General features: G+C 43.8%; 2 protein-coding genes across 5 annotated transcripts in view; both read right to left on the bottom strand.

The window, feature by feature from the left end:
* Window positions 1–13,181: 13,181 nt before the first annotated feature.
* Window positions 13,182–48,604, bottom strand: LOC130277070 (transmembrane protein 272-like). Of its 4 annotated transcripts, none has more exons than XM_056527349.1 (6): window positions 48,556–48,604; window positions 47,947–48,004; window positions 47,602–47,635; window positions 25,886–25,945; window positions 22,061–22,243; window positions 13,182–18,943 (listed from the first exon to the last, which is right to left on the bottom strand). In XM_056527349.1, the coding sequence occupies exons 2-6, from the start codon at window positions 47,953–47,955 to the stop codon at window positions 18,759–18,761; spliced, it is 471 nt and encodes a 156-aa protein (XP_056383324.1). In that variant the 5' UTR covers window positions 47,956–48,004; window positions 48,556–48,604; the 3' UTR covers window positions 13,182–18,758. The 4 variants fall into 4 exon arrangements, with proteins under 4 accessions (XP_056383324.1, XP_056383326.1, XP_056383323.1 ...); XM_056527351.1 differs by lacking the exon at window positions 48,556–48,604 and adding an exon at window positions 48,518–48,532; XM_056527348.1 differs by lacking the exon at window positions 48,556–48,604 and adding an exon at window positions 48,321–48,511.
* A 17,046-nt stretch (window positions 48,605–65,650) lies between these two features.
* The window catches only part of LOC130277510 (uncharacterized), a 2,631-nt gene continuing 1,145 nt past the window's right edge, over window positions 65,651–67,136 (bottom strand). The window contains exons 5-6 of the mRNA XM_056528188.1: window positions 66,519–66,673; window positions 65,651–66,115 (exon numbers count right to left, since the gene is read on the bottom strand). Of these exons, the coding sequence (XP_056384163.1) occupies window positions 65,651–66,115; window positions 66,519–66,673 (620 nt within the window). The remainder of the gene's footprint in view (window positions 66,116–66,518; window positions 66,674–67,136) is intronic.

The following is a 67,136-nucleotide window of genomic DNA, read 5'->3' as shown; positions in this document are numbered from 1 at the left end:
TGGGGAATTTTCGTTCCTCGGTGGACATCAAGGATGCCTGCCTCCACATCTCATTGTTCCGGTCATCAGCGGTACCTCCGCTTTGCAGTTCCGGACAGTCATTTTCTATTGTGGCTCTCCATTTCGGTCTGACCACTTCTCCGCAGACCTTTTAACAAAGTCCTGGCACCTGTGATAGCCCCTTTTACGGACAACAGTTGTTTCCGTGATTCCTTACTTAGACAACCTCCTGATCTGAGCTCCAGCCAGGGCCAAGATCCTGGAGAGTCTTAGTATCAACCTCCAGACCTTGTCTCTCTTCGGTTGGATGGTCAATCGGGACAAGTCCAACCGCTCTCCTGGGGCTCCAGTTCGACGCGGCCTCTGCCCGCTTTCAACTCCGCCGACCAATTGGCTGACTATCTTATCAAGAGTCCGATGACTTCGGCACCCTGCCCCACGCTTTTGCGTGGATGTCCAGGGTCGGTTAGCGGCGGCCGTGGAGGCCGTGCTATTTGGCCAGTTTCATCACCGACCTCTTCACTTTGGTGATTCTCTTAAGGGTGGGACAGGTCTCCATTGTCACTCGACAGTCTTGTCAGTCCCTTCTATGGTGGCTTCGTATCCCCCCTGCTTTTTCGGGGGCGCTCCTTCCTGCCCCCCCCTGCCAGTCTGTCTGCCCTACCTTATCTGTTTCCTCCCTTTCCTCTCTTTTCGGGGTCCTGAGGAAACTCACAGCAGAGGGCGTTCCCGCCATTCTCGTAGCCAGACTGGCCCAGGCGGGCGTGGTACGTCGTCGCAGTCAGGCTCCTGAACTACTTACCTCTGTACCTTCCCTATCGTCCAGACCTCCTATATCAGGTCTCCTGTGCCACCCCTATTTACAGTCTCTGCTTTTGACGGTGTGGCGGTATAGACAGCGGTTCTGAGGACCCGCGGTTTCTCTTCCCAAGTGGTTCGCACCATGCGGAGGGCTCATAAGCCTTCCTCTGCAAAGATTTACCACCATACCTGGCGGTCTTATTTCTGTTGGTGTGAAACTCAGCCTTTTTCTCCGGTCGTGGTTGGCTTTCAGCTCCCTTAGGGGTCAAAGGCTCGGCCGTTTCCATTCTTTTTCAACGTTCCTTGGCATTCAATTATCATGTCTGAACCTAGTTCAGGGAGTGGCACAAGCTGCCCCTCCTTATCAGTCCCCTTCTTTCCCTTGGGACTTACACTTGGTCTTAGGTGCACTGCAAGGCGCCCCTTTTGACCCTCTCAGGGACATTTCTCTACACCTCCTTTCCCGGAAGGGTGGCATTCCTTATTGCTCTTACCTCTGTTAGGATGATGTCAGAGCTGGTAGCTCTCTCCTGCCGTTCTCCCTTCTTGGTGGTATACCAGGACAAGTGTTTTTCCGTCCTTCTTACCTGAGATGGTTTTTGACTTATTCATCTCAAGGAGAACATCGTCCTACCGTACTCTTGTCCGGCCCCTTCTCATCCCTGGAAGCGTTTGTTCCAAGACCTGGTTGTGGTGAGGGCTGTTCGGACTTATCTCTCAGTCACTCTTTCCTTTCTATGAACAAAAAGGAAAAGCGCTCCTAGTGTGACAACGTAACATGTACGGTGTGAAATTCAAAAGCAATATGCTCACCGAGAAGAGTTTCTACTGCGACCAAGTATAACTATGGTGTAAGCGTAGAATAAACCCTTGATGGGCGAAGCTCGGCAGGCGCTCCTGGCAACACAAGTGAAGCACTCAGACGGATCCCTCCAAGGAACAACACAGGATAGAGCTGGCGCACAAGACTCCAAAAGGTAAAAACTGTTTTATTTATCCAGCATGCTGGGTAAAAAAAAACAGTTTTTACCTTTTGGAGTCTTGTGCGCCAGCTCTATCCTGTGCTGTTCCTTGGAGGGATCCGTCTGAGTACGCTTTCCTTTCGGCAGTGTGACCCCCTTTTTTGTTTTTCCGGAAGGTCGTTGTATAGGACAACCTGCTTCTACGACCACCATTTTTCGGTGGATCCGGTCTGCTATTTTGGGAGCTTACCGCTGCAGGTGGGAGATCCCACCCTTCAGGGGTTTGGCTCCTTCCACCCGTTTTTCGGGGCATCCTGGGCCCTCCGCTACATGGCTTCGGCCTTGCAGTTCTGTAAGGCGTCCGCGTAGTCATCTTTGTACACTTTCTCAAGGTGCTACCAGATTCATACCTTCCCATCAGTTGATTCTACTCTGGGCTGTAAGATGTTGCAGACGGCAGTGGTCCAACCGTCCACCTGTCTAATTCCTTACCCACCTAAGGGACTGCTTTGGTACGTCCCATGGTCTGTGTCCCCCAATGGAGCCAATAGAGAAAAGGAGATTTTTTATGCTTACCGTAAAATCTTTCTCGAAGGATCCATTGGGGGGGGACACAGCTCCCACCCTTTTTTCTGCTATCTGTCCGAAGGTGTGTTCAGTTGCCTTTTCTTCTGATTGCTCGGACAGTTTGTGGTTTTCTCTTGACCTGTCGGTCTTCTCTTATTGCTCTGGGACTAAAACCGATCACCTCAGGTGCCTGTGGGCAGGTATACCCTGCTGGGAGGAGCCGACTTCTCTTGTTGCCATAGTGTCGAGCCTCCTAGTGACAGCAGCATACACCCATGGTCTGTGTCCCCCTATGGATCCTTCGAGAAAGAGAGATTTTACGGTAAGCATAAGAAAAATCTCCTTATTTCATTTATACACCCGGTATAAATGATCACTGCACTCCTTGTTACATTGTCTGAGGGGTTTAGTTTCCAAAAGGGAGTCACATATGGGAGGTTTCCACTATCCTGGCGCCATGAGGGTTTTGTAAATAAGACATAGACCCCAAAATCCACTAGGTTCTGTTTGAGATCTATGGTTGACTCCTAGAGCACTAGGGCCACAAATGGGATATTTCTAAAAACTGCAGAATTAGGGCAATAAATGTTGCATTTTGTGTTTTATTAATTGCTGTGTTACAGTGAGAATTGAATTATATCTACAAACAAAATGGTGATTTTTGCCTTTTTCCCCATTTTGTTGCTCTTCCTGTAAAACAACTAAAGGGTTAACAAACTGTCTGAATGTAATTTTGAATACCTTTTTAACCCCTTAACGACCATGTATACACGTCCAGGGCGGATGCACGTTCCCGCACCAGGATGTGCATACTCGTCCATGGTTCTCGTGGGTGCTACCCACGAGATTGCGGCAGGGACTCGGCTGTAACACACAGCCGGGACCCTGCCGCACTGCTGGGACTGAAGTAAACTTCGGTTCCGGCAGTTTAACCCTTACAGCCACGGTCGGAAGCGACCGCGAGCTGTAAGGAGTTTTGACAGAGGGATGGGGCTCCCTCTGTCTCTCTCCTGTAGCACCCCGCAATGATCGCGGGGTGCTGCCGCTTACCTGGGCAGCCGGGGGTCTTTACAAGGACCCCCAGGTCTGCCCCGGTTATTGCCTGTGAGGACATGCCAGAGGCAGGCAGGCAGCATATATCTGCAATGCTTTGGAATACTAAGTATTCCAAAGCATTAAAAAAAGTGAAAAAATAAAAATAAATAAAAGTGTATAAAAACAAGAAGTATAAAAAAAGTGTAAAAAAATAAATAAATAAAAAAAGTGTAAAAAAAAGTTTGAAAAAATAATAAAAACACATTTATTAAATAAATATAATAAAAAATAAAAATGTATAATGTGTAGGGTCACACGGCGCACATCCGCAGCATATTATGTGCTGCGGATGCCCGACAACAGTCACAATAATGAGCTCCCTGCTGCGGCTGGGTAGCTTTGTGTGTCCACTCATAGCGGCGGATTTCCCGCCGGCAGTCATGAGCGGACACACTGAGCTACCCAGCCACAGCAGTGATCTCGCCCTTGTGACTGCCGGGGGCATCCGCAGTGTGAACTATGCTGCGGATGCGCTCTATGTGACCCTACACTGCGTCCCATTCATACTGCGTTTCCGCAGTGTTAGAGGTATCCGTCGGCATCACGTCAAAAAGAGTGATGCTGACGTATTCTGTAGCAGCTCCATTCATTTCTGAATGAGACTGCTACAGTATACGTTGGCATCCCTTTTTTGACATGATAACGGACACCTATACTGCAGAAACGCAGTATGAATGGGGACTATTCATATAATGATGCCCTGAAAGCCAAAGGGAGCTCCTCTCCTTCTGGGTCCTACCACGCGGCCAAGGAACCAAATATGGCTTAAGCGGGGGTATTTCCAAACACGGGCCGAGCAGCTTAATGAAATATAGGGTGCATTTCTTGCAATATCAGAAGTGAGGTACAAAAAATATGCCCCACAAATGATGCATTTGTGAAAAAAGGCAAATTTCGAATTTTTAACAGTCATTGTAATAATTCCTGCCCAAAAACTATAGTGTTAAAACACTCACTGTACCCCCTAGCGAATACCTTGAGGGGTCTAGTTTTTAAAATTGGGTAACTTGGGGGGGGGGGGGGGGGGTGTTCCTATGTTCTCCTACCTTAAAATGTCTGCAAACCTTGTATAGCACACAAAAAAAAAGATGTACTTTTCAAAAATTTTTAAATTTCAAGTTAAATTGTTAGGCTTCTAATTAATTTAAAATGTTAATTAAAAACAAAAAAAATGCTGTCAAAATAAAGTAGACATCTGAAAGTATAAGTTTCATAAACTATTATGTCAGTATGTATAAATATATGCAACCTATTAGTGTTAAAATAGCAAAAAATCGTAATTTTTAAAAAAAATTCATGATTTTTTGCATTGTAAAAAAAAAAACTACAAATGATATCGGCTTACTTTTACTATGTACATGAAGGACAACTTGTGACAAAAAAACAATGTCAGAATTATTGTGATTGGCAAAACGTTACCAGAGTTATTCTCTAATAAAGACAGACATCCCCGATTTGAAAAAACAGGCCTGGTCTTTCAGGGGCGTACAGGTTTATTTGTGTTGGTCCTTAAGGGGTTAAGGGTGCAGTTTTTATAATGGGGTCATATGTGAGGGAGTTCTAATATAGGGCCCTCAAATCTGCTTCAAAACTGAACTGGTCCCTAATTAATTAAGGTTTTTAAATTTTCGTGAAAATTTTAAAAATTGATGATAAACTTTTAAGCCTACCTTTTTTATTGGACTAATAGTATTTTGTAAAGACAAGCTTTCAGGATTCGTCCCTTTTATCAAGTCAAAAGCATTTCTGATCACACAAGAAGAAAACGCACTTTACATCTCACAATATTTGCAGGGGTTTTGATAACAGATGTTGAGAATTCACACTAAGTAGCCACATACAATCCGGCCCTTGAGGCAATACGCAAAATAATCAAGGACCTGCAGCCAATATTAGCAGAAGATGATGTTAAAAGAAATCGTCCCGGAACCACCCATCTTGGCATACAGACAAACACTCAATTTAAAACCAAAAACTTGTTAATAGGAAACTACCCACAGAAACATCATATACAGACAATAGGGCCAGACCATGCACCAAACCTCACTGTAAACTCTGCCAACACATCTGCGCAAAGTCTGAGGCCACCCACAACAGGACATACAAAATTAAGGGACTATACTCCTGCACAACTGAGAATGTTGTTTATATGATACAATGCACCAAGTGTGACACAGGATGCTAAATTGGTGAAACCAGACAGAAACTCAATACAGTGATCCCCCGACATAGGATCATTTCAACATACGATGGCCTCTCAGAGGTCATCGTATGTTGAAGGCAGCATCAGCATACGATGCTTTTATATGTCGCGTAAACGGCTATCCGGCAGTGCTGACTGCTTCAGCTGCCGCTGGATAACCGTGATACAATAGGAGCGGCGTGCGCAGCGACATGATGACTGTGATGGAGAGTGACGATCCAGGGCAGCGGTGATGGTCCAGAGCGTGGGGACGTCATGGCAGCGATGGAGAGCAACGATCCAGGGCAGCGGTGACTGTCCGGAGCGGCGGGGACGTCATGGCAGCGATGGAGAGCAACGTTCCAGGGCAGCAGTGACTGTCCGGAGTGGCGGGAACTTGTGAGTATAACTTTGTATATTATTATTGAATGGATCCCTCAACATACGATAAATTCAAGTAACTGTAAAAGGATGAACCTACACAGATCTTTCATCAACAACCATAGAGAAAAGGACTATTGCACCCCAGTTGGACACCATTTCACCCAAACAGGTATAACATGACCTTAGAATCAAGGTTCTGAAAGGAAACTTCAAAACCACCCAAGAAAGAAAGAAAGAGACATTTGAAGCCAATTTTTTTTTTTTAATTCAAAGAACAGAGGAGGATTTCAGCTTCTTAGCCAATTATCAAAACTTTCTATAACCTGTACTGTATAGTCTTCTCTTCTGTATCTCCCCATGTCCTGCTGCAACACCATTCTCACCCCTGCTTCCCACCCCCTCCTGTCTCATCCTTATATGTAATCTGTGGTCCCATAGCTGGTTTGTTTTCTCTCCTAAATCCCCTATGTCCAGCGTAATCACCATTCTCACCCCTGCTCCCCCCCCCCCTTCTCATCCTTATCTATGTAGTCTATTGTCCTATAGTTGTACAATTTATGGCTCAACTTAGTGTGAATTCTCCACATCTGTTGTTTTAACCCCTGCATATTAGTGAGATGTAACCTGTCTGTTTTTTACTTGTGTGCTCAGAAATGCTTTTGTCTTTACAAAATACTGTTAGTCCAATGAAAAAAGTATTACAAGATTCTGCAACATCCTATGATTTTTTTATTTGCATCACTGGACTAATATGGCTACTCCAATCTACTATAAATCCAATATATTATTTATTTGGCATGACCATTTTTCTTTAAAGCTTACCTGTCAGATCCCCCCCCCCCCCAATTTTTTTTTTAATATCACTCAGTACCTAATCCTGACCATGTACATCTAATTTTTGTGTCTAGCATCTTTTTCTCTTTTTATTAATTTTTAATTTAGCTCACTAGTCTGAATTCCTCTCAAAGGGAGGGGCGTGGCCTCACTGCAGGTCTCCGCCCCTCCCTCAGTATGCTGTCTGCTCACATCTCCCCTAGCATAAGCAAAACTACAACTCCCAGTTTGTCCTCACTGACAATAGCGGGACACAAGCTGACAGTGAGAGGATTTTTCCTCGAGCTGTGAGCCCTGCGCTCAGACCTGTCAATCAAGGAAGTGTGTCCATGACATAGGTGATGACGCATGGACACAGCAGGACTAGTATGTGTCCAAGCAGGCAGGGGGGGGGGGGGCAGTTGTTTGACTGACTGGCTTTTTCAGTATGAAATACTGAAAATTTTCTAATGAAAGCAATTGCAAAACCTATTGGTTTTACATGCTTTACAACATATCAAAGGTTTTTTGTATCTGACAGTGCCCATTTAAATTATACACAAACATGCACCCAAATGTAGCTCTTCATTTTACTTTTAATTATACATTTCATCATAGGTGCTAGGGTCTTGTATTAAATATATCAGTATAGCTCCAAATTGAACTATGAAACACAGAAAAGATCTAGGGAGCAATATCTACTGAAATTAAATATACTTAATTACAATTTGATAACAGGAAAACACACCGCAATTAAAATCCAACAATGTGGAAGGCAGTTATGGCAGTACAGTGCATGTAGTTAAAGGGTTAACATTTGTGAATAAATCCTACATATCCATATACATACTGACATTAGGAAAGGATCATGGTATCTATTTAATAAGATGCCTAAAGTGCACTAAGTCTTTATGGACCTACTTGTCACTTATCTAAGGTGCTAAACAATTTTTTAAGTGCATAATAGCGTTGTGTAAAGATCACTTACCCATGTCTATAGTGCCAGAATCTGCCTTCTGCGGGAACTGTCCCTAGTTCTTTTCTGTGTTTCATAGTGCCCATTTAAAGTATAGAATTTAAAATTTAGAAGAATTCAAATAATTCCTGCAACTATCGAACAGTTACCATTAAGATAAAGTGGAATGTCCAGAAAAAACATTCTCGGAATCAGTACGAGAGTTGAAAAAGCATCCCAAAGTTCTAAAGTAATACCGGTCATATTAAAAAAAATCTGCCAATGTCATTTAAAGGGGTACTCCACCCCTAGACATCTTATGACGTAATGACGGGCATCGCGGGCGTCGGCCATTGCCAGCGGGTCCCTGGCTGCGATCAGCAGCCGGGATCAGCCGCGCATGACACGGGCATCGCTCCGATGCCCGCGGTTATGCTTAGGACGTAAATGTACGTCCTGGTGCGTTAAGTACCACCGCACCAGGACGTACATTTACGTCCTGCGTCCTTAAGGGGTTAAACGGCCCAGAAGTTCCTGGCCCACGCTGGGAAAAACTACATCTCCCAGCATGCCCGCTCCTGACATCCGGCCAGCTTCTGCCCTCCCCCTGATTGAGTGATAGCGCTTAGGTGGGCGTTTGCTGAGCTGAGCCTATGGCAGCTCAGCTCAGCACATAAATGAATAAATTAAGTTAGGGGGAGTAGCCGACTCTGGGCTGGGAGGCCGGCACAACCCGCAGTGACTCATGGGATCGATGAGTCACCGGGCGAAGATGGCGCCAGATCGTGAAAAAAAGGCAGTCGAGCTTCATTAAAGGCACCAGCTTCCGGCCTGATGGAAAACCGAGGAGAAGTCCGGGAAGAAGCCGATATGAACAAGGTGAGTACATTACAATGTAATATAACTTTTATTCATGCTTCTTTTCACAGGTAAAAGTTTTGCGTCGGAGTACTCCTTTAAGTCCAGGCTCAATGCATCCGTCTACCAGGAGATTTGGTAGCACTTCATGCTTCCTTTCATCTTAAGTTGCATTAATGAAATACAATGAACTTTTGCACTATATTCAAATTTTTCGCGTTTCACCTGTATAGATTTATAGTTTGACAGTTCAGGGAATCAGTCAGATGGGCGTGAACTTAAGGTAGTGACTTATGTGATGGGTGTGATTTGAATGTTTTACATTGATGACATGTATGCACATGCTTCTGACTGTATAACCTTGCTCATAACCTGATATTCACTCTCATTATTTAAAATCAAAGTTACACCCATCTGACTTATTACCTGAATTGTCACACAAACTATAAACCCTCATATCTCAGGATTGGGAGGGCAAATCAAGAAACTGTAAAACGATGTGTGATCAGGGCACCCTAAGAAATGTATTGATCTAAGTTTTTGTGTGTTGGCCATAGGTGCTCTTTAACCCCTTCAGGACCCCTGTGTATTTTGATTTGTGAATTCTGTTTTCTTCTTTCTCACCTTCTAAGACATATATATATATAAGTCCAAAGTAGATACAGCACTAAATAGCTGAGGACTCAAATTTGTAGATGGAGTGAGACTTTATTTGCTATCCATGTGCAACGTTTCAGCAACAAACTGCCTTTTTCAAGCATGCTTGAAAAAGGCAGTTTGTTGCCGAAACGTTGCACATGGATAGCAAATAAAGTCTCACTCCATCTACAAGTTTGGGTCCTCAGCTGTTTAGTGCTGTATCCACTTTGGACTTTTGTATGCCTTTCCGGGTTGGCATTCCCAGATGATTACTTGCACATGCTGATTGGATCGGTGCTGTCTCTCCTCTTCACACTATATATATATATATATATATATATATATATATATATATATATATATATATCTTATCTATCGTGAGCTGCTATTTGCCAAGTATTTCATCGTTAGAAGCGGTTGACTGGGACCTCATTTCTAGCCTGCACCCCGGTTTACTCCATGCTAATCACTGAGCACGGCGGTTGTGCTGCTTACCCCATGTGCTTTATATATATATATATATATATATATATATATATATATATATATATAATTTATTTATTTATTTATTTTCCACTGACAAATTGCTCTTTTCATTGACATACTTTTTGTCATATAATGTATTATGAAACCAGAAAAAAATTATATGTATGGAAAAATTGGGGAAAAAATATGGAATTGTACAAGTTTGTTGGGCATTACATTGATCTATGTTATCAGCGCTCGGAGGCACAGGTAAGGCCCCGTGTCCTCTTAGCAACCCATTGCCATCCAGCAATTACATTGCGGGGTTGCTGGTGGGACCACTAGACACCAGGGATTACTGACATTTAATGTTTAAATGCCATGATCGCTATTGATTTAACCATTTAAACGTTGGACATCGGATCGATCTCCAATGTCCATCATTACCAGCAGATGCCTGCTGCTAACAGATGCAGACCCGACTTTCGGACCCGCGCCATATTCCTTTTACTCTACCCATGACATACATGTCAAGAGTGGGGAAGGGGAGGGGTTAAAGGGGTACTCTGGAAGTAAAACATTTTTCAAATCAACCAGTGCCAGAAAGTTATACGGATTTGTAAATTACTTAGTCTATTTAATAATCTCAGGTACTGGAAGGATTATCAGTTGCTGTATACTCCAGAGGAAATTGTGTAGTTCTTTTAAATCTTACCACAGTGCTCTTTGCTACTACCTCTGTCTTTATCAGTAACTGTCCCGAGCAAGATTGGTTTGCTATGGGGATTTGCTTATGCTCTGGACAGTTCCTGACACAGAGAGAGCAATGTGGTCAGACTTGAAAGAACTACATTTTTTTTTTATTCAAAAAATATTTATCAGAAATTACAACTGGTTTACATAGCTGATGGGGAGCAGAGCATTTAGTAGCTGACTGAGAGCGTGCAAATCTTCTGCAAGATCCCTGATCTTCATAAGTCTCTGAGTGTAGCTTGCTTATCTAGTTTGCTTAGCCACTTTTCAGTGCTGGGGCAATGCCCTTTTTACTTGAGAAGCTTGGAGACATTGGACACCAGGGTGCCCTGAGAGAGCACAAGATGGAACTTTTACAATGTAACTCGTTGAAAGTGCTATCTGGGGAATCTTTGTTACTGATTGGCTCAGCTGAACAATGTCAATTTACTTTCAAGTTTGTTGTTTCTACTATTAATAATGTACAGTCCTGAGTTACAAAGCGAACAAGACGCAGGCAGGAGGCTTTCCGATTTGGGAGAGGAGGATAAGCGAAAACAGACCACCAAAAGAGAAGTGGATAGCTTGTCATAGCTTGAGGCTAGTATAATATCAGCTCTACTGTGTAAGACCCTTCCAACTTTACGATTTGTGGCACAGTGTTCAATAGTAAGTGTTAGGAAAGCTCATAAATGGTAAGCCCATAAATGCTTTCCCAGCTATCTAAGCTCCTGAGGGCTACAGACTGTGGTGGTCCATATATCTAAAATAATCTGGGAGACACTTAAAGGGGAACTCTGGTGGAATTTTTTTTCCCCCTCAAATCAACTGGTGCCAGAAAGTTACATATTTTGTAAATTACTTCTATTTAAAAACACCTCCAGTACTAATCAGCTACTATATACTACAAATATACTGTCAAGTTGATTAAAATTATTCGGAGTGCCGATCAATATATATATAATATATATAATGTCATTTCTATTGCTGAAAAAATATATTGGTTACCTACTCTTAAACTATACACCATGTTCCTGATCTTGCTATCAGCTTGTGACTAAAAATAAATCCTATATACACACTGGAACACCAATTTTATACACAAATAGAAAACTTTATTGAGAACATCATTTAGTAAAAGCAATTAAAAGGGACAGTATAGCCAGACAAAAAAGGAGTTGATAAGGCAGGTAATATATTATTGGTTAGTATGGCTACAGAGGTGCAAAATATGACATAGTTATTCTTAACTATACAGTAGAGCCACCAGTATAACAATAATTATAAGTTATACATCACAGTCCTATAAAGAATTGCACCACAAAGCAAACCTAACCTAGAAAAAAAGGTCACTGCATATATAGCCTCCAGCGAGTGGTCAGGAGAAAGGGGAAACGAAAGTAAAGATGTGCAATTAAAGCACAGTGGATAAGCATTCCCAGAGAACTTCCCCACTCACAGAGCACAGGCTGGAAGACATAGACAGTGTACCTACCTACACAACACCAGTACCCCAACGTCGTTTCGCCGTTTGGCTTCCTCATACTCCCTGAGGAAGCCAAACGGCGAAACGACGTTGGGGTACTGGTGTTGTGTAGGTAGGTACACTGTCTATGTCTTCCAGCCTGTGCTCTGTGAGTGGGGAAGTTCTCTGGGAATGCTTATCCACTGTGCTTTAATTGCACATCTTTACTTTCCTTTCCCCTTTCTCCTGACCACTCGCTGGAGGCTATATATGCAGTGACCTTTTTTTCTAGGTTAGGTTTGCTTTGTGGTGCAATTCTTTATAGGACTGTGATGTATAACTTATAATTATTGTTATACTGGTGGCTCTACTGTATAGTTAAGAATAACTATGTCATATTTTGCACCTCTGTAGCCATACTAACCAATAATATATTACCTGCCTTATCAACTCCTTTTTTGTCTGGCTATACTGTCCCTTTTAATTGCTTTTACTAAATGATGTTCTCAATAAAGTTTTCTATTTGTGTATAAAATTGGTGTTCCAGTGTGTATATAGGATTTATTTTTAGTCATCAACACACTCGACTTTAAATATACTGGTATTATTTTGCCCTTTCTTTGGATTTACAGCTTGTGACTAAGATTGAAACGTTAGAAGACAAAATATTTAAGGAAGATACGGATTCAGGTTTTTCCAGTCTCAGAGTGAAAAGAGCCGCATGAGTGATCTTTGGCCGAGAAAGAAATAGATACCTAAAATATGCTCATATATACAGAGATAAAGCTCAAATATCCAATCAAAATGTAACATGGTGATTTTGATGTCATAACTAAACCTCCTCCTTTGTCAAATGTAAAAACCAAATGTACTTCCTGAATTTAACAGAACTCCTTGGGCAGTGAAGTCGTGCCTTGCCGCTCAGTATATCTAAGCGCTGAGGATCAATCAGGCGATGTTTCAGGAGATGGACTCTCCCTTTCTCAAGCCGATCATCCTAAGTGATAGGCTTGAGAAAGGGAGAGTCCATCTCCTGAAACATTACCTGATTGATGGTCGGTGCTCAGATACACTGAGCTGCACGACTTCTATCCCGCTGGAGATGCTACTGATCACGGCCTGAAACAAGAGAGCTCAGTGGAGGCAGATGTATTCGACTGGTGTCTGTTCAGTTTTCTACTACTTGGTCACTGGGTGATTATCCTTTTATTTTTGTCCATGTATACCTGATTGTACTAATTTTTGGATAAAGAATTGGATACTTGCAATCCCCATTTGCTGTGCTTTCATTATTACATACTATTGTTGGACTTTGGCTGGGGAGTAAGGAGCACCTGGATTGAATGCACAGGAGCCAATCAGTGATCCGCTTTGCTAGAATTAAATACGAACTACAAGTTTGTGCAGCCCTAGTATCTAGTAAACAATTGTTTGTGTGTGTACAAGCCTGTCTGTTGTAGATGGATGACACTATTTAAATTAATTCCCATTTCCCCTTTCCATTGCCTGGCATAACACATCAACCTAAGCATGTAGACTAATTCCTACTACGGAGAAAAACAACATAAGGCTTGAAATTAAAGATGAGGTAAATGTTATGGCTCATTTACATATTATTTTAGTCTTGTTACATATTGTCAACATATATGTAGGAATTAACCTTCCAGGTGCTTGTACACTTTGCATGCATGGGCGCAGCTAGTGCTCATGATTATGGCTTATTGATGCATTGCACCAGCGGTAATTGCAAGTGCTAGCCATGACCACGATAACAATTGGGGAAATTTATCTGGGTCCTTTTTTGAGCGTCATTTTGGCACAATTCTGAGACTTTTTGAAACACAACACTAATTACTCTACTTTTTAAATGCACCTGAAGGATAAGACATCTTTTGTCAGACATAGCAGCCAAAGACAAATTTATGAATTGTGAATATTTGATTTAAGTACAAAATTTTTAGCAAATAGATTTCAGTCCAAAATGGACTTTGGCTGTGTTCACATATATCAGTTGTCTGGCACAGTTTCCCTCCGGCGTGCTTCGGAGGGAAACTGATGCTAGAACTGATCCCATTAATTTCAATGGGATAGTTCACAGTCATCCAGTGTCTCAATTTTGGCGCCAGATGGTTGGATACACCGGAGGGTACCAGACAGGGGAACGCAGCTTGCTGATTTCCCCTGTCTGCCGTCCAGAAACAATGGACGCCCGATGCCATACAACTGATGACAACTTGTCATCAGTTGTGGCATTAGTTGTGTAGAGCTATTGGCTGAGTTCACCTATGCTGGATGCCAGACATGTGAACCCAGCCTTACATAACAAGCCTGTCAGCCTTTAGAAATCACGTCAGATTTTTGTTATTGATCAATTTATCAAAGTGCATGGGACATCTTAAAGGGGTACTCCGGCGCTAAGACATCTTATCCCCTATCCAAAGGCTCCATCCCGTGTGATGCCATAGCTCCGCCCCCTCAATGCAAGCCTATGGGGGGGGGGGTGTCTCACGCCCCTCCATAGGCTTGCATTGAGGGGACGGACCTTGACATCACTATGCTCCGTCCGTGACAGCACGCTCCGGGGGCTGATGCTAACGGGGTGCGGCGTGGAAGATCACGGGGGTCCCCAGTGGCGGGACCCCCGCGGTCAGGCAATTTATCCTTTGGATAGGGGATAAGATGTCTTAGTGCCAGAGTACCCCTTTAATAAGTAAGGTGCATGATCTAAAAATACACTAGGTAAATTGTACAGATAGCCCAAACATCAGAAACACTGCAAACCAATTTTCCCCAATGTGTACAAGCACATTTCAACTTTAAACAATTAGGAAAAGTTTGAATTCAGCTGCTTTAAGATACGATTGCTGGCATTAGAAATGATGAAGTACATGCAGACTTTCTGTGTGCAATATGTAATCTCACAGCATTCATCACAGTATCATTACGTATCATTACATAGTATCATTACAACATATCCATGGTACTGCAGCATTTTTACTGTGATTATGCAGTTCTGCAATGAAACGGCAATGCAACTTTGTGAACACAGCATTAGAAAAAGAATTTCATATTCAAGGAGTTATCCCATGAAAATTATATTGTGTGTAAGTATTTCATCCATAGCAATTGATTAAACTGTTATCTGTAATTCACACTGAGCTGAAGGGCCAAAGAGGCTGTGCCAAGCCTTCTCTCTGCCTTGGCCAATTGATGCTCAGTGCTGGAAGGGGAGCCCTGTATGTCAATCAAGGCAAGGAAGAAGGCTCAGCCGCTTTGACACCTCAGCTGTGAGCTTGATCTTCAGTTGAAAGATTCCCTTTAAAAAAAAAATCTGTTTCTCTTATGAGACATCTTACATTTTCGTCAGTGGTTTTGCCTTGCTTTACCTTGTTCTGCTGATTTATGTGCCTGCCTTCTGCAGCCTCCAGCAGTGGAAACACAAGTTCACTTGCTGGCCTTTGCACTAGGCACATAGATGTATCATATACTTCCTGTATGCACTTTTATAAGACTATATGTAAAACAGAGAGAAAATAGTACTAGACAGAAATTCATAGACCTATATACACTGCTCAAAAAAATAAAGGGAACACTTAAACAACAATGTAACTCCAAGTCAATCAGACTTCTGTGAAATCACACTGTCCACTCAGGAAGCAACACTGATTGACAATCAATTTCACATGCTGTTGTGCAAATGGAACAGACAACAGGTGGAAATTATAGGCAATTAGCAAGACACCCCCAATAAAGGAGTGGTTCTGCAGGTGGTGACCACAGACCACTTCTCAGTTCCTATGCCTAGTGGTAGCATGAGATGGAGTGTACAACCCACACAAGTGGCTCAGGTAGTGCAGCTCATCCAGGATGGCACATCAATGCGAGCTGTGGCAAGAAGGTTTGCTGTGTCTGTCAGCGTAGTGTCCAGAGCATGGAGGCGCTACCAGGAGACAGGACAGTACATCAAGAGAGCAGGAGGAGGGCAATGGCCCAGCAGTAGGACTGCTACCTCCGCCCTTGTGCAAGGAGGAGCACTGCCAGAGCCCTGCAAAATGACCTCCAGCAGGCCACAAATGTGCATGTGTCCACTCAAACGGTCAGAAATAGACTCCATGAGGGTGATATGAGGGCCTGACGTCCACAGGTGGGGGTTGTGCTTACAGCCCAACACTGTGCAGGACGTTTGGCATTTGCCAAAGAACACTAAGATTGGCAAATTCGCCACTGGCGCCCTGTGCTCTTCACAGATGAAAGCAGGTTCACACTGAGCACATTTGACAGATGAGTCTGGAGATGCCGTGGAGAACGTTCTTCTGCCTGCAACATCCTCCAGCATGACCGGTTTGGCAATGGGTCGATAATGGTGTGGGGTGGCATTTCTTTTGGGGGGACCGCACAGCCCTCCATGTGCTTGCCAGAGGTAGCCTGACTGCCAATAGGTACCGAGATGAGATCCTCAGACCCCTTGTGAGACCATATGCTGGTGCGGGTGGCCCTGGGTTCCTCCTAATGGAAGACAATGCTAGACATCATGTGGCTGGAGTGTGTCAGCAGCTCCTGCAAGAGGAAGGCATTGATGCTATGGACTGGCCCACCCGTTCCCCCAGACCTGAATCCGATTGAACACATCTGGGACATCATGTCTTGCACCAACGCCATGTTGCACCATGGACTGTCCAGGAGTTGGTGGATGCTTTAGTCCAGGTCTGGGAGGACATCCCTCAGGAGACCATCCACCACCTCATCAGGAGCATGCCCAGGCATTGTAGGGAGGTCATACGGGCACTAATGAGCCTCATTTTGACTTGTTTAAGGACATTACATCAAAGTTGGATCAGCCTGTAGTGTGGTTTTCTATTTTGATTTATTTTGAGTTTGATTTCATATCCAGACCTCCATGGGTTGATAAATTTGATTTCCATTGATCATTTTTGTGTGATTTTGTTGTCAGCACATTCAAAACGTATGTATTTAATACGATTAGTTCATTCATTCAGATCTAGGCTGTGTTATCTTAGTGTTCCCGTAATTTTTTCGAGCAGTGTAGAATGAATTAAATCCTTTTGTAGTGCCTCTCTATTTTTTTTTTTATTTTTTTTATTTTTTTTTTTAGAAGTGCATATTGACAGTATATGAAGCACATATAACAAATAAGCAGGATAATTGGGTACAGAAGAAAAGCCAGTTCATGGAAATGAGATCCCATAGCACTATGTATTAGTTAGAACTTTGGAGCTGTGTGTGAGGGACTACTCTCTGTGTAGGTCAGTAGAAGGAGACAGGAGAACTGAGTTACTAAGCGCCAGACAGCAGTGCACTCCTGGAAATAGAGCTGCTTCTTGGTCACATAATCACACTGCTACCTGCGAACAGAAAGTGAAATCACCACAGTTGCAGAGAGTTGAGAAAAGAGGCTAAAAAGAGTAAAAACGACACTTAAGCTGTTATTTTTATGAATAGTGGTATGTATCATTCCAAAGCTTTATTTTATTTCTATTTCATGGGATAACCCCTTTAGGCCATATTTACACACAGTGCAATTTGCTATTTAATTAAAAAAAATATATATATTTTAACACCTGTAAAACACAGTTTATGGTTAAAAAATATGTTCTAATCGGCAGTTTTTTAAATGACTGTGTTCCCTTGTTGTCAATGGAAAATAGGCCTTCAGTTCACACGAGTAAAAAAAAAATCATCCGTTATTACAGGTGCTGTAAAATGTATTTTGATTATTTTTTGGCCTTTAGATTTATGGCCAATTTTCAGTAAAACATTGGAAATGAAAAATGGCTGTATAAAATGTTATATTCAGCCGATTTTCTAACCAATTTGTACAAAAATAGCTTTTTACAAAAACGGACGATTTTTTGTAATGGCTACAATAGTGACCAAAAAATGTGTAAACATAACCTTAAAGGGAAATTGTCAGCAGTCATTTTAGTCATTTCTTTAACCTTTAAATCTAATTTTTCCCCCTAGGCTAGCTTCATGGAGTGGGCTACTGCCATGGAAAAATCTCAATTTCTGATAAACATGCTTGTTTTACTGTGGTTGCCTCAAAAATATTGTAGCTGCCAAAAGGATTGAGAACCCAGAAACAGGGAATTTTACAGGGAATCTGAGATTTATGCTGTAATTAAGCTTTTTTGGACAAATTCCTTTTAAGGTTATATGAAGGATTATCAATCCTTTTGAGGGTTTTTGTACCATTCTAGCCATGAATGTATTTGAACCTAATTTTCTGGTTTGTTTTCAAGGCTTACAGTTTAAAAAAAAATAAAAAAATAAAGTGGGTTTTGAAAAAAAAATATTATTTTGGATTTATTTAGGGAATGAAAAACGTATGAACTGAAATGCAACAAGCAAACAATTGTCTTTTTTTCATGAGAAGCCATTAAAGTGCAAATAAAATTAGTAGCATTCATGCACAGTGTTGAGATACTGAGGCTGTAAATACCTCTCATAGTCTTTAGGCCTGTACTAAGTTGGTTCTTCACAGTTCCATAAAGATGAGTGTCAAGTGCTCCCAGTCAGCAGCAGCAGCAGCATCCGTCACAGAGCTTCTTCTGGTCTCTGACAGTATTGCTGTTTTTTTCCATCATTTTTGATGCATGCTAAATATATTATATTTTTGTGGGGCCATATGAAACCATGCGCAGTAGATTTACCAGAATGACGCATTGTGATTTCAGCCCTTCCAAATCATCTAATGCCATTTTATGTTTTTGTTTGTATTCAGAATTAATCTCATATCTTCTTTTGTTGAGCTGTCCTTAATTCTGTTCCAGAATGTAGTCCCAAAATGTGGCAAGTTTTACTGTCTTCCATTTTTCATTTTTAGCCATTAACCGCCAAACAAGCCCACAACATGATACAAAAAAGGCAGCAGTAAATGACCGAAGCCAAAAATGCAATACCTAGTCCAATGTACTGTACAATAAGGGTCCAAAATGCAAAGAGGTACAAAACCGCATTGCACTCTCCATGGTACGAGAGGTAGTGACGGAAAACCCAAATACTTCCTAAAAGAAGAATTCAAAGTTAGATGCATTAAGCATTTTCAAGAATACAATAATGCAATTTGAAATGTCTAGTGTCTGCTTTAATCAATTTTTCTCAAGCGCGATCCTCAAGACCCCCCAACAGGTCATGTTTTCTGGATTTCCTTAGTCTTTCACATATGATATAATAGTGGCCAGTGCATCAGGCATCACCATAATTATCACCTGTAAAAGAGTAAGGGAATCCTGAAAACATGACCAGTTGGGGGGTCTTGAGGATCGCGCTTAAGAAACGGTGGCTTAAATGGTCATTACAGCCAAATTAAAGCTACCAAGTAGTAGTATCGGCCTTAGGGCTTCTTCACATACTGTACATTTCTAAAAGCACTTTAACCTGTTAATGACCATGGACGTCTATGCTCGTCCATGTGCCGTTAATGGGGTATGACACGGGCCCCCGACTCTCGCATCATGCCAGCCGGCCCCCAGCTGATTCTTGTAGCTTAGGGCCAGTGTCAATAGCCGACACGCGGCCGGCTATTAATCCTTTAGATCGCCGCTGTCAAAACTGACAGTGGCGTCTAAAGGTGCCTTTATCCCATCCCTGGTGGTCCAATGGGGTGGATCGCCCCTCCCCCCCCCCCCCCCCCCCCCCCAGGGGGCGATCCACTGTGGAGGTAGCCAGAGGGCTTACATCTGCTCCTGTGCCAGCTCCGGTGCTCAGAATGATAAAGCCTGGCAGGACCAGGCATTATCAATCGAGCGCAGAGCACACAGATCAATGTGGTTCTTCTTTTTATACTATAAAAAAAAAAAAGGAATAAAAAGCAATCAAAAAGTCCCATCAAAACAAAAATGGTACCGATTAAAACTTCAGATCACGGCGCAAAATGAGCCCTTATACCACCCCATACGCAGAAAAATAAAAAAGTTATAGGGGTCAGAAGAGGACAATTTTAAATGTATTAATTTTCCCGCATGTAGTTATGATTTATTTAAAAAGTACGACAAAATCAAACCTATATAAGTAGGGTATCATTTTAATCGGTTGGACCTACAGAATAAAGATAAAGTGTCATTTTACCGAAAAAATGTACTGTGTAGAAACGGAAGCCCCAAAAATTTACAAAATTTTGTTTTTTCTTCAATTTTGTCGCACAATGATTATATTTATCGTTTCGCCGTAGATTTTTGGGTAAAATGACTGATGCCATTACAAAGTAGAATTGGTGGGGCAAAAAATAAGCACTCATATGGATTTTTAGGTGCAAAATTGAAAGGGTTATGATTTTTTAAAAGTAAGGAGGAAAAAACGAAAGTGCAAAAACAGAAAAACGCCCAGAAATACCCACATGTTAGTTAAAGATCAACTATTAGTTGGCTTATTTATTTATTTAGGTGTGTCCACCATAAATCTAATTATTTCATGATTTCCTCTCTAATTTGTGACCCTGCTGTTGACTTAGAAAAGAGAACATACTTTCCCACAATCATATATATATATAGTCTATTTCAAATATGTTTAATTTTACATAGTGCATGAGTTTTAGGTCTATTTATCTGCTTGGTAAAACCCCTTTGAACCAAAATTGTGTGCCAACAAAGGAGATGCATTTATGCCATGCTTCTTTTGCCGAAGCTTCGCCCTTTTTACCAAGCCTCTGGCATAATTGGAGAAATAAATCTGGCCTGTGTGTTAAACCAGCAATCATATTGTGTTTTTGTACCATCTTTTCAAAAATTGCAACAAAACCGGCAATATGACTATAACATGTGAAGGGTATTTCAGTATAAGTTTTTTTTCCCTAATAAAACTATCACCCCAAGACATATAACATACTAATATAGTGTTATTGCTAATTGTACTGGCTTCGTAGAGCTTTTGCTTGACTTCCACCTGACAGGAAGTTGTATAGTCCTTTAATTTTTTAGCTGGGTTCACAGCATGCTGCTGTGTGGTGAGCAATGCCACAGACAGAGGAGCAGACAGGAAATACATACACTAGCTTTTGCAGACTTGCTGTGTGGAGAGAGATGGGGTATGCAATGTTCTGCAGCAGCTCTGGGTGGGAATTTGGAAGGATTGCTGTGGGAGGGAAATGGGCAGGGTGGAAGGTTGGTGATAAAGGGAAGCATTGTTTTTTGGGGAATTGAAGTACTGAGCAACTGCTCAACCAGGAAGCACAGTAAATATGTGAACATAGGAAAAGACCTACAGAAGACCAAAACAAATGGGTTCTTAGTGGTTTCAGAACTGGGGCAGACAGATTTGCAATTCTTTATGCTTTAGCAGCATTTTTATTTTTGTTACCCAATATCAGAGAACCCCTTTAAAAAGTATAAGAAAGTACATTTTTAAGATTGTCAGGGCTAAGCTTTTTAAGTATATTCTGTGACTGAAATCAGTTCGATACATGTGAATTTCTTCAGATAGCATTTGATTTTTCACAAACCCAATTTAGGCAATTTGGGCAGATAAAGAATTTTTTACAAATCTACTATATGTGAATTAATGCTTAAATTGTACCCGTCACTTGTAGAGACGAGTGAAAAGTTTTGATCAGTCGGGATCTTTGTAGATATAGCTGGGAGAAGCATGAGACTGACTGCTTTTCCAGCTCTGTGCCTACAGCACAAGACAGACCTAAAGATTTACTATAGGAATCTGTCTGGGTTGCACAAACAGAGCTGGAAGAGAATGCCCAATTTCATTTGACAAGTCCCAATTACAGTTTTTGCTCTGGCCCTGCTCAATGGATTTGCCAGCCTGCTTTCTGAGCTGGCTTGGAAAGCCTGGCATATTCCTGCCAGTGGCAGGATTCAATTGTAGCCATGTTTTTAAGATACAATTGAATGTGTTTGCAGCACTGTAAGGTACAAGAGAGCACTTGGCTTCATCACCAGTTGGATGGCACCATCTTAGTGGTGCAGGGGTCGTCATACCACCTGCATCTACAAAAGAAGACTTGCCTTAAGTGGCAGAAGATCTCTGTGTCAGTGGTTGGGTTCCGATGTGGGAGCGCTGGCAGGTGAGTATTGTGTCACAGTATGGGGAGGCCTAGGTACATCAGTGTGGGGGACCTAGTTACATCAGGGGGTGAAGTGTGGGGGCCCTAGCTACATCGGGGACAAACTTACCCGTTATCAGCCAACAGAACCAGAAGATGCATAGTGTGGAGAACAACAAGAAAAACAAGATTAACTTGTCACTTGATAGAAGCATCACAAGAGTGCATCCAATTAAGAGGAAAAGGACTCCTTGTACCAGCACATAGATAGGGATGTGTTTCTCCAGCACACACTCACCCAAGTAGAATGTCCCTGTGTGAAAGCAAGCCATTAATCCCACTTCACATACAAAATATCCTAGATACTGCTCATTGACAATTATGGTACCTTATCCCACCGTGCTCTGAAAAAAGTACTATTCCACTTGTTACATAGAATGTTTATGTTTACCTGCTGTTTTATAATCCTATAGAAGATACATTATGGACATTTATTATATTGTTGCATGACACTTTTTTGTCTAGTGGATTTTTACAGAAACCCAATATAGACAACCACCACCACAAATATGTAGGAATCCTGTGCTAAAATAATATGAAAGCCCCAAAAAAGAAATAAGCACTTAAAGGGGTTGTGCGCTGCCCTAATTTTTGGAGCTCCGCTCACAGCTTCCGGAAGTTCATTACTCCGAACGCTGTGTGCGGGCTTCTGTGTTCGCGGCCGCCGGGCGTGACATCACGCCCGCCCCTTTGTGACGTCTCGCCCGCCCCCTCGTGACGTCTCGCCCGCCCCCTCGTGACGTCACGCCCGCCCCCTCTACCAAAGTCTTTGGGAAGGGGGTGTGACAGCGGTCGCGCCCCCTTCCCATAGACTTTCGTTGAGGGGCCCCAAACACGGAAGCCCACACACAGCGTTCGGAGTAATGAACTTCGTGGCAGCGCACAACCCCTGGACAATGACATTATTAGTGCATGCTTGTCAGTTGTCAAGATACCGGCAACGCCAACATAGAGGCATGTCTAGTAGTTAACAATCCTTGCGTAGTTTATTCATGCCACTCATGTTCACAATCACACATACATGTGTTAAACAATTACCAAGATTGTGCCAACTAATTTGTGCTCTCTCTTGTCTGAATGGACTCCTCTGTGCTCTCTCTTGTCTGAATGGACTCCTCTGTGCTCTCTCTTGTCTGAATGGACTCCTCTGTGCTCTCCCCTCTCTGATAGTACTCATCTGTGCTCTCTCCTGTCTGATAGTACTCCTCTGTGCTTTCTCCTGTGTGATAGTACTCCTCTGTGCTTTCTCCTGTGTGATAGTACTCCTCTGTGCTCTCTCCTCTCTGATAGTACTCATCTGTGCTCTCTCCTCTCTGATAGTACTCATCTGTGCTCTCTCCTGTCTGATAGTACTCCTCTGTGCTTTCTCCTGTGTGATAGTACTCCTCTGTGCTCTCTCCTGTCTGATAGGACTCATCTGTGCTCTCTCCTGTCTGATAGTACTCCTCTGTGCTCTCTCCTGTGTGATAGTACTCATCTGTGCTCTCTCCTCTCTGATAGTACTCATCTATGCTCTCTCCTGTCTGATAGGACTCCTCTGTGCTCTCCCCTCTCTGATAGTACTCATCTGTGCTCTCTCCTGTCTGATAGTACTCCTCTGTGCTTTCTCCTGTGTGATAGTACTCCTCTGTGCTTTCTCCTGTGTGATAGTACTCCTCTGTGCTCTCTCCTCTCTGATAGTACTCATCTGTGCTCTCTCCTCTCTGATAGTACTCATCTGTGCTCTCTCCTGTCTGATAGTACTCCTCTGTGCTTTCTCCTGTGTGATAGTACTCCTCTGTGCTCTCTCCTGTCTGATAGGACTCATCTGTGCTCTCTCCTGTCTGATAGTACTCCTCTGTGCTCTCTCCTGTGTGATAGTACTCATCTGTGCTCTCTCCTCTCTGATAGTACTCATCTGTGCTCTCTCCTGTCTGATAGGACTCCTCTGTGCTTTCTCCTGTGTGATAGTACTCCTCTGTGCTCTCTCCTGTCCTATCAGTATTCGGACCCCCTGTGATCAGACACTATTCCGAACGCTGTTTTTGCGCTGCGGGGTGGGCCACGCCTCCCATAGACTTGCATTGAGGGGGCGTGGCCATGATGTCACAATGGGCATGGCCGACCCCTGCAGCGCGAAAAACAGCATTCGGAACATTTACGCATGAAAACAGCTTTCGGAACATTCCGAACGCTGGCCAGTGGAGTACACCTTTTATGGTCTATTCACACGTACAGTATTCTGCGCAGATTTGATGCGCAGGATTTTCTGCCGCATATTCCAATGTAAACTGGACACAGCTTGAAATCCTGCGCATCAAATCTGCGCAGAATACTGTACGTGTGAATAGACCCTTAAAGGTTGAAAAAAGACCATAGTCTATGAAGTTCAACCTATATCCCTATTTTTTCCCTATTGTGTAGATCCAGAAAAAGGCAAATAACCCTTATAAGGCTGATGCCAATTGCCCCATACTAAGGCAAACTATTCCTTCTTTTACATGCCGAATTGGAAATGATTGTGATGAACTGCAGGAGGTCTGAGCTTTTTGTCAGCACCTTCTTTTTGGCCCTCTAAAAAACCACCAAACATTGATTTGCGTGTACTGTTTGTAATCCCAGTCTAAGACAACCTGCTTGTGTTCTAGAAGACTATGACTATGTGCTTTTGGCAGATATAATTTCTCTGTATACTTTGCCAGATCTCATCATGCTCATGGCAATAACAAGCGTCTGTTTCTTCTGTGCTAGTTTGCCCTCTACATTTCTTGATCATCTGTCCAAAAACCTGGGTATATCTTAAAGATGTCTCTTATGATCTCGGTCATGACTGTCTTTTCTCTTGTGCATATTTCTAGTTCTATTCTTTATTGGCTAATGCAATAGAAGTGTCAGTCTTTAAGCATTTTCTACAATTGCCATTCGGTGACTTTTATGCTTTATTATCTCCATGTTCACCCTATATCTTTTAATTTATATACAGTGGTCCCTCAAGTTACAATATTAATTGGTTCCAGGATGACCATTGTATGTTGAGACCAGAACTCTATGGAAACCTGGTAATTGGTTCTAAAGGCACCAAAATGGCATCCAAAAAAAGGAAAAAGTGAGGATTAAAGAAAAATAAGTAGATAACTAATATAGATAAAGCAAGTCCTTACATATAAAAGTAAGAAAGATCTGCTGGGAGCTGTAAATCACTGTCTATGTCAGTGTTTCACAAGCAGGGAGCCTCCAGCTGTTGCAAATCTACAACTCCCAGCATGCCCGGACAGCCAAAGGCTGTCCGGGCATGCTGGGAGTTGTTGTTTTGCAACAGCTGGGGGCACCCTGCTTGGGAAACACTGGTCTATGTAGAGGACAGAAGCTTCTTCAGGGACCTGTACAGTACACAGTGTCCTAAAAAGTAATGGAGCCGTCCTTACCTGGTGTCCAAAGGAGCAGCTAACCCTGGTACAGGTAAAGTGTATAGAACACGTCATACCTCCCTGTACTGTAGGGGGCGCTACCAGACACCAGTCAGTGCATGCGCTTCAGTAATACAGGTAAAGAGTACAGAACATGTAATACCTCCCTGTACTGTAGGGGGCCCTATCAGACACCAGTCAGTGCATGCACTTCAGTAATACAGGGGTTTTACCAGTGAATGCCCATTCTGATTGGTCGGTTCCTCCAGCCATTGACACGTTTCACAGATCTGGACTGTCCGTATCATTGTATGTTGAGTCTGGTTTCAAGTTACAATGGTCCAGAAAAGACCATTGTATGTTGAAACTATTGTATGTTGAGGCCATTGTAAGTTGAGGGATCACTGTATTTTACTTGCAATTGATCACAATACAGCAGTTCTACATAATCCAAGCAAAAACTCATTGGTTCCATTCGGCATATCCAAATAAAGAGCTTGGTAACTTACCAATGATTATGAAAGAGATCCCAGCTATGCACAGCAAAGCAATCACAAGACACACACCGACTGTAAAAAATGTCGACACCAGAAATGATTATAGAATATTTTACTTCATATAGACTAAAAGTTTGAATGAAATGCACAAAATCCTTCTGCAACACTGGAGGGATAAATGATTTACTGACTACCTGTTTACACAGCTCTGAACATAGTGTGGGCTGCTGCTGTTTGAGCTTATGTGTGGCGCTGATGGAATAAACCTACGCACTACTAAACAGAAAGGGCAATACTTGCTAATTTCTATACTGACTAATTGCCTAAATTATGTAAGAAAAAGAAAGCCTTTTATTATAAAGAGTCATAATGAATTATGAATAATGTTGTCTTGCTGATTAAATATAAGGCTCATTTTCTGTTCTGTTTCTTTGGATTCCTGATGCACTTGCTTTGCTTCTCTACTTTTTTTTCTGCCTAAAGCAGTGTTTCCCAACCAGGGTGCCTCCAGCTGTTGCAAAACTACAATTCCCAGCATGCCCGGACAGCTGAAAGCTGTCCGGGGATGTTGGGAGTTGTAGTTTTGCAACAGCTAGAGGCGCCCTGGTTGGGAAACACTGGCCTAGAGGGGTACGGCCCCACATAACAGAAATGTAACAGATATTCTGTAGTGCAAATAATACGCAGCATATCTGCATTAAACTCCATAGTGGAAAGGTCACACCAAATTGTGCCGATTTAAAGGGGTACTCCCGTGGAAAACTTTTTTTTTTTTTAACCTCTTCTTCAGGACGTAGGGCGTATGCATACGCCCGTGGGAATTCCAGTCCCCGCAGCTAGCTGGTTGGGGACCGGACTGGGATGCCTGGTGGAATCATTCAGCAGGCATCCCGGCACATTGCCGAGGGGGGTCCTGAGACAAGGCCCGTCGCTACAGGACAGGCAAACCAAGCAATTGCTTGGGGCCCCGAGCTGGCTGAGCCGATGCTTGCCCGTCCTGTAGCAACGGGGCAATCCCCCTAATCACCAGGACCGGATTAACAATCGTGCTCTTGGAATTTGTGCTCCGGGCCCCAGCACCCAGTCAAACAAGAGGGCCCCCCAAATGTCTGACATATTTTTTTTAAATAAACTCATTTGCAGCTTTGGATTTCTTCTCACCTCACCACAATCACGCTCCCCCCACCCCCGCTGCACTTGGTATCTTCCCTCAGCCCGAACTCTTCTCTCAGCCTGCAGCCGTCTGAGCAGGAGGAGGGGGGAGGAGAGAGCACAGAGCTGTGAGGAAAGGAGACCGCAGAGGCTGTACAACATGGGGCCTGACTATAGTAGGTGCCCCTGCATGTATGTATATATATATATATATATATATATATATATATGTGTGTATAAGCAGGTGTGTGTGTGTGTATATGTATGTATTTATATATATATATATATATATATGTATATGTGTGTGTATGTCTATGTACTGTGCCTGTGTGTGTGTGTGTGTGTGTGTTACTACTGTGGATGACTATATGTAAAGTGCATGTGTGTATCTATATCAGTGTTTCCCAACCAGGATGCCTCCAGTTGTTGCAAAACTACAACTCCCAGCATGCCCGGACGGCATGCTGGGAGTTTTAGTTTTGCAACCTCTGTAGGCATCCTGGTTGGGAAACACTGATCTATTCTATCTGTGTGTGTGTATGAAGCATGCATGTGCAGTATGTAATGTGTACAGTGTGTGTGTATGAAGCATGCATGTACAGTATGTAATGTGTACAGTGTGTTGTGTGTGTTTCCCTGAAAATAAACCCTACCCCGAAAGTAAGCCCTAGCAGGATTATGGGGTAGGGCTGCAATATAAGCCCTACCCCGAAAATAAGACCTAGTCCAGGGGTAATCTGCTGGCGGACCGCGGTCCAGATCCGGACCACTGCCGCCAGTAATGCCTGCAGACCCCACAGTAATGCCCGCAGACTCCATAGCCCCCCCCGGCCGCCACAGTAATGCCCGCAGACCCGACACCACGCCTGGCCACCACAGTGCGGTAATGCCCGCAGATTCCACATCCCCCCCGACCACCTGCGTAATGCCCGCAGACCCCACAGCCCCCCTCGGCCACCCCCCCCGCCTCCTTTGGCTGGTCCCGCGGCTTACCGTAATTCAGCCGAGGCAGGGACGCTGACGTTCTAAAACGTCGGCGCGTATGCACGGCCGACGTCACGGACGTGTCCCCTCCCCCGGCTGCTACGGTAAGCTACAGCAGAAGATCTCGCCGCAGGGTACGGTAAGAAAGTGAAATGAGTACCGGTACCCAATTTTATTATGGCAGAGGGGTGGGGGGCACTGTAGGGCAGTGTTTCCCAACCAGTGTGCCTCCAGCTGTTGCAAAACTACAACTCCCAGCATGCCCGGACAGCCAAAGGCTGTCCGGGCATAGTGGGAGTTGTAGTTTTGCAACAGCTGGAGGACATTGGTTGGGAAACACTGCTGTAGGGTATGGTAGGAGTGTGGAGGACGACAGGGGAAGGGGAGGATGGGGGGCTGAAGTAGTATGGGGGGCTGCAGGAGTGTGGAGGATGCCCCCTATCCTCCACACTCCTGGAGCCCCCCATCTTTCACACTCCTGCAGCCCCTCCATCCTCCACACTCCTGCAGCCCCCCATCCTCCACACTCCTGCAGCCCCCCATCCTCCACACTCCTGCAGCCTCCCATCCTCCACACTCCTGCAGCCCCCCATCCTCCACACTCCTGCAGCCTCCCATCCTCCACACTGCTGCAGCCCCCCATCCTCTACACTCCTGCAGCCCCCCCAGACTCCACACTCCTGCAGCCCTCCATCCTTCACACTCCTGCAGCCCCCCATCCTTCACACTCCTGCAGCCTCCCATCCTCCTCACTGCTGCAGCCCCCCATTCTCCACACTGCTGCAGCCCCCCATACCGTAAATAAATAATGTTTATTGTGACTAAAATTAATATAAAACCCGGTCTTATTTTCGGAGAAACACGGTATGAAGCATGCATGGACGGTATGTAATGTGTAGTGTGTGTGTATGAAGCATGCATGTACAGTATGTAATGTGTACAGTGTCTTGTGTGTGTGTATATAATGCATGCAGTGGCGGATTCCCCCCCAGATTAATTTCCCCATCACTATTAAGGACATCCCATGCCCCTGTTAACCCTCTGCGGCCCTCGCAGGGACCGCCGGGAAGTAGCGCACGCCAGGACGTACCGTTCGTGCGCCCATTGAAAAGCAACGCGGAGGAGCGGAGCAGTGAACAGGACATGCGCTGGCCAGCATGGTGAGTGACCAGCGGCACATCTGCTTCAGTGCTCCAACCACCGCTCCTCCAGTCCCGGGACCTACTGCTATGGTGGCCGGACAAAAGGAGCAGTGGTCGGAGCACTGAAGTAGGGCAGTAAACAGGCATACAGCCTCCAGCCATACTACACCTTATGTGGGGGGACTATACTGCACCTAATGTGGGGGAACTATAGCCTAATGTGGGGAGAACTATACTGCACCTAATGTGGAGAACTATACTGCACCTAATGTGGAGAACTATACTGCACCTAATGTGGAGAACTATAGCCTAATGTGGGGAGAACTATACTGCACCTAATGTGGAGAACTATACTGCACCTAATGTGGAGAACTATACTGCACCTAATGTGGGGGAACTATACTGCACCTAACATGGGGGGAACTGTGCCGCACCTAACATGGGGGGAACTGTGCTGCACCTAACGTGGGGGAAACTCTGCCGCACCTAACGTGGGGGCCTCGTATCGACATTCGCTCATGTCGCGCTCCCAGAATTCAAGGTCCAGCGTTACTACGTCCTGACGCCGGCCCTAGAGTGTGTTGTGCGTGAACATCAGGGGGGGGGGGGGGGGGGCTCCATGTCCATTTTGCTTGGGGCCCCCAAATTCCTTCAAACGGCCTTGCCTGAGACCCCCCATGTCGGCGATCGCAGAAAATCGCATGTCAATTCAGACATGCGATTTTCTAATATTCGGGGCTGATCAGGTCTCTGGTGACCCGATCACCCGGAAAATAGGGATGATCGGAGCTGTCAGTGACAGCCCCGATCATCCTGAGGGATAGGAGCAAGGTCGCAGTGGTGCGATCTCCTCCTATCCCCTGCCATTAGTCAGAACTGAATTCTGACCAATGGCAGCGCAGGACAGTGGGTTGCCATGGAAATCCCCCGTTCTGCCCACCCCTGGATGTTGGGCAGAACGGGGGGAGAAGATGCGTGGGGACTGCCGATCGTCGCTGGAGACTGCAGAGATCACGACGCAGGTAGGGAAGCGACGGTGGGGGGGTGAAGGAAAGTTGCAGTAAAGCGATCTTTACTGTGGCAACCACTAGGAAGGCCAAACTGCAACTCCCAGCATGCCCAGACAGCCAAAGTCTGTCTGGGCATGCTGGGAGTTGTAGTTATGCAACATCTGGAGGGTAACAGTTTGGAGACCACTGTTACTGTGATGCCCAAACGGTAGCCCTCCAGATGTTGCCAAACTGCAATTCTCAGCATGCCTAGACTGCCCAGGCATGCTGGGAGTTGTAGTTCTATAACATCTGTCCCTTCAGATTTTGCAATTTTCATGAAATCTTTGAAAATTGCTTTGAAGCCCTCTAATTTAAAAAAAAAAGTAAAAATATGTCCATTTTATGATGCCAACATAAAGTAGATATATTGTATTTGTGAATACAAATAAAATGTATTTGGAATATACATTTTCCTTACAAGCAGAGAGCTTCAAAGTTAGAAAAATGATACATTTTCATGAAATTTTGTGATTTTTCACCAAAAAAGGATGCAAGTAACAACGAATATTTACCACCAAAATAAAGTAGAATATGTCACGAAAAAACAATCTCAGAATCAGAATAATCGGTAAAATCGTTTTAGAGTAATTAATGCGAAAAGCGAGGGTGGTCAGAATTGCGAAAAAGGGCTGCATCCTTAAGGGGTTAAATCAACTGGTGCCAGAAAGTTAAACAGATTTGTAAATTACTTCTATTAAAAAATCTTAATCTTTCCAGTACTTTTTAGGGTCTGTATACTACAGAGTAGGGGTGTCCCGATACCGATACTGGTATCGGGGCCGATACTAGCTGTTTGCCGATACCTGCTGCCGCTCCACTGTCCCATCCTCTGGGCCGCATCATGTCGTCCTATGGAGGAGCATGTAACATATATGTCACTCTGCCTCCTCCCCTGCGCCCGGCGTAACGCTATGGAGGAAGTGGAGTGACGTATATGTCACATGCTCCTCCATAGGACGGAGGAGAACGGGGCAGTGGAGCGGCAGCACCCGACAGAGGACGTGAACTGCCTGCAAGGAGGGGGGCTTCTACTAATGTCTAAAGGGGGGGGGGGGGGAAGGATTAAGATTTTTTAATAGAAGTAATTTACAAATCTGTTTAACTTTCTGGCACCAGTTGATTTAAAAAAAAAAAAAAAGTTTACCACGGGAGTACCCCTTTAAGAATGACCTAATGTAGATTTTTGTAAGGAATATAACAGAGATTTATCATTGCATTTATGGCTCTCATTGAATGTCGCCAATGAGCCTGGGGGGAAATTTTCCAAACTGTCATACATATGTATTTTTATTTTTATTTGACACTTGCAGTTGCCACAAATTTATCAACGTGTGTCTGTAGCAAAAAGTCGCTCAAGCAAAAACACATGGCAAACCTACACCAGCTCACAGTTTTCCTGGAAAATTAATTTCAGAGGGGATTTCCCTCACTTTGCCATACGTGCGACACATTTATTAACACTGTTCTTTTGACCTTTTGATAAATTTGTCACATGTAAGGCAAAACGGAGAGCAAAAAAAATCAAAATACCATACCAAAGACTGAGCTTGATAAATCTCCCCCAAATGCAAGTCAAAATCAATGTATAAAAATATACATAGTTGTGGATTTTGCTCCAGACCCCCAGGGTCTCCACAGAAAATTCTGCCGGGAATGGAGTTTTGTCTTATCCTGGCAGTTTAACTCCCTAAATGTTGCAGTCAAAAGTGACGGTGGCATCTAGACGATGTTGGAGTATAGTTCGGTAGGGATTGGGCAAATAGTATGAAACACCAGTCTTTGACAGTAAACTGCTTAAATGCATTGCTTCTCATGCAGTTTATTGTCCAAAAACAAAACATTGGTACAATGGCTGCAGCCTTCCAGAGTACAGTTCCTATGTGGGCCAGGTTCCTCTCAGCCCCACTAACAGACTAGCTTTCACTTAGTAATCAGCTGAATTCAGCACCTGTGCTGATCAGGGCTTGTCTAAAAATCTGGAAACAGATGGAAAGGCCCCATTCCATAAACATTCCATAGGACCTGCCAAAAGTCCCTAGCAAGTTTAGTTTGGTTAGAGATTTAACTCTTTCTTGGTTTTCCCATATTTCATCCAGCTTTTCCTGAATGAGACATGTCCTCCTGAAACAGTGTCTACTTGACAGGTATCTTTGAGAAATATAGCAATCCCCAACCACCATTCCTGTTACTGTCTAAGAGTGGGTAGTGTACTGGTGCTGGCCGCTCTCGTATCCAAGCCAGATCCGGCACGAACCCCATTCATTTCAATGAGCCGACCGGAGTCAAATGCTGACTTTGGTAGGCTCATTTTTGCCCCGTATATAGTTCTCTAACCGGACCTAAGACTGTGGTATACGACGGTTTTAGGTCCGGTCGGAAAACCGAACAGGGCAAAAATGAGCCGACCAGAGTCAACACTTGACTCCGGTCGGCTCATTGAAATGATTGCAGTTCGTGCCGGATCCGGCTGGGATACGGGAGCGGCCGGTTTTTGCTTCTCCCAACCGGATCCGGTACCTGTACACTACAAACGTAGTGTGAACCTACCCTTACAGCAGTTTCCAGGAAATATGTTACATGTGCCCATATCCTTCTCATCTTGGAAAGTCATCCCTATCCACAAGATAGAGAATAACTATCTCATGCAATCTCAAGAATACAGATCCAAGTCTGTTATTAGACTGGAATAGCGGGTTGCACATGCGTACCACCGCTTCATTCATGCTCCAGAGCAGCTGTGGAGATGCTGTTTCCGGCAGCTCCTATAGAGAATGAATAAAGCGGCGGTGGCATGTATAACCTGCTCCTCCATTCTAATGGGGAACCCAGAACTCTCAAGATTACGGGGAACTTGCTAGGGATCATTTACAAATATTAACCCTTACAAGTCTGTGATACCTCAGTGTATACTAAAATGGCAGTGTAATATACAATACAGTAGTTACACAATTTAACCCATGACACACCAAACACAGATTTAGGTATTTAGAACATAGGTTTTTCAGCCGCACGACCACTTCATGTTTTTGGAGCTGGGACACAGGTAACAGAAAACATGTAACTTTGAGTGTATATGGGAAGTTTGCAAACATTTGTGCATGTGTTTTCTCACTGAAAGTCCCTGTATATAGCGATTTTTCATAGATACTTTTATGTATCTAGGAAATTTGTCACATATGTGGTTAGTGTGCACATGAGTGTAAGTGGCATGTGTGCCTATATACACAGAGCTGTTAGAAAGAATAGCTTTTAATCATGGGGATGGGGCTTCACAAAAAGCAAGATAACACTTCTTGAGCCTGCATGGAAAATAGGCAGGCAGACCACAGATTGGATAATGGCTATAACAAATAAACAGTAAACAATCATGATACAAATAAATTATTGTTGTATATGTATTTTGTGGCACACACTTGATGCAAAATAGAGGATATACTTATGTTATATATATATATATATATATATATATAGAGAGAGAGAGAAAGAGAGAGAGATATGCATGCAGACAACAGAAATTCTGTATATAGAGAGAAGAAATAATTGGGAATAAGTTGTTTATGGCTTATTCCACACACAGTATTTTTTTTTTGTCAAAACATTATAGTGGAATGAACACAGAGAAAAAGTATAATGGAAAGACTTGCAGCTTTTTCTGTGTTTTTGAACCCATTAATGATTCCTGAATTTGGTCCTGACCAAAGTACTATGTGTGAACCCAGCCTTAAATAGTACCTGTCATTAGTAATAAAAATAAATGTGTTACAGATTAGCCTATTAGACTTATAGGCTTCTTATTTTACTAATATACCTCTTAATAAAATGTTGTAGCTTTATGTGTTAAATTAACCCCTAAAAGTTTGGCCACCAGGGGTCTTCCTTCTGGTTCTGCCTGCAGTCCTGCTTGCAGATTGTCTCCTGCAGCAGCCTGGCAAAAGTCAGGAAATGCAGGCGGGACCTCAGCTCAGCACAGTGTATAGTGCTGAATACTTCAGCTCCCTTTCCCTTTGAGCTGAGCTAGACAGTAGCGTCATGATGCCTTTAGTGCATAGCACTGAATATTTCTGCTCCCTTTGCCAGCTGCTGGGCAGAGCTAATGCACTGAAGAGTTCAGTACTGAATGTTGGGGGGGGGGGGGGGGGGGGTGCGGTCTCAGCCAATCACAGCCCATGTCACACTGAACTGCTCAGGGCTGTGTGTAGCAAAGTGAACGAGGAAGCTTTGCCCAGCAGGGCTTCAGATGATGTCCCGTCTGCTGGGTAACTCCCCTTCCCAGTCTGTGGAGCTGACTGAGACTGAGCAGAAAATACAGAACAATATCAAGGTAGAAAAGGCAAGCAGCAATTCAGGTGGCCAAGCTGCAGAGCTGGGTTAAAGCACACTATTACTTGGATGCTCTATGATGGAGAAGATGATTGTGGACTTGTGTGCTAATTTTCACATTTTTCTGAGCAGCAATGTTCTGACCTGTAATTTCAGAGAAAACTATGTATGCAGAATATTGTGTAATCCAATATGGCTGCCACACCATGGGTTTTATTGTAGTACAGAAAGTCATCACAAACGTGTGCTAATTGTCACATTGCTCTGACCAGAAATTTTAGAGAAAACTATTTATGCCACAAAAACCAAGATGGCGGCCTTACCATGTGACCTATGACCTTTACATTACATAAGAATATGCACAGCTTGTGGGTTTACCACTTTGCAAAGTCTCATGTGTTTTGGAGTAACAGTGCAGTGCATATAAGCATTCTCCGCCCCCATGTGACATCACACTCCGCCCCCTCAATGCAAGCCTATGGGAGGGGGCGTGACAGCTGTCACGCCCCCTCCCATAGGCTTGCATTGTGGTGGCGGAGCCGTGACGTCTTGATACTCCGACATCGTGATTCATCAGAGCCGGAGTACTGTTCGCTCCGCAGGCTGATGATCTCTCCATTTGAGACCACGTTTTTTGTTGTTTGTTTAAATTTTATACTTGGAGGTGTGTAAACTCCATAGTTAATGCGGCTTGAATATCTTCAAGGCAGCATTAGGGTAGCACCTGTGAGGCCATGCACCTATATTAGCCAACTCAGATGGGTCTTGCAGCTTGCCTCCCTCCTCCCATTGCATGTGTGCTCAGTCACGCTGGTGGGTACCTGGGAGGAGGCTGTGAGTCGACCGAATGCTGCCGTAATTGCCCACTGGCCCCTGTTTTGCTTATCACGCACAGGTAGGATTAGCGTTAGGTCCCACGCCATTTTGAGAAACCTTGGCATTGGTGTGCGGGCTCTGGTATGTCCTTCATACAAGGATATACTGGCGAATGTCTCAATTTTAACATCAGTGTTGAGGGATAGCCAATGTCATTGTTTACATCTCCCACAGTAGTGCACCCATATTCCTGTATTGATGATAACAGGGTGCTGCACGAAAGAGATACCAATTCTACATAGACACGGTGCAGGCAATATAACTACAGTACAATTAAATACAAGGATTCACAATTAATGTCTTGTTTGTTTTCATTCACATTTTTTATTGTTTCCATATGACCTAGACCACTATGAAACATTTTTGGCCACAATTTGTATATGCAGAGCATGCTTCCTAGAGCATCTTACTATCCTCATTTGGTCCCTTCAGCACCCTCCCTTCTTAATATCCCCTTTATACTGTTATTGTTGTGCTGTACAGTGCCACCAATAGACAGCACCCTGAAAACTAAAGTGACAAGTAAAGTGCCCCCAAAGGTAATACTGCCAGATAGTGCCCCACATTGTTACCACAACAGCAGTAGTTACTAGGTGGTAACTCTGCCCCAGACAGCAAAATGTCTGCCCTTTGTGCCTCACAAATTAACAGTAAAATATTTTGTACCCCACAGTAATAGTGCAACACACAGTAAGAATGATCTTCTTTGAATCCATAAACAGTAATAGTGCCTCTCGTAGGTACCACAATAAAAGTGTTCATCTTAGAACCCCCACCCCCATTGCATTGTCCTGGTATCTTGTTGGCCACAAACCATGGGTTCAGATGGTCACAAATCAAAAGTTGTTCCATCAACAATCTGGGGCACCTCACTGAGCATGGGGGCCCTGAACAATTTCACAGTTTGCTAGCCAACCAAAATACCCACCTGAGATATGGTAGCAAAGAGAAACATGTTAACAGATGAGGCAACCAAAATGCAGCTGTAGTGGTGACACTGTATCTGGCTCGCGATTTTCCATTTTTACTATATCTGATGACTAAGCAGACAATCATCAGAGAAGGCAAGGAAAACAGGAAAAGCATGTAGAAAAAAATTGGTTGTTTTTTATTATTATTTTTTGCATTGTAATTGGCTGAAAAAGGAGCATGTCAATTATTTTACATCTACGCCCCCGCATTCTCTGGTCCCTGCGTTGTAGCTGAATGTCTCCTCCATCCATAAAACGGCCGGCTATGGAGGAGTATGTGAAGAACATGTCACTCTGTCGCCTCTATAGTAGTACATTGCGCAGAACTAAAAAGTGCAGGCGCAGTGGAGAAGGCAGAATGACGTGTGTTATTCACATGCTCCTCCATAGTAGCCAATCTAATGGATGGAGGAGCTGTCTAAACGCAATGCAGGGACCGGGGATTTCTGAGGGCAGAGCCACACGGTCATACAGAAAACTTCATAAGTGGCAACCAACTCTTTTATTTTCTGATTCTACTTCGGACATGTCTATTCTTTAAGCAGAAATGAGAGAGAATCTGTCAGCCCCGTACCAAGTAAGGAACTGCAAATCCTGGCAAGTAGGTGCTAGGGAGATATACCTGACAGGACCTTTACTGCTACTGATCGTTGTTTATAAACTTGACCATTTTGTTACCAGTCTGCATTTTGATGAGGCACTAACAGATGGTACCAGTAGGATAATGCCTATGACACTGCTGTAAGTTTTCCTTTAAAAAGATAAACAAAAAAAGTATTGTAATTGGAATCGTTGAGTACTTGAAAAAAAGATTTTGCCGTTTGGAGGATTTCATCCAAAAGGTCATTTCCTTTCCACCCTATGAGGGCAGTGTAATCAAGTTTCTAGCTCCAGGAGTGTTGCTTAGCCAGTGGAGGGGAAAGCTGAACAAGGACCCCTCTGCATACACTTCTCTTTTTGACACCTACGGTCAGAGATATGTACTGTGTGGCTAAACACACCACAGAACTTCTATAAAGTATGCCCTGGGAATAGGGTATCATGGTGCAAACCCATGAGTAAAAGTATTTCCACCACAGAAAGCCAAACTGTGTAGGTTTCTCCAGTATTATATTTTCCTCTGCATCTACACTGGTACACCACTTTTGTGTATGAAAAGCAGTTTATTTGCTATGAAATTAACTTTTAAGTAATAGTGACCAACTTCTCACTTATTTGCTTAAAGTGTACCTGTCATCAACAAAAACTTTTTATATAACTTAGATAATAACATTATATGTATATTTGTAATATACATTGGTTAAAAAATATGTATATTTTTGTCCCTGCAGCTATTGCCTGTATGTCTCTATGAGGAGTCCAAATACAGTAACTGAGGGTGGACAAGCAGGGCTCTGTACACTGAGGAGGCCATACCATGACTGTCTATCCTTTTAACCCCATAGCAGCTATTGATGCAGAGGTATTCTTTGCAGCATGAGATGATGCATTGTCATGCATGGAGATGATTTTATTATGGAAAGCATAGTTCTTACTTCTGTACCAGGGAAGAAAGTGGTCAGTCAGAAACTCCACATACTTTGCAGAGGTCATCTTTACACCTTTGGGGACCCTAAAGGGGCCAACCAGCTCTCTTCCCATGATTCAAGCTCAAAACATGACTTCACCACCGCCTTGCTGATGTCGCAGCCTTGTTGGAACAGGGTGGCCGTCCACCAACCATCCACTACTCCATCCATCTGGGTCATCCAGGGTTGCACAGCACTCATTAGTGAACAGAGCTGTTAGAAAATTAGTCTTCATGTATTTTTCTACCCAATGCAGCCGTTTCTGCTTGTGAACATTGGTTAGTGGTGGTTGAATAGGTTTTATGCATAGTTGCAAGACTCTGGAGGACTCTACACCGTGTGACTCCAGAGGCAACAGCAGCTTCAGATATCTGTTTTCTGCTATGTAATGGTATTTTAGCAGCTGATCTCTTGATCCGATGTATGGATCTGGCAGAATACTTCCTCAATGTGCCTTTATCTGCACGAACCCGAACCTGTGCTCTGAATCTGCCGCAAATCTCTCAATAGTGTGATGATCACGCTTACATTTTCGTGAAATAGCTAATGCTTTCATACCTCGTCCAAGGCATTGAACTATTTCACTATTTTCGGCAGCAGAGAGATCCTTTTTCTTTCTGCTCTGCTTAATAATGTGGAACACCCACCTTTAGTAGTTTTTCCTTAAATTGGGCTCATCTGGCTTATCACAGGTGTCCGAGATTGTTTTCAGTGATCAAAGGAGCCCTGAGAAACAATGCCATCCACAATTTTCCTCTGCATCTACAATGCCATTTCAGTTAAGCTGGAAAACTAAATATGTAATCTTTGTGACACTTAAATAGAATTTGCATAATAATTTGGAACAGGGTGTATACTGTGTAATAGTGCGGTTAGGCATCTCCAGAGTTATACCCATTTGTAGGGTACCACTTGTGTCACGATGCCGGCTGGCAGGTAGTGGACCCTCTGTGCCAGAGAGGGATTGGCGTGGACCGTGCTAGTGGACCGGTTCTAAGCCACTACTGGTTTTCACCAGAGCCCGCCGCAAAGCGGGATGGTCTTGCTGCGGCGGTAGTGACCAGGTCGTATCCACTAGCAACGGCTCACCTCTCTGGCTGCTGAAGATAGGCGCGGTACAAGGGAGTAGGCAGAAGCAAGGTCGGACGTAGCAGAAGGTCGGGGCAGGCAGCAAGGATCGTAGTCAGGGGCAACGGCAGAAGGTCTGGAAACACAGGCAAGGAACACACAAGGAACGCTTTCACTGGCACTAAGGCAACAAGATCCGGCAAGGGAGTGCAAGGGAAGTGAGGTAATATAGGGAAGTGCACAGGTGAAAACCCTAATTGGAACCACTGCGCCAATCAGCGGCGCAGTGGCCCTTTAAATCGCAGAGACCCGGCGCGCGCGCGCCCTAGGGAGCGGGGCCGCGCGCGCCGGGACAGAACAGACGGGGAGCGAGTCAGGTAGGGGAGCCGGGGTGCGCATCGCGAGCGGGCGCTACCCGCATCGCGAATCGCATCCCGGCTGGCAGCGGGATCGCAGCGCCCCGGGTCAGAGGACGTGACCGGAGCGCTGCAGCGGAGGGAGTGAAGCGAGCGCTCCGGGGAGGAGCGGGGACCCGGAGCGCTCGGCGTAACAGTACCCCCCCCCTTGGGTCTCCCCCTCTTCTTGGAGCCTGAGAACCTGAGGAGCAGACTTTTGTCAAGGATGTTGTCCTCAGGTTCCCAGGATCTCTCTTCAGGACCACAACCCTCCCAGTCTACTAAAAAAAAATTTTTCCCTCTGACCTTTTTGGCAGCCAAAATTTCCTTGACCGAGAAGACGTCCGAGGAGCCGGAAACAGGAGTGGGAGGAACAGATTTGGGAGAAAAACGGTTGAGGATGAGTGGTTTGAGAAGAGAGACGTGAAAGGCATTAGGGATACGAAGAGAAGGAGGAAGAAGAAGTTTATAAGAGACAGGATTAATTTGACACAAAATTTTGAAAGGACCAAGATAGCGTGGTCCCAACTTGTAGCTAGGGACACGGAAGCGGACATATTTAGCGGAGAGCCATACCTTGTCTCCAGGGGAAAAAACGGGGGGAGCTCTTCTTTTCTTATCCGCGAACCTCTTCATGCGTGAAGAAGCCTGTAAGAGAGAATTTTGGGTCTCTCTCCATATAATGGAAAGGTCACGAGAAATTTCATCCACAGCGGGCAGACCAGAGGGCAAGGGGGTAGGGAGGGGGGGAAGAGGGTGACGGCCGTACACCACGAAAAATGGGGATTTGGAGGAAGATTCAGAGACCCTGAAGTTATACGAGAATTCGGCCCATGGAAGGAGATCTGCCCAGTCATCCTGGCGGGAGGAAACAAAATGTCGCAAATAATCACCCAGGATCTGGTTAATTCTTTCTACTTGTCCATTGGACTGGGGATGATATGCAGAGGAAAAATTTAATTTAATCTTGAGTTGTTTACAGAGAGCCCTCCAGAATTTAGACACGAATTGGACCCCTCTATCCGAGACAATCTGCGTAGGCAACCCGTGAAGACGAAAAATGTGTACAAAAAATTGTTTAGCCAACTGAGGCGCAGAAGGAAGACCAGGAAGAGGGATGAAATGTGCCATTTTGGAGAATCGATCAACGACCACCCAAATAACGGTGTTGCCACGGGAAGGGGGTAAATCAGTAATAAAATCCATACCAATCAGGGACCAAGGCTGTTCGGGGACAGGCAGAGGATGAAGAAAACCAGCGGGCTTCTGGCGAGGAGTCTTATCCCGGGCACAGATAGTGCAGGCTCGCACAAAGTCCCCAACATCCGTCTCCAGAGTCGGCCACCAATAGAAGCGGGAGATGAGTTGCACAGATTTCTTGATGCCCGCATGACCTGCGAGATGGGAGGAGTGACCCCATTTGAGGATTCCGAGGCGTTGGCGTGGAGAAACAAAGGTCTTTCCTGGAGGAGTCTGCCTGATGGAGGCAGGAGAAGTGGAGATCAGGCAGTCAGGTGGAATGATGTGTTGCGGAGGGAGATCAACTTCTGAGGCATCCGAGGAACGAGAGAGAGCATCGGCCCTAATGTTCTTATCGGCAGGACGAAAGTGAATCTCAAAATTAAATCGGGCAAAGAACAGAGACCACCGGGCCTGGCGAGGATTCAGCCGTTGGGCAGACTGGAGGTAGGAGAGGTTCTTGTGGTCGGTGTAGATAATAACAGGAAATCTTGATCCCTCCAGCAGATGCCTCCATTCCTCAAGTGCTAATTTAATGGCTAGAAGCTCTCGATCCCCGATGGAGTAGTTCCTCTCCGCTGGAGAGAAGGTCCTAGAGAAAAAACCACAAGTGACAGCATGCCCGGAAGAATTTTTTTGTAGAAGAACAGCTCCAGCTCCCACTGAGGAGGCATCAACCTCCAATAGGAAGGGTTTGGAAGGGTCAGGTCTGGAGAGCACGGGAGCCGAAGAAAAGGCAGACTTGAGTCGTTTAAAGGAGTCTTCTGCTTGAGGAGGCCAGGACTTGGGATCAGCATTTTTTTTGGTTAAAGCCACGATAGGAGCCACAATGGTAGAAAAATGTGGAATAAATTGCCTGTAATAATTGGCGAACCCCAAAAAGCGTTGGATAGCACGGAGTCCGGAGGGGCGTGGCCAATCTAAGACGGCAGAGAGTTTGTCTGGATCCATCTGTAGTCCCTGGCCAGAGACCAAATATCCTAGAAAAGGAAGAGATTGGCATTCAAACAGACATTTCTCAATTTTGGCATAGAGTTGGTTGTCACGAAGTCTCTGAAGAACCATACGGACATGCTGGCGGTGTTCTTCTAGATTGGCAGAAAAAATTAGGATATCGTCCAGATATACAACAACACAGGAGTATAACAGATCACGAAAAATTTCATTGACAAAGTCTTGGAAGACGGCAGGGGCATTGCACAGTCCAAAGGGCATGACCAGATACTCAAAGTGTCCATCTCTGGTGTTAAATGCCGTTTTCCACTCGTCCCCCTCTCTGATGCGGATGAGGTTATAGGCGCCTCTTAAGTCCAATTTAGTGAAGATGTGGGCACCTTGGAGGCGATCAAAGAGTTCAGAGATGAGGGGTAAGGGGTAGCGGTTCTTAACCGTGATTTTATTAAGACCGCGGTAGTCAATGCAAGGACGTAGGGAGCCATCTTTTTTGGACACAAAGAAAAATCCGGCTCCGGCAGGAGAGGAGGATTTACGGATAAAGCCCTTTTTTAGATTCTCCTGGACGTATTCGGACATGGCAAGAGTCTCTGGGGCAGAGAGAGGATAAATTCTGCCCCGGGGTGGAGTAGTACCCGGGAGGAGGTCGATAGGGCAATCATAAGGCCTGTGAGGAGGTAGAGTCTCAGCTTGTTTTTTGCAGAAAACATCCGCGAAGTCCATATAGGCCTTAGGGAGACCGGTTACTGGAGGAACCACAGAGTTACGGCAAGGGTTACTGGGAACCGGTTTTAGACAGTTCTTGGAACAAGAGGACCCCCAACTCTTGATCTCCCCAGTGGACCAATCCAGGGTTGGGGAATGAAGTTGAAGCCAGGGAAGTCCAAGGAGAATCTCCGAGGTGCAATTGGGGAGGACCAAAAGTTCAATCCTCTCATGATGAGATCCGATGCTCATAAGAAGGGGCTCCGTGCGGAAACGTATGGTACAGTCCAATCTTTCATTATTTACACAATTGATGTAGAGGGGTCTGGCGAGACTGGTCACCGGGATGTTGAACCTGTTGACGAGAGAGGCCAAAATAAAATTTCCTGCAGATCCAGAGTCCAAGAAGGCCACTGTAGAGAAGGAGAAGGCAGAGGCAGACATCCGCACAGGCACAGTAAGACGTGGAGAAGCAGAGTAGACATCAAGGACTGTCTCACCTTTGTGCGGAGTCAGCGTACGTCTTTCCAGGCGGGGAGGACGGATAGGACAATCCCTCAGGAAGTGTTCGGTACTAGCACAGTACAGGCAGAGGTTCTCCATACGGCGTCGTGTCCTCTCTTGAGGTGTCAGGCGAGACCGGTCGACCTGCATAGCCTCCACGGCGGGAGGCACAGGAACAGATTGCAGGGGACCAGAGGAGAGAGGAGCCGAGGAGACGAAACGCCTCGTGCGAACAGAGTCCATATCTTGGCGGAGTTCCTGACGCCTTTCAGAAAAACGCATGTCAATGCGAGTGGCTAGGTGAATAAGTTCATGTAGATTAGCAGGAATTTCTCGTGCGGCCAGAACATCTTTAATGTTGCTGGATAGGCCTTTTTTGAAGGTCGCGCAGAGGGCCTCATTATTCCAGGACAATTCTGAAGCAAGTGTACGGAATTGTACGGCATACTCGCCAACGGAAGAATTACCCTGGACCAGGTTCAACAGGGCAGTCTCAGCAGAAGAGGCTCGGGCAGGTTCCTCAAAGACACTTCGGATTTCCGAGAAGAAGGAGTGTACAGAGGCAGTGACGGGGTCATTGCGGTCCCAGAGCGGTGTGGCCCATGACAGGGCTTTTCCGGACAGAAGACTGACTACGAAAGCCACCTTAGACCTTTCAGTGGGAAACAGGTCTGACATCATCTCCAGATGCAGGGAACATTGGGAAAGAAAGCCACGGCAAAACTTAGATTCCCCATCAAATTTATCCGGCAAGGATAAGCGTATCCCAGGAGCGGCCACTCGCTGCGGAGGAGGTGCAGGAGCTGGCGGAGGAGATGACTGCTGAAGCTGTGGTAGCAACTGTTGTAGCATAACGGTCAGTTGAGACAGCTGTTGGCCTTGTTGCGCTATCTGTTGTGACTGCTGGGCGACCACCGTGGTGAGGTCAGCGACAACTGGCAGAGGAACTTCAGCGGGATCCATGGCCGGATCTACTGTCACGATGCCGGCTGGCAGGTAGTGGACCCTCTGTGCCAGAGAGGGATTGGCGTGGACCGTGCTAGTGGACCGGTTCTAAGCCACTACTGGTTTTCACCAGAGCCCGCCGCAAAGCGGGATGGTCTTGCTGCGGCGGTAGTGACCAGGTCGTATCCACTAGCAACGGCTCACCTCTCTGGCTGCTGAAGATAGGCGCGGTACAAGGGAGTAGGCAGAAGCAAGGTCGGACGTAGCAGAAGGTCGGGGCAGGCAGCAAGGATCGTAGTCAGGGGCAACGGCAGAAGGTCTGGAAACACAGGCAAGGAACACACAAGGAACGCTTTCACTGGCACTAAGGCAACAAGATCCGGCAAGGGAGTGCAAGGGAAGTGAGGTAATATAGGGAAGTGCACAGGTGAAAACCCTAATTGGAACCACTGCGCCAATCAGCGGCGCAGTGGCCCTTTAAATCGCAGAGACCCGGCGCGCGCGCGCCCTAGGGAGCGGGGCCGCGCGCGCCGGGACAGAACAGACGGGGAGCGAGTCAGGTAGGGGAGCCGGGGTGCGCATCGCGAGCGGGCGCTACCCGCATCGCGAATCGCATCCCGGCTGGCAGCGGGATCGCAGCGCCCCGGGTCAGAGGACGTGACCGGAGCGCTGCAGCGGAGGGAGTGAAGCGAGCGCTCCGGGGAGGAGCGGGGACCCGGAGCGCTCGGCGTAACAACTTGTCCTGTGGCATTGTCACTGCAGTGGAGCAGGGTCACCCAACTCCCCTGCCTCATCAATATTCCCCCCCACTGGCCCGCCCCCTTCCATGACATGGCAACTGTGAGGGTGTACAGTATGGTGGAGCAGAGCGCTCTCCCCCTGGCTCTCATATTATGGAAGGGGCTGGACTGGGTTGGCATACTGATGAGGCAGAGGAGCTGGGCAACCTGGTTCCCCGCCTCTATTGTGGGCTGGAGCGCAATGGCAACAGACCTACTAATTGAGTGTCTTGCTGGGATTTGCACATCAGACAAGTGTCCAGAGTTTACATTCCTGTACAGGAACAACTCTATTGGCAAAAGGATTGTTGGGCTTTCATGGGACTCTTAGTTTAGCAACACCTTTAAGTCATGTGACATTACCATCTACATCTCCAACTTTCTGCTATCCTGCACTACAATCCCTATCAACCCCTTGAGAGCCACAAAAGGAATTATATTGCCATTTTTGAGGAAAGCCATATAGTAAGCCAGCTGGATAAAAAGTAATTTTCACTAGGGTTCAACGTAGAAGCGCTGTATTAACCATTCCAGACATCACTCATATCCAACCAATTTCTAGAGGTGTATTATGAACATAGATAAAAACAATACATTTTTTTTTATATTCCTCATTAATTTTGACTAGCAGGACTTGATGGTGAGACTACTATTATGGTAGTGTATACTTGTGTTCCAACAGGATAAGTTCAGCATGCTAGTTACAGTAACAGCATAGCTTGTGGTGCTACGCTGCTTACACATCTCCCAATAACCTCTATTGCCCTTTTTAAGCCAAAGTCAGTCAGAAGTGCATTTAGTAGGAAGGAGAAGTAGAAATCCTTCCTTCATAATTCCCATTCCTTTTGAATACACTTCTGGCTTTGGCTCAAAAACTGCAGTGGCAGTTTTCAGAAAAACGCCAGAAAGAAACCTGTGTGGAAACCTAGCCTTAGAGTAACGTGAAGTACAGAAAACAGACCATTTGGCTGTTTTTGGCTTCCCAACCATCCTGGTTCTATAAGCAGACCAGATAGGGCCAGGGTTCCCTCGTTCTGAAGATAAGTGCGAGGGGACCCGCATCTTCCAGACATCTATGACATATTTTTTGCCTATGCCATGTCCAGATGGGAATACCCCATTTAAAAAAGTAATTAAAGGAGGTTTCCTTTTGTTGCAAGTGCCTACACGTGCATTGCTACATCTCTATTTTTTGTGAAATAATGGCTAAATGCTATAATTGCTTGCAGTTGAGATGTAATAATATACCAATAGAAGTCCGTAGAACCCAACGGCATCCCAATAAGGATTCCAATGGAAAAAGAACTGTTGATCCATTGATCCATGATCCATTGGAACAGAGATTAGCATTTAGAAAGAGATGGTTTAATCGTGGCGCTCCCTGGAGAATCTGGACTAAAGGGTGTATTGTCTCATGGACAGTACATTCATATATAAAAAGTTTTTTGTACATAAAAGAATGGACTTTGCGTTTTCTTTCCTTCCTTGATCAAAATTATGGATGACATTTATCAAGCCAGTGCCACAAATCTTCAATTTAAAGGGGTACCCCACCTAGACATCTTATCCCCTATCCAAAGGAACGAATTTCGCTCCGTGCCATTTGACTAACGATGTGAGGCAGAGGCTTGTGACGTCATGGTCACGTCCCACTAGTGACGTCACGGCCATGCCCCCTCAATGCAAGTCTATGGGAGGGGGTGTGACGGCCGTCACACCCCTTCCCATAGACTTGCATTGAGGGGGCATGGCTGTGATGTCACGAGTTGGTTGGGACCCCCGTGAGCAGACATCTTATCCCCTATCCTTTGTATAGGGGATAAGATGTCTAGGGTTGGAGTACCCCTTTAAGCCTCGTGAGCAGCATAAATGCTACAAAGTCCAATATTTTCATAGAGAAATGGTGATGCTTGCTCAAAAATCACAGTTTATATTTAAAGACATTCTATATTATGACTATTTTATTTGTCTTAGTCAACTTTTATCTACTATATCTCTATCTCTACTATATCTCCCATTGTCCTATTTTGAAGAATTGTTTTTGTATTGGTTATTACAGTTATAATTCCATTGATTTATACATTACTCACATACTTATCATAGGTTTTAGAACACAACAAGAAAAATGTGTTTATGTATCTTTTATTTTCTGTATCTAACTTTTCTGTAATAATTTTATTGAAAAAATGGAATAAAAATTATTGAAAAAGAATAAAAATCGAATTTTCTGCGCAAAAATTAGCAAATTTGTAGCATTAATCTGCTTGTGCCAAGGGGACAGGAAGGAATCTGGAGAGGGTCTCCACTACGCATGGAGGGAGCATGCCCTTCTCACATGCAACTTTAAAATATATACATCAACTCAATAGGTGGCGTATATTTGTGTGCCGGGTGCAATGTGAGCCAGTGAGCCGCTGGATTTACTAAAAGGCGTGTGCCTTATAAAATGGGTGCCTGACCAAAAATGGGTGGAGCTTTACTTACCTGTAGCGCGCCAAAAACACTACACATAGTAAATCTCCCACTATATGTCTGCACTGTACAGCTACAGTTTCTATATATTGGTGAAACATATAGCTTATGTGTAATTACACAACATTACTTATCTACTAATGCCTAATAATTGGAAATACCTTTTTTTTTTTTGCTTTGCAGAAACTGTGTGCTAGAACCTTGTACTATGCAAATAGAGGGGGCTTTGCTATAGCAGTAGAAAGAAGGAGGTTGGGGGGCTAATTTTCTCAATTCCTATTTTCTTACAACATCAATGCATCATGAAGAAAGCTGTAAGCTATTTCACCACATCTTTGCTGTAATAAAGGACATATTTAATGACATAATAAACCATTTCACTAGAATGTCATTATAAAAGCACAGCCAGTCAATAGTAAATGATCGCATATCGGTAGTTGTTTCATTCAGTTTGTGTTTCATGTATCTGCCATACACAATACACTGAGGAATGACACGGCCTGTTGCAGATAACACGTCATTGCACTTCTGCATTATACAAGGACATCTAGCAGGGCCTGAGCTCACAGGGATTATGGTCAGCAGAATAGATGTTTACTTACCAGTGTAAAGGTCTGGCTTGCAGCATACTTTGTTCTGGAAGACAAAATGCAAGACATCAGATTTCCCAAAAAATCCAATCCAAAAATACTGCATTTCCCTAACTGCAACTTTCTGTATCACCATGAAAGCAACAGGTGTGGAACTGTGAAGATGTGAGAAGCGATAGCATTCCAGCACTGAAGGCTTCTCCTCAGAGACTTGAAGCCGGTACAAATGACTTAATGACAGTGACAACGACACATTATTATTGTCAGTGAACAATGGTTATAGTAAAGCTAGAAATCCATTCTTATCCATTTTCTACTACCAATTTGTAACCCTCTACAAGTCATGCAGATTCTTACCCCTGCCATTGCTGGTTAGGTTGGTGTACCCAGGCTTGTGAGGGACCAACCAGATAATCTGAGGAGAAAAAGAAAAATGTGGAGACAGAAGAGATTATTTCACTAACACAGAGTATAACAATGGAAACACAGATTCAGCTATGTCTTATATGCGAGGAAGCGACAAGTGTCATTTTGATGCTGAAATAAGAGGTTAAACGGAAGTGTTCTCTTAAATCACATTTAGTGAGAGGAAATAAAGACATATGAAGGATCTCTTGACTCATCCATAGAAGCCAGAATCATTCTCAAGACTTAAGTACTAAATTCTTCAATTGCAGCATCATTATCTGGTCTGGTCTTTCCTTCTTCTGTCTCTTGTTCTATTATCTCACTTTCTTGTTAAAATCTTATCCTCTTAGAATGCCCCTTTTCCTGTCAACATTCAATGTGATGTTCAGTCACCCTCATCCCCTCTCTGTCTGCTCCACTGCTTGTCATCGGAAAAAAAAAAAAACAGAAAACACTCTGCAGTTGAGATTTCTTGTGCTATTCCAAAAGGTGTCAGTCCTGCCCTGTTGCTTGCCCTCACAAGTGGCACTCCCCCTCCTACTCGAATCCTTTTCCCACCCCTGGAGTCGAAGGAGTGTATCTTTGAGTGCGTTGAAATGTCTTCTTCCCATAGCAACAGCAGAGAATACTGTATGAGCTGAACAGTGGAGCAACACCTCCCTCCTTCTCAATGAATCGCCCTCCCCCTATAAGAAGCTTTATCTATCTATCTACCATCTATTTATTTATCTATCTATCTATTAGTCTATCTTCATCTATCTATATATCCATTCTAATCAAATATTTCAGTCTTCCTTTGCCTGTATGCCCATGTACCTGTGCATGTGCCTGTTTGCTGCAGCCATACAACATACATATAATAGTACGTGCTTTTAACTCTTTTACCTGCTGTATGTTGATTTGTTTCTATGACTACCCCTCTATTACTTGCTAAAGCTTCACAAATCTTATCCAAACTGGATACTGCATGTAAAAAAATAGAGAATACTCACTTTGGGTATAGAAATACAGATGTCAGTGTGTGTGGTAACATGGTTCTTGTTCCTTTTGTATTTTTCTGAGTACAGAGATCATAATTGCACAATTTCTCAGCCTCATTTCCTGCCAAAATTTGGAAATGTAACCCCTTATATAGTGTAATCATGTACATTTTTGGAGTAAACCATATCCTTCATGGCAAATAAATGCAAATAGACTGATAGATACAATTCGGCCCTTATCAGAAAGTTACACAGCATGAGAGTTCCTACTATTGCAAAGACAATCCAGTCCACAGGGAATGCACCTTTGTATCTCCAGGCTAGTCATTCACCTGGCACAGCATGGCCCTTGCCTTTTTGTATTGCAAAGACATTATTCAACATCTGAAATTGCAAGTACACACTCCTTGTAACACTCACAGTTCAGTAGACAGGAACACTGGAGGTAGTAGATCCACTGGACATGTGTGGCAGATGACACAGGCCATACCAGGGAGTGGAGTCTAAGGTGCTGCTGGTTTTCACCAGAGCCCGCCGCAAAGCGGGAAGGACTTGCTGCGGCAGGCGGCACTCAGGTCGCTACCCCTGGCACGACTCAACCACACAGGCAGCTGAGGAGATTCGAGGTACAGATGGGAAACAGCAACTCATAGTCTGGATAGCAGAAGGTCAAGGCTGGCAGCACAGGTGTGTAGTCAGGAACGAAGCAGGAGGTCAGTAGGCAGACGGCACAGGAGCAAGGTCAGGAATGTAGCAGGAGGTCAGTAACAAGGCAAGGCAAAACACATTATCGCTTTCTCAATGGCACAAGGCAACAAAGCCCTGTCAGGGATGTGGGGGAGGAGCAGGAATTTATAGAGGAGACACAGGGGTTGCACATAATTATGGGCATACTGGCCCTTTAAATCTTAAAGCGCCGGCGCGCACGAGCCCTAGGAGTCGGGGTCACGCGCACCAGAGCTGAGAAGCAGAAGAGGAGGAATCAGGGCACGTCCCGCCATGCGAACCCCAGCCCCGCCGGCAGCAGGGGAGAGCAGGGAAATGCGCTCACGGCCAGCACTGGTGGTCGGAGTGCAAACCGTAACAGTACCCCCCCCTTTGGATTCCCCCTCCGTTTGCGGTTCAGAAATTTCCTGAGAAGGTTACGGTCTAGAATATTCTCCTCCGGCTCCCAAGATCTTTCCTCAGGACCATAACCTTCCCAGTCAACCAAGGAGAATTTTTTACCTCTCACAGTCTTGGTAGCAAGGACCTCTTTGACCAATCCAATCCTGCAGACAGTTTATCTGGATCCATCTGCAGGCTTTGATGAGAAAAAATGTAGCCGAGACAAATTCTTGGAAAACGGCAGGAGTTTTGCTGAGACCAAAAGGCATCACGAGATACTCAAAATGTCCATCACGAGTATTGAAGGCTGTTTTCCATTCATCTCCCTCGCAGAGGTTATAAGGTTATGTGCAAATAAGGTTATGTGCACCCCGTAGGTCCAACTTGGAGAAAACCTTGGCTCCTCGGAGAAAGTTAAAAAGTTCAGAGATAAGAGGAAGTGGATAACGATTTTTGACCGTAATCTTGTTAAGTCCCCTGCAGTCAATACAAGGTCGGAGAGAACCATCCTTCTTCCCCACAAAGAAGAATCCTGCTCCAGCAGAAGAGAACTGTTTTGGAGGTTCTCCTGGATATACTTCGCCATGGCTTGGGTCTAAGGAACCGATAACGGGTAAATTCTTCCACGAGGAGGTGTGGTACCTGGCAGTAAATCAATGGGGCAATCGTAAGGACGATGTGGAGGTAGAGACTCGGCCTGCTTTATGCGCAGAATACAGTCGAAAAATCTTGGTAAGGTAGAGGTAGACCAGGTAAAGGAGGAGGACTACAAAACAACTTTAGGCTGGACTGGCCTGAGACAAAGTTTTCACAGTGCTGTCCCCAGCGAATAATTTCTCCAGTTCTCCAATCAAGTTGCAGAGAATGATGTCAAAGCCAAGATAGACCAAGAAGAAGCACAAAGGTACAGTGAGGAAGCTCATAGAACTCGATCTAAAACTTTCCTCAAGGGCTCAAGTAGAATAATTCATAAATAAGGGGGGGGGGGGGGGGTGTTTTAATTATTCACTGAAAGAGCAACTGAAACAACAACCTACAAGTGTGGAGAACCACACAGCAAAATTGTGAATATACCCCAATTAAAAATAACTTGTAACAAATTTAATCATGTATAAAAATAATTTTATTATAATATATCTGTTTAAAAAAATATACATGTATATATATATATTTATATATATATATATATATATATATATATATATATATATATGTAGAAAACACAGAATCAATTTATAAAAAGGAGATATCAGAATAAAAATACATATGTATAAAAAAGAATAAATGTAAGGTGGATACTGGGGTGAGAAAGCCTGTGTTCCAATAGAAAAAATGAAGGATAAAAAAATAATAAATATAAATATAAAAAGTGCTTAGAGAGTCATAGTGCTGATAGTAAGCTGCAATTCATACATATAAATAAGTTAATATACACGGGGTTTTGCATGCACAAGGTAAGGGAAGGGGAGGGGTGTTGTGCAGGGTATACACAAGGAAAAATGTGCAATACGTGTGGAGATCTAAATATCGCACAGTGGCCAGCGAAAACAGAAAAAATTTGATAAAAAATAAATATATATGTGTGAAACTTAATAACCAAAACGAAAACAAGTCAAGCACAACACTCAAGTGACTTAAAAAATGCAAAAAAAAAAATAAAAATATATATATATATATATATATATATATATCGTGCAAGTGAATGGGCAGGGACATAAACATGCAACCCACAGGGAAGAGGATATGTATATATGCGTACTCCCTGGATCACACAATATGGTGCTAATAATAGACAGTGACAATCAACAGGCAGGTAGCAGCAATAGTATAGAGAGTAAGAATTGAATAGCAGCAAAGATAAATAGTGACTAGCAGCAAAGAGTAATATCCATAAAGGGAACGTTTAGGCTGGCACAGGACTCACCCCAGTCCACCTCCACAACTCCGACGCGTTTCGCCGGAAGCGGCTTTGTCAAGGAGTCACTTTTTATATTTATATTTATTATTTTTTTTATCCTTCATTTTTTCTATTGGAATACAGGCTTTCTCACCCCAGTATCCACCTTACATTTTATTCTTTTTTATACATATATGTATTTTTATTCTGATATCTCCTTTTTATGAATTGATTCTGTGTTTTCTACATATATATATATATATATATATATATATATATATATATACACATGTTACATATATATATATATATATATACACATGTATATTTTTTTAAACAGATATATTATAATAAAATTATTTTTATACATGATTAAATTTGTTACAAGTTATTTTTAATTGGGGTATATTCACAATTTAGCTGTGTGGTTCTCCACACTTGTAGGTTGTTGTTAGTGTGTGGAATTGAATCGCATAGTCACCAACGGAAGAATTCCCTTGACAGAGGTTCAGCAAAGCCGTCTCAGCAGAAAAGCCTTGAAGTTGGAAGATACCGGGTCACCGCGGTCCCAAAGGGGTGTAGCCCAGGCCAGGGCTTTTCTGGACAGTAGGCTAATGACAAAGGCCACCTTAGCACATTCCGTCGGAAACTGTTCAGACATGAGCTCCAAATGCATGGAGCACTGTGTAACGAAGCCTCTGCATAACTTGGAATCACCATCATACTTAGAGGGTAAAGGTAGACGTAGCTGGTAGCCTGTGGACACTGCTGGGACTGGTGGAGAGAGTGGTGCTGGTTGCGGGTGCTGCTGCTGTTTTTGCTGCATAGTCAATAGCTGTTGCATCATAACAGATAGCTGAGAGAGTTGCTGCTCCTGTCTGGCCAACTGCTGCAACTGACGTACCACAACAGAGGGAAGATCTGCAACGTCAGACAGGGGTACCTCAGCGGGATCAATGGCTGGATCTTACTGTAACACTCATGATTCAGTATACAGGTAAGGTGCCGCTGGTTTTCACCAGAGACCGCTGCAAAGCGGGATGGACTTGCTGCGGCAGGCGGCACAGGAGCAAGGTCAGGAACGTAGCAGGAGGTCAGTAACAAGGCAAGGCAAAACACAGTATCGCTTTCTCAATGGCACAAGGCAACAAAGATCCCGCAGGGATGTGGGGGAGGAGCAGGAACTTATAGAGGAGACACAGGTGTTGCACATAATTACGGGCATACTGGCATTTAAATCTTAAAGCTCCGGCACGCGCACACCCTTGGAGATGAGGACAATGTGCCCTTAGAGGCAGAAGAGGAGGAATCAGGAGACCGAGGTGAGTGACTGGCGTGGATTCGCATGCGGGCACGTCCCGCGATGCGAACCCCAGCTGCGCTGGCACCAGGGGAGAGCAGGGAAATGCGCTCACAGCCAGCACTGGTGGCCAGAATGCAAACTAACACTCCTGTCTTCTGTTGTAAGAATAATGCTTTTTTTTTTTACTTACCATACCTATAAAATTACATACATTTACTGTGTGTCATAGAAGGTCTCAACTAAAACTGTCAGCTCTAGATCATGCTCCGAGGTAAAGTGTCAAGGAGGCGGTGCTGAGACACACACCATGCATGCCTCCTCCCTCACCTGCTTTGATTGATTGACATGCATAGCCCAGTACATGAAGACGAGTCCTGTGAATGAATCATTCAAGCCAAGGAGGAATGGATCTGTGGAGGAAAAAGACAGATGGACGGCGCCTCGTGTATTACCCAGGGGTAAGAGAGTGGTGAGTGGGAGGCAACCCCACGGAGCTTATAGATGGCTGCTCACCTTGTAATAGTATCAAATGCACATGTAACCCACAACCAAAGTTGGGGTGCTAGGTGTATGAGCCGCTGCTGAGCCAAGGGGTTGCAGGAGCAGACAAGGTCATCCTGGAGTGGGTAGCAGAAGCAAGGCAGGAAAAAACCCTTGAAGTTGTCGCTGATGACTCAGGTGTGAAGGATAAGGCGAAGCCAGAGGTATTGAAAAGGTCCTCAGGAGGATAATTTATTAATAGAAAATAAAAAACGGACAGATGACGCGCTTCGGGAGGATCCCTCCCTTCCTCTGATCTGAGGAAGGGAGGGATCCTCCCGAAATGCATCATCTGTCCGTTTTTTATTTTCTATTAATAAATTGTCCTGCTGAGGACCTTTTCAATACCTCTGGCTTCGCCTTATCCTTCACACCTGAGTCAGCAGCGACAACTTCAAGGGTTTTTTCCTGCCTTGCTTCTACTAAGGAGGAATGGGGAAGGGAGGAGATGTGCCTTCTGTGGCTTAGCTTGAACATGATCTATAGCTGATCTATTCCTGGGATAAAAAGTGGATGAGGTGCGCCTTTGCATTCACTTGCAAGCAGATACTGCAAGAGAGAGGATGATTGGGATAATTTTAAAAGCCAACAAAGGCAGTGAGTGTGTGAGCTTGTGTGTGTGTTACATATAGTGGCCCATATTAATCATACTGTGTGAGAAATAATAGAGGGGGAGATTTATCAAAACCTGTGCAGAGGAAAACTTGCCCAGTTGCCCATAGCAACCAATCAGATTGCTTCTTTCATTTTTCACAGGCCTTCATAAAAATGAAAGCAGCAAGCTGATTGGTTGCTATGTGCAACTGGGCAAGTTTTCCTCTCCACAGGTTTTGATAAATCTCCCCCAGAGTGATTTTCCACAGCAACCAATCACAGCTCACCTCTGGTAAAGTGAAGCTGAGCTGTGATTGGTGGTTGTGGGAAAATCACTCCACTTTTTCTCTCACATCTGGGCCAGTGTGTGTATATATGAAGTGTAGGATTTAAGATTTAGGGAGTTTAGAGAAGAGCAACTGTATTAATTTAATTTTTTTAACTGTCTGATTTTGTTTGTTTGCTATCTTTGCTATCCCTATTACTAAGCTGTCCTCCATACTTAACCCCTTAAGGACGCAGGGTTTTTCTGTTTTTGCACTTTCATTTTTTCCTCATCACCTTCTAAAAATCATAACGCTTTCAATTTTGCACATAAAATTCCATGTGATGGCTTATTTTTTGTGCCCCGAATTCTACTTTGTAGTGACATCAGTCATTTTACCCAAAAATCCACGGCGAAACGGCAAAAAAAATTAATTGTGTGACAAAATTGAAGAAAAAATGTCATTTAGTACATTTTGGGGGCTTCAGTTTCTACGCAGTGCATTTTTCAGTAAAAGTTGTAGTTGTGTGATGTCCCAGTACGGGATGGTGTGGTCCCGTACTTTCTTTCTGGCCTGTCAGGCAGAGTCCCGGCATGTCCCCAGGGTCCCCCTTATAGTATCCCCATAATGTATATATGTTTGTATTATAAAAGTGTACTGTTTATTTAATGTTTGTACCACATGGTTGTTACCCAGGAGGCACTAGTGACCAGGTGACCCCCCCCCCCCCCCCAAGTGACCTCTGGGCTCCTTGCACAGCCCCTCCTATATAATCAGGGGAGGGGCTGCAATCTCTCTCTCTTAGCACATTGCTACTTCTGCTGAGGTCAAGTGCAGTCAAGTTGTTCCAGTGTCCAGAGCATTGGAGGCCTCAAGCCTAAAGTCCTGCAGCCACAAGTCGGTCATCAGTAAGTCAAGTCATCTTATTGTCAGTCACCAACTCTGTCAAGTCCATCTGTCACCGTGGCCTGCACTGAAGTCAGTCTAACTACTGCAAGTCCCAGCAAGCCTGTGAGGTCCCCCTGTGTCACTGGTCACCTTCCTGGGACATTTGGCTGTACTGCAAAGACTATATCACCTGTCTTGCCTCAGTAAAGCTGCCGTTATCCTTAATCTGGCATTGGTGTCTTCATTGCCCCTGCCTAACCCAGAATCAGCGGTATTACCTTCGGGTGGTTAAGGCTGAACTACGGCCCGGCATCATGACAAGAAGGGGTTAATACCATCTGTCCCTTGGGCCATAACATCTGCCCAGCATCTACCCTGCACCTCACACCCCGACACCACAGTTGTGACTTGAACTTTTCACCCAATAGCTGAGGCAGGGACACGTCGGGGTAGGGAGCAGTGCTCCTCCATCAGGAAGAAGTAAGCCGAAAAGCAGCGGCAATGTGGTTTTGGGGGGAGGGGGGGTTTAAAGCGAGTGGTATAGTGGATGATGAGGAGCAGGAGGGGGGTGTACAGTGGAATCTCGCAGCGCTCCTCCAGCAACATGTGGGGCGGGGGGATGTTGTGGGATGGGGCTGCTGTCAAAGACAATCGCTGCTTTTCGCTTGCAACGCTCCTCTAGCATGTTGAGGCCTGGGGGAGGGCATGTGTGCTGTCAGTGAAGTGATGCGTGCCGTCCTCCTCCAACATGGGGTGGGGGTGCTATCAGGGCTGCGCTGGGTGGTTGACAAGCTAGCTGATTGCGTTTGCTGCAACAAGCAGAGCGGCACCCCCTTCCAGAGGCCGCTCTAGGCGGTTGCCTACTTTGCCTATAGGCAAAGCCAGCCCTGTTCCTGTCTGTAACTCAGCCTCTAGTGATGTCACCAGACCAGGAACAAAGTGGGTAAGTGGACTTTTCTGCCTACAGTATACAGTGTACTGCCACCAACTCAACCCCCAGCAAACCCTCCCCCCCCCCCCTCCCCCACCCTTACTCTGCAGTGCAACCTATTTTTTTCATTGCTGGGCCTGCGTATAGTTCTCAGCCCAGCAAGGGGATGCATTAAAGCAACAATCTATACAGATCGCTGCTTTAATGTATATTGTTGCTAGACAGGAGATATACCGTGTATAGCTAATGCCCAGCCTGACCAGTACCTGCGGCTGTATAACTGCAGACAAAGCTCAGCTAGGGGCAAGGACTCTCATCGGTATAGTGAGGGGAATCCAGGCTCCTGTATAGTACATAGTGATGTGCTATGTACCGCTGTATACTATATAGCCGGCAGGGGTAAGTAGTAATGCTATCACAACTTACCTCCTTGCACTCTGTGGGCCGGGCTCCACACATCTGACCATGGAGTGGTACCCTGAAGGCAGTAAAAAAAAAGAGCAGTATCAGCAACATCTGCCACGGAAATCCTGATTCCCCTCATCCGCAAAAACATTAAACTTGTTCAAGGTTTTTATGGATTCCACTTGGAAATGCATTGCCATCTATGCTACGGCGCTTTTCCATGCAGACATTCCACAGACAGTGGAGTGTCATCAGATGCCAGCGCTCTACTGTCTGTGGAATGTCCACACGGAAAATTTCTATGCAGACATTCCACTGTGTGAATGTAGCCTTAGACAAGCCTTTTATATAGTATTACAGTGGTACCTAAACTTACAATGGCCTCAAAATACAATGGTCTTTTCTGGACCATTGTAACTTGAGACCATACACAACATACAATGCATACAGTCCACATCGTGTCAATGGCTGGAAGAACTGACCAATCAGAATGGACATTCACTGGTAAAACCCCTGTATTACTGAAGTGCATGCACTGACTGTCTGTCTGGTAGTGCCCCCTACAGTACGGGGAGGTATTATCTATTCTCTTTATCTTTGCCAGGGTTAGCTGCTCCTTTGGTCCCCAGGTGAGGGTGGCTCCATGATACTTTTTTTGGGAGACTCTGTGTGCTGTACAGGACCCTGAAGAAGCTCCTGTCCTCTACATAGACAGTGATTTACTTCAAAGTGTATTGTGTTTCAGAATCATTAACAGGGTGCGCAACCTATGGATGACTCAGTGTCATAGGCTGAAAATGATGCCATCTAAGAAAAGTGGCATTTTCCCAAAAAAAAATTCATGTGTGGGATGATGTGACACGAGCTTCATAAATATGTTTTTGTACCAAACACCATGATTGTAAATTATGTAATCATGCCAGAAATCTGCCTCAATATTGTATGAAATAATTGTGTCAAGGAAAAGTCAATTGTAGTAAACAAATAGTAGTTATTACAGTTCATAATTTTATAAGTTCATCATGGATAGGGGTAGAATAGGATAACAAGCTCAGATGAAAATGCCCCTTTAAAGGGGTACTCCACCCCTAGACATCTTATCCCCTATCCAAAGGATAGGGGATAAAATGTCTGATCGCGGGGGTCCCGCCGCTGGGGACCCTCACAGTATAGCATGTCCACCCACCTGTTTCTTGTCCAGAAGAAGGGAGGGTCTGGGTTGCGACCACGGGAACGGAAGTCCGTGACGTCACGCCCCCTCCCATAGATTTGCATTAAGGGGATGGGGCGTGACGTCACACAGGGGCACAGTCATGACATCATGGACTTCCGTTCCCGTGGTCACGACCCAGACTCTCCAGCGCTTCCAGACAAGAAACAGGTGGGTGCCACATGCTATACTGCAGGGGTCCCCAGCGGCGGCACCCCCTCGATCAGACATCTTATCCCCTATCCTTTGGATAGGGGATAAGATGTCTAGGGGTGGAGTACCCCATTAAGGCTAGGTTTCGACTTTTTTTGGTTGCGTTTTTTATTTTTACCTGAAAAAATTCCAGAAAAAAACTGTAGAAAAACGGCAACGGCTTTTTCCAGCTTTTTTTTAATTTTTTTTCTGTATTTTTTTCATGTGTGTGGAAATGACAATTTCAGAGGTGTAGGACCATTTGCTTTGGCTAGACTTACAGTATGTGGAGGTGTCACATAAAAAGTCATAAAAAGGGAAACGTTTATAGAAATTTGTGTAGTCAAGATGTCTCTTTTGTTAACTTATCTTTAAATGAAACATATCTAAATGTGGGCACATCATTAGATGTTTGTAAATAAAATGATCCATTTAGTCATTTTACTCTAAATGACTTCAACTAGTCAGAGCTATTCTGTAGTGAGGCAATTCCTATATCTGGTGATTCATATCACTAGGGATTATAATAGCTGTAGAGGCCGGTATTTATAAAAACCTATATTTAAAATCTAGGGTTCCATTCTACTGTTGGTGGGGAACATTAAAGGGGTATTACGCACTTAAAAAAAAAAATTCACATAGTGCTGGGGCTGTAAAAAATAAGAAAAGAGAAGCTGTCCCCTGCTGCAGTTCCTGTTTCCTCCATTTCTGGTCCTCTGTTGCTCATGTCTTCTACAAAAAACAACCTTTTTGGGGAACCCCCATAGGGACCGCCCAAACTAAGAACCCCCGCTTAAAAATACATTTTATTGGTATGCTTTATATGTGAAATCAACGCTAGGTGGCAGTGCCAGATTAAAAACGCAGTCACTTGATGTGAACAGATCATGTATTACTGACTCCCACTGAAGGTAAGTATAAGGCTCGGCATATCTGGCAGTAGTGTCTCTTTATTAATATGTCCAATATAGAAGATGACTGCCAGGCACTGCGATTATAATAGCAACGATATGGGGAGAGATTTCTCAAAACCTGACCAGTGGAAAAGTTGCCCAGTTGCCAATAGCAACCAATCAGATCGCTTCTCTCATTTTTAACAAGGCCTCTGCAAAATGAAAGAAGCGATCTGATTGGTTGCTATGGGCAACTGGTCAACTTTTTCTCCGGACAGGTTTTGATAAATCTTTCCCATGGTGAGCACTTAATTAGCCACATGTGTAATGAGCGGTCTGTAGCACAGGTCAGTGTGGTGCAAAGTTTCTAAAGTAAAGATATATACGGCAAGAGTACTGGAGATAAAAGAGGCCGGAAGAAGTGTCATTTGACGTGAAACGGACGTTGCCTTGTCCCCGCACCTTATCCACTCTCCCTGATCCTCGTGTATGCGCGTCTGAAGTGTATGTGAATTTGCCATGCATTCCTGATTAAACAATGGCTGCACAGCTGTCAACTATGGTGAGTTGCTGTGTCTTTTTTTTTTTTATCTCCAGTACTCTTGCTGTATGTTTCTTTATTAACCCTTTGTGCTTGGTGTAATACCTTTCTGCCCCACAATGCTACCAGCTCACTCCCTATAATATCAGAGGGACTGCTGACTAAAAACCCAATACAACCACATCTGACGTTTCCCAGCTAACCTGGCTTTATCAAGGACTCAAGGTTAATGGTTCTACCTACTTCTTAGATAAAAGCTCAGAGCATCACCTACCCGCTCAGTCAATCAGTGGCCGAGATGGGACACCATTAAGACCAGTGACTGAGCAGACAGGTTCTGCTTTGAGCTCTCGTCTCAGAAACAGGCAGAAGATTGAGACCTGCTAGGGGTAGGTAAGTATAGCTTTTCTTTCTTTTTTTTTTTTAGATGTTGTTATACCCCTTTAGTGTAATAAAAATGATAGTGCTGATGATAGGGATGTACACAATAAAATTTGCCTAGATGTCCAAGAAATTTTTTAAAATCCTACTTCTACTCATATTTAAAAGAATAATAATAATAATAATAATAAAACGACTGACAATGAACACAAAAGACAGACTAGGACTACTCTGTCCATCATCTGCATATATTATATAGAAGGTCATGTAAGGGGATCAAGGTCTCTGTGGCTGGTCCTAGAAAAGTATATCTGTTTACAAGTTTACTAGGTGTGGTGTGCAGTATAACATTATATGATTGATATGCCGTTGTAGCAAACTTTAGTTTTCTAACCATTCCCAGGATGTTTCACTCTCAATAGAGCATAACATAGGGTATTTGTATGTTTTTTGTGCCAGTCCCACTATCCTTTGCTTTATTAACCGGAATCTCTTTTATTGACCAGTGAGGCCCACAGTATATGCCTCTCATAGTTATATAGTCAGGATGACCGATTTTTGGACCACTGTCCCTTTGTCAGGAAAAATGTTTTTGGGACGCAAGGATGTCCTGGTTCATTGTTCCTGATCTCAAAGTGGCAGCTGAGCAGTGGCTGTCGGTACATTGGAGGACAGAGGGAGGAGGTAGCAGGTGTCTAGCGCAAAGACATGTTTAGTACATCATGCAGCTGTCGTTGCACAGGAGGACATCTGGAGAGCCTACAGGAGAATGCGCGGCCTGCCTGGGTCCTGGAACAGTAACTAACACATCAGCAGTAGTGTCTGAGGACTGGGGGCTACCTTCAACTATGGGGCACAGAGAGGGGAAGCCTATATCTCAGAGGGTACAGAGAGGTGGCCTACAACTATGGGGGCAAAGAAAGCGGGCCTACAACCATGGGGGCACAAAGAGGGAGGCCTACAGTGGGGATCAAAAGTTTGGGCACCCCAGGTAAAAATATGTATACATGTGCATAAAGGAAAGATGGAAAAATCCCCAAAAGGCATCAAATTACAGATTAGACATTCTTATAATATGTCAACAAAAGTTAGATTTTATTTCCATCATTTACACTTTCAAAATAACAGAAAAAAAAAATGGTGTCTGCAAAAGTTTGTGCACCCTGCAGAATTTATAGCATGCACTGCCCCATTTGCAAAGCTGAGACCTGCCAGTGTCATGGATTCTTCTCAATCATCATCTGGGAAGACCAGGTGATGTCAATCTCAAAGGTTGACCTTGCCCCAACAATCAGCACCATGGGTTCTTCTAAGCAGTTGTCTAGAAATCTGAAACTGAAAATAGTTGACGCTCACAAAGCTGGAGAAGGCTATAAGAAGATAGCAAAACATTTTCAGATGTCAATATCCTTTATTCGGAATGTAATTAAGAAATGGCAGTCATCAGGAACAGTGGAAGTTAAAGCAAGATCTGGAAGACCAAGAAAAATATCAGACAGAACAGCTTGCAGGATTGTGAGAAAAACAATTCAAACCCCACGTTTGAATGTACAATCCCTCCAGAAAGATCTGGCAGACACTGGAATTGTGGTACACTATTCCACTATAAAGAGATACTTGTACAAATATGGTCTTCATGGAAGAGTCATCAGAAGACCATATTTGTACAAGTATCTCTTTATAGTGGAATAGTGAACCTCTGTCCAACTGTTAAACTTGGGAGTGGATCAATCATGCTTTGGGGTTGTATTGCAGCCAGTGGCACAGGGAACATCTCACGAGTAGAAGGAAAAATTTCAATAAAATGTCAGCAAATTTTGGATGCTAACGTGATGTCATCTGTGAGAAAGCTGAAGTTAAAGAGAGGCTCCTACAAATGGATAATGATCCTAAACACACCTCGAAATCCATGAGGGATTACATCAAGAGGCGTAAACTGAAGGTTTTGCCATGACCTTCACAATCTCCTGACCTCAACATAATTGAAAATCTATGGATAGACCTTAAAAGAGCAGTCCTTGACAGACAGACCAGAAATCTCAAAGAACTGGAAGACTTTTGTTAGGAAGAATGGGCAAAGATACATTAAACAAGAATTGAAAGACTCTTGACTGGCTGCAAAAAGCGTTTACAAGTAGTGTTGCTCGCGAATATTCGCAATGCGAATTTTATTCGCGAATATCGCATATTCGCGAATTAGCGAATATTCGCGAATATAGCACTATATATTCATAATTCCGAATATTCTTTTTTTTTTTTTTTTTTTAAATCACAGTACACATCACAATGATCATCCCTCTCTGCTTCCAGCTTGTGTGGTGTAAAGAATGCTCTAATACTACTGTGTGAGACTGGCGTGCGAATTTTCGCACATGCGAAAAGTTGCATATGCTAATTTTCGCATATGCGAATTTCCACGAATGCTAATTTTGTATATGCTAATTTTCGCATATACTAATTTTCGCATGCGCGAATCTTTCGCATATGCGAAAATAAAATGCGAATATTACGAATATGCGAATTTAGCGAATATATGACAAATATTTGTCCATATATTCGCGAATATTCGCAAATTCGAATATGGCCTATGCCGCTCAACACTATTTACAAGCTGTGATACTTGCCAAAGGGGGCAGTACAAGATATTAAAGGGGTATTCCAGGCCAAAACTTTTTTTAAATATAAACTGGCTCCGGAAAGTTAAACAGATTTGTAAATTACTTCTATAAAAAAAATCTTATTCCTTCCAATAGTTATTAGCTTCTGAAGTTGAGTTGCTGTTTTCTGTCTAACTGCTTTCTGATGACTCACGTCCCAGGAGCTGTGCAGCTCCTATGGGGATATTTTCCCATCATGCACAGCTCCCGGGATGTGACATCATCATTGAGCAGTTAGACAGAAAACTTCAGAAGCTAATAACTATTGGAAGGATTAAGATTTTTTAATAGAAGTAATTTACAAATGTGTTTAACTTACCGAAGCCAGTTGATATATAAAAAAAAGTTTTTGCCTGGAATACCCCTTTAACTCTGCAGGGTGCCCAAACTTTTGCAGACACCATTTTTTTTGTTTTCTATTATTTTGAAAGTGTAAATGATGGAAATAATATCTAACTTTTGTTGACATATTATAAGAATGTCTAATCTGTAATTGTATGCCCTTTGGAGATTTTTCCATCTTTCCTTGGCTTCTTTATGCACATTAATACAAATTTTTACCTGGAGTGCCAAAACTTTTGATCCCCACTGTACAATTATGGGTGAATGTAGGGAAGGGCTACAATAAGGGGGAAACAAAGAAAGGGCCTACAACTATGGGAGCACAGAGAGGGACCTATAACTATATAAGAGGACGGAAAGGAGGCCTACAACTATTATTAATATTGGGGCACAGAGGGGGCCTACAACTATTAATTGGGACACAAAGGGGGCACTATTACTGTGTGAGGCAATACATATGGGAGGAAATTAAAGTGGTAGGCATAGTGCTGAAGAAAGGAACCTTTAATGTCTGTCTGGAAGTTACTGCAGACAAGTCTTGGCTTGGAGAACTCTTTATTGGTGGTCTAGGCCGGATAGAGAAGAAAAGGAAAAATGAACAACTCTGATCAGAGAAGATGTCACCTGTGATTCCCTCAGAGGTGAATGTAGCCACCTATATGGTCTGAAGGGCCTGCATACAGCGGGCATTTACCACTATATGTTCACTGTATGGGGACATAAAGGCAAACTAACTTTCACAGTGATTTAAAATAGTTAATGGGTGTCCTGTTTTGGGGGCTTTTTTCAGTTCCAAAGTGTTGGCCACCAGGTGTCTGACTTCTCCGCAATCTGCTGTCCACTAGTAACAAAAAATAAGGGAAGAACAGCACAACCAAAAATAGAAAATAGTAGGTGCAAGCAACTAGTTGGCCCTGGTTAAAGGCCCAAATCCAGATAGAGTAACAAGAGATGGCCGCAGCACTCAAAAAATGTAAGTGGCTTTTTTCCATATCACAAATACAAGAGCAACGTTTCGCCTGCCCGTACAGATTGAAAAAGACTGCACGGGCAGCTGAAACGTTGCTCTTGTATTTGTGATATGGAATAAAGACACTAATATTTTTTCACTATTTTTTGAGTGCTGCGGCCATCTCTTGTTACTCTTTTTTTAGAATGTGCTATATGCAGGAGAGAGCAAGAGAGCCTGTACTTGCAAGCTTCCTGCTCCAGAAAGCTTCTATTTCATACTAATAAAGTTATGAGCAGCTGTCCCTTGTGAAAACACCAGTGTATCTACTGCAGTATGTCCACAGTGCTTCAGTGTAATCTTACCCTCCCCCCCACCCCTACTTTAGCTTGTCTTCAGGTTTATGCTTTATGCACGTTTCTGAATTCTGAGCTTATTCTGTACTTTTGTGAGCTATCAGTTTCATACAGAGTACATTTATACAAACTACTCGCCAGGTGATAGAAATGCTTTGTCACATTATGGCAGAAGTTAAAACATGAGAATCCATATAAAGACGTTAGAGGAGAAAGAGAATGGTCTGAAACTTAATTTTAAACTTTTTCTTTTATTTACATAATAAAGACTAAAAGATGTAGAAAGACGTAAAACAGGATAGCAGAACAGCAGTTCACATTTAAAAAAAATACAATGAATTCTTTATACTATTTTATTAATTTATCTGTTTATTTTTTAAATACATGAAAACAGCAAAGTACAACTACCAAAGGTACACGTGACAAAACAAATATATATATATACATAACTCAAAACCAAAATAAGGACTTAACAACAACGCTGTTTACATGTCAAATACTGATCATATTATGTAGGAAAGTGCAGGGTACTACCCATTTATTGGCTGTAGTATAGTACAAACAAATTATACACAGTGTGAGTTACAAGTCAGGATCCCCATGAGGTGTTTTATTTAGGTTGATATTATATTGACCATTGTTATAATTTGGATCTAACTAGTATGTTGAACGTAGCTTTGTCAAGTTTTATTGCTTTTGACTTGTAACTCACTCTGCAATACAGATCCGGATACAAGTTTCTACCTGTCTGATTCCAGCTTTCTCAATTCACATTTTGGACTGTAATAATGCTTTTGTTTTGTTTTTTTTTAAATCTGCTACCATTACGGGACTGGTTCAGCCTTGTAATTTTATTTTAGGCTCAAATTCATACAAAAACACTTTTGTGCTTGGAATGCTTTGCATCATATTCATTGATTATGTATATACTCGACCCCAACCACTTATTAAGTGATACGAGTGCACAGGGCAGGAGGCTAGTATCACCTTAAACCTGCGCACACAATATAGCAGTGAATACATCATGTTATTAATAAATATTATATATTTGTCATATTGGCTGTAAAAACAAATCTTTAGCTAATCCACTTTTTAATCATCTGATGGTTCAAACAACAAATGAGGTCATGGAAACTCTTAGTGTCCTGCATTTTATACAGTAACGATAGAACAATAATAATTTATATACCCAACTGACGAATGGATCTGTGCTGACGCTGCTCAGACCTTAGCAGCACAACACGGTAAACAGCTGCAGCACGAGGCGCACAAGCTGCAGTTTAGACAACTGCTGCACTGGATACTTTTACAGCAGCAGCACAAGGACTTGAAGCAGTCACAGCACTGCAAACATTTACAACAGTCTGAGCATTTTAAGCACTGTAGACAATTGCAGTTCTCCAGACAGCTGCAGCACTGTAGGCAGTTGCAGTTCTGTAGGCAGGAGCACTGTAGACACTTGCAGCACTCTAGGCATTTAGTGCAATCGAGGCATTTACAGCACTGTAGGCACTTGCAGCAGTCTAGGCACTTGCAGCATTTTAGCCATCTGCAGCATGGCAGATTTTGGCAGCATTCTAAACATTTTAAGCATGAGCACGAGAGGTTCTGGAAACATCTTAAGCACTCCAAACAAGGGCAGCACTCTAAGAGGGCCTCAAAGTATTTGCATATTCTGGCGACACACTGTAGAAAAAGAGAAAAGACACAAAATTAGAACATTTTAGAAGCGTATAACAAGAACAATAAAATCTATAAAATGTAACAATTATGAAAAATACAGGCTAAAATGTAAAAATGACATGTACATAGTAGCCATGCATGCAATGATTCCCGTATGACAGAATTTTTTATATGAGAATCATTCCCTGTTTAAAGAACACATTAATGAATTACGGTAACAGTGAACTCCTGCCCATGATCTTACACTAGAATTATACTGCAGTACAGATGTATGGGTACTTTTAATAGATACTTGTGTTTCTTTGGCCTTAAACACAATGGCATGGATTTGGATTGTGGATTTAGGTCCCAAAATAAAATAAAAGTAAAATAAGTAAATAATAATAAGACCAAAAAATGTACTTACAGAATTCTCACAGCAAAGGCAGGCGAGAAGGCTGGCAATGACTCCGAGTCCAATAAAAATGTATTGAATAATCAGGACAGAGAAAATGAAGAGATACATGCCTTTGTGGCAATATCTGTTTGTGATATGATAAATTCTGAAGACCCAGACGCTGCCTGAAAAGGGAAAGATACTTTTATAAATTTTACACAAGTTACACAAACTTCCAATGTAACAACTACATAGATGTAAAATAAGCCAATGTATAATATTGTGTAGTCAGGTGCCTCAAAATGAACAAATGTTGACGGGGATGGGATTTTATGAAATGCCAGTCTTGGTAAATCTCCCCCTATGTGTTTTGGCATCTTGTGCTAAAGTAGCTTTTTTTTGTGGGATCAGACCAGACAAATTAGCCTTTGCCCTCAAAAATAACCCTCGGGCCCTCACAACCTTGTAGTTAGTTCTGCTGTTGTTCTTCCATTGCCCACTTTTGGTAGGTAATAACCACTGTATAATGGGACCACCCCATAAGACTTTCCTTTTTGGAGATGCTCTGATCCTGATCATACATATCATTCATCCACATGAAGGTCATAAATTGAGTTACTTGCTGCCTAATATCTCCCACTCCTTGAC

The sequence above is a fragment of the Hyla sarda genome, chromosome 6 (assembly GCF_029499605.1).
Source record: "Hyla sarda isolate aHylSar1 chromosome 6, aHylSar1.hap1, whole genome shotgun sequence".
Lineage (NCBI taxonomy): Eukaryota > Metazoa > Chordata > Amphibia > Anura > Hylidae > Hyla > Hyla sarda.
Note: the sequence above shows the minus strand (reverse complement) of the source record. Positions and strands in the feature narration are given on the sequence as shown.

Bases quoted from the DNA above. Each gene is read 5' to 3' on its own strand.
- LOC130277070 (XM_056527349.1), bottom strand. The intron at 22,244-25,885 runs GTAAGTTACCAA...GCTTTCACACAG, and splicing joins GATCTCTTTCATAATCATTG to GGACATTCTACTTGGGTGAG. The intron at 18,944-22,060 runs GTAAGTTTGTCC...TTCTTCTTTTAG, and splicing joins GTTCTGTTGGCTGATAACGG to GAAGTATTTGGGTTTTCCGT.